The sequence below is a fragment of the Mirounga angustirostris genome, unplaced genomic scaffold (genome assembly GCF_029215605.1).
Source record: "Mirounga angustirostris isolate CCGP_5_RB_7025 unplaced genomic scaffold, mMirAng1.0.hap1 SCAF_16, whole genome shotgun sequence".
Classification (NCBI taxonomy): Eukaryota; Metazoa; Chordata; class Mammalia; order Carnivora; family Phocidae; genus Mirounga; species Mirounga angustirostris.
In genome coordinates, this window is record NW_026991724.1 from 7,245,851 (window position 1) to 7,317,939 (window position 72,089).

The following is a 72,089-nucleotide window of genomic DNA, read 5'->3' on the forward strand; positions in this document are numbered from 1 at the left end:
CCCCTAAGCTAACATTTTATATTGAGCACTTGGCATGTGTCGGTGGTCAGTCCAGGCATCCTGACCCATGTTATTATTATTATTATTTTTTAAGATTTTATTTATTTGACAGAGAGAGACACAGTGAGAGAGGGAACACAAGCAGGGGGAGTGGGAGAGGGAGAAGCAGGCTTCCCGCAGAGCAGGGAGCCCAATGTGGGGCTCGATCCCAGGACCCTGGGATCATGACCTGAGCCGAAGGCAGACGCTTAACAACTGAGCCACCCAGGCGCCCCTGACCCACGTTATTTATTTACTCCTCACCCAGCCCTGGGATGTAAATGGCATTTTCTGCATCTTAAAAACAAGAAAGATGGGACACAGAGGCATCAAGTGACTTGCCCAAGGACACCAGGGGGAAAGTGGCAGAGCTGAGCTGACACCGTGAGCCTGTCATTCTCAAGTTCTGGGCAGGTGCTGGGAGGCCAGCTGGAGCAGGAGGAACCTAGCGCGAGTCACCGCGTGGGCCTCCAGGCCGCCTGGAGTCGGGGGACATCAGCCAGAGAGGCGAGGGTCCCAGAGCACAAGAGGCTCTAGTCCTCTTCCAGGGAGAAGGGCGCCTGCTCTCTGGCCGCAGATCCCACGGAGCGACTCGGCTTTAATAGACGAACCGGCTTATCTCTTCCAGGAAGCCTGGCCGCAGTGTCTGCGCGGGGATTCCCCGTTCCCGGGACGCCGGCGGGGGGGCGCCTGAGGGCTGTGGGCGCGGAGGAGGAGGCCGCGGCGGGTCCAGGTTGGCCTCCTCCCGAGCCTGTGGTGTCTCCGAGGCTCCGGACTGTCTCAGCAGGAGCTCTGGCCACAACCGAGGGCCCGGAGGAAAGTAGGTCAGTGCGGGGCCAGGCGCTGCTTTCTGCCCGCACCCGCGCTTCCCGCGCTGCGCTGCGCTCCTCCTCCCCGAGTGCCGCCCGCTCCTCTCCCGGTGCTTCCCCTCCTGCAGCGCCCTGTCCTGCCACTCCTCTTTCCGGCCCCCCTGCCTCCGACCCTGTGCACCCGATGCCCTGCTCCTCCCTCTCTCCTCCTCCACCACCTTGGCACGTTCACCTCTGCTGTCCCTGCTTCTTAGTACAACCCCCCTAGAGTCTTTTTAAACAGAGAACGATGTGCTTGTTGTAAACAGATCAAAAGATGCACAGAAGTTAACGCAGGAGCAAAGGAAAAATCCTACCGCTCAGAAAGAACCATCGCTGACACTGGGTGAACAACTAACTGCGCTAGATATATTTTTATAGATATAGGCACATATTTTAATGTATTATGTATATGTGTACAGTTAGAGTATAGATGTAAATATTTTATGAAAGGGAGATGGGGGGCGCCTGGGTGGCTCAGTCGTTGGGCGTCTGCCTTCGGCTCGGGTCATGATCCCAGGGTCCTGGGATCGAGCCCCACATCGGGCTCCCTACTCGGCGGGGGCCTGCTTCTCCCTCTCCTCCTCCCCCTGCTTGTGCTCCCTCTCTCACTGTGTCTCTCTCTGTCAAATAAATAAATGAATCTTTAAAAAAAAAAAAAAAGAAAAGAAAAAGGGAGATGGTAAAAAAAAGGGAGATGCTATTTCTATTAAAAGCATTCAGTTTAATACTTTACTTTTATTTGAAGTCAATACTCACTAGAAATTATAGTGAGAGGGAAAGAATTGTTGAAATTTTTTTTTAAATGTGTCTTTACCACAAGAGATATGATAAAGAATTCCTTTAAGGGGCCCCTGGGGGGCTCAGTCGTTAAGCGTCTGCCTTGGGCTCAGGTCATGAAGCCAGGGTCCTTGGCTCAGGTCATGAACCCAAGGTCCTGGGATCGAGCCCTGCATCCTGCTCCCTGCTCAGCGGGGAGTCTGCTTCTCCCTCTCCCTCTCCTTCTGCTGCTCCCCCTGCTGTGCTCTCTCTGTCAAATAAATAAAGAAAATCTTAAAAAAAAAAAAAATTCCTTTAAGAGGGACGAAAGGATGTGAGCGAGGGATAGAGGTGGGGTGGGGAGAGAATGAGAATTAAGTGATTGGAGATTTTATTTATTTTTATTATTTTATATTATTTTATTTTATTTTAATTTGAGAGAGCACATGGGAGAAGGGGGAGGGGGAGAAGAGAGGGAGAGAGAGAATCCCAAGCAGGCTCTTCACTCAGTGTGGCGCCAGCCATGGGGCTTGATCACATCACCCCAAGATCATGACCAAAGCCGAAATCTAAGAGTCCTACACTTAACTGGCTGAGCCACCCAGGTGCCCCTATTTTTTATTTATTTATTTATTTATTCATGTATTTGTTTATTTATATCAAGTGGTTGGAGATTTTAAAAAGCTACATGTTTCAGTTTTTAAGCAAGTATAATTACTCTTGCTAAGAAAGATGAGAGCATTAACATGTATGCGTTTCCTCCTATCACTTCTTTTGTTTCTTGGTTTTTAAAAGTTACACTATTTTTAATTTTCCAGGTTTATAACATTCACATTCAGTTATTTTAATATATTTCCCCATAGTTCTTTACTCTTGGTTCTATTTTGAAATAGATGCAGTGCTCATCACCAGCCCTGTCCACATGTCTTTTGCATCCCTGAATTATTTATTTAAGGTCATCTCTCAGTTGTCCGGATTTCAATAGAAGTCATTGTTTTCCAGGATGATTTATAAGCCCTGTATTGCTTGAGCAGCATCCTGGACTGGGTATAACATTCTCAAGATACACTTTCTTCCATTTAAAACATTGTGGACGTTATTCCTTTGTCTCCCGGCCTTGAGAGCTGCCATAGATCTGTCTGAGGATAGCTAGGAGTTTTTTTTCTTCCTTGTAGATAATTTTATTTATTTTTTATTTTTTTTAAAGATTTTATTTATTTATTTGACAGAGAGAGACACAGCGAGAGAGGGAACACAAGCAGGGGGAGTGGGAGAGGGAGAAGCAGGCCGCCCGCTGACCAGGGAGCCCGATGCGGGGCTCGATCCCAGCACCCTGGGATCATGACATGAGCTGAAGGCAGACGCTTAATGACTGAGCCATCCAGGCACGCCATACGTAATTTTATTTTTGGTCCTGGGTATGGGAGGAATTCCTTCTGATTCTATATAATTCCAGCTTAACTGGGATATATTTGGTATTGAGCATTCTCAATAAAATTTTCCTGCAATAGATTGTGCCCTTTAGATCTGAAAATCATTATTATTTTTATATCAGGGCAATTTTTTTTTTTTTTTTTTTGGTATTCTGTCTGTAAGCACATCTTCTTAAATCTTTATTGGATTCGCAGTTTAAGGATCAAATATCCGTATGTTGGATAATTTTTGTCTTCCATATCTGTCAGCTTCTCTTGAGCAGTTTTAAGATGTTTGTCATTTTAATTGTAATGCAAGACTTTTATTTCACTAGTTCAGTTTTCCACACAAGATAAGTTCTTTCTTTGCTGTCCTGAATTAGTTTTCCATAATATTATTGTTTTGGTTCTCAATTTGTTTCCTTAGTTCTTCAGTCTCCATTCAGAAAATCCCATTCTATTGTTTTTATTCTCTTATTTGGAGCTCTTGTTTTATTGAGATTTATGTTCTTATTGTTGGTGGTATGAAGTAGCAATAAGGGATTTCCTACTCTCTTTTGAGTCATGTTTTTTGAGTTCTTTCTCCCTTCTTCCTTCCTTCTTTTTTTTCTTCAGTAAGTCTGCGTAGTTTCTGTGACATTTCTTTTCATCTTTCTTATGCTTGGGCGACTCTGATCAAATATTCTATTTGCAATTATGTAGTGTGGATGACTTCTTGACTCTCTTCCTACCCTATTTGAAACCAGATTGTTTCCTTTCCAAGCTATATTTCGAGGGCTAGGTATTTTGTGCTCCATCCACTTATCTGTGACCTGGGGGAATGGTGGAGGGAGGGAGAGAGATCTAGGGATAAGGGCTAGGTTGCTTTAGCCTGCAAGGACAAAAATGCTTTCTGTTACAATTGGCTGGGCTCTATTCTCTCTTTTAAATTATACCAAATATCCTGGATTGAGGTTCACTCCACTCAGTTGAGGAGTGTATACTCATCTCCCCAGGGGTTGGGATAGCCTGGTGTTTTGTTTTCTGCTTCAGTGTATAGGTTGGGAGCTTTTCTAGGTGTTCCCTTTTCTCTGTTGTTCCTGTGTTCTCTCTGTTTCTTCCCAGCAGCCCTTTCCCCTATTTCTAGATCAGAAGAGAAAGGAGTAAGAGTTGGGTGATTAAGTAAAACTTCTCTGGATTTAAAGGGACAACTACTGGGGGATGAGGGTGGTTTGAGAGCCATGCCATGTTGTACCTTTTGCTTGGCTCCAGAATTTTTTGTTCCTTTCTTTAGTCAATTTTTCATTAGTTTACCCTTGATGACTCTTTGGTTTTATACTGGTTTAGCTGTTTTTCTCATTGTGTTAGGTATTGGGAATGGGGAATTTTGAGATGGAATTTCAGTCACTATCTTAAACCTCATAATCTGGAATTTCTGAAGTTGTATTCTGCACATGACCACCAATTGCCCACAGGCTCACACTTTGATTCTATTTATTTATTTATTTTTTAAAGATTTTATTTATTTGACAGAGAGAGACACAGTGAGAGAGGGACTACAAGCAGGGGGAGTGGGAGTGGGAGAGGGAGAAGCAGGCCTCCCGCTGAGCAGGGAGCCCGATGCGGGGCTCGATCCCAGGACCCTGGGATCATGACCTGAGCTGAAGGCAGACGCTTAACGACTGAGCCACCCAGGTGCCCCTCACACTTTGATTTTAAAAAAAGAAATCCTCCCTGGCCCTTGTCGATACTCATTCAATTGATCATTCATTCAACAACATTTATGTTTAAGACACTGTGGTAATTATACTGTTTTTTCACTGTTGCTTCCAAGTCACACATATCATGTACATCCCCACACATCACATTGATCCCAATAGCTTAACTGAGTTGAGAACATTTTCATATCATGTAAGAACTATCAAAAACAAGAAGAAGGAGAAGGAGGAGAGAAAGAAAGAAAGAAAGAAAGAAAGAAAGAAAGAAAGAAAGAAAGAAAGAAAAGAAAAAAGGAAAATTTAGGAAACTTTTTTTCAAGATATTAAAAGGTAGCTTAATTTTTAAACACATTTTTTCAATTTTAAAAAGTCTCCTGGCAATGTTCACTGTAGAACCAGCTCATAAACAGACACATGCACCAAAAACAAAAAACAAAAAACAAAACAATTTAAAAGCCCCCTGGAGTTGCTTAAAATTTTATGTCATCAGTCCTGCTATTTATTAGTCTTCCAACTTCCTGTTGAACTATTGCCTTAAGTTTTTGCTATTTCCTGATACTTTTGCAACATGTTGTTTATATGGTACATTATACTTTAGAAAGTATTTTCCTTTATTTTATTTTATTTTATTTTTTTTAAAGATTTTTTATTTATTTATTTGAGACAGAGAGAATGAGAGACAGAGAGCATGAGAGGGAGGAGGGTCAGAGGGAGAAGCAGACTCCCTGCCGAGCAGGGAGCCCGATGCGGGACTCGATCCCGGGACTCCAGGATCATGACCTGAGCCGAAGGCAGTCGCTTAACCAACTGAGCCACCCAGGCGCCCCGAAAGTATTTTCCTTTAGTTTTTTTTTAACTCAACAGTCACTATTTACCTCTATTTACAAATGAAGGAACCAAGGCTTAGAAGGTGTGATTTTCCAACACTGCCCATAAGGGAGAAGCAGAAGAGAAATAGAATTTGACACAATCCCTGTCCTTGTTTTCCAAATAGTCTTTTCCAAATGGTCCTGCCTCCTGCTGTCTTGAAATATACAGGATGTTTTTGCTTACAGGGAATAAAATTTAGAACCTGTTTATGGTGAAAAACCATTACACATACAAATTTTGTACTTTTTTTTTTTTACCCAAGACTACATCATTAGCATTTTTTAATTCTCTTCGATGTTCCAGACGTCATTTTTAGTGGCTATATCATAATTTACAACACAATAGTCTACTGTTAGACATTTAGTTTCTAGTTGCTATTTTCCTGTAATAGCTGAGAAAGAAATCAGCATTGTTTGTGACACGTAGCTTTTTGCCTTTGTTGAGTTATTTCTTTAGTATAAGTTTCCAGGAATGAAATTATTGGGAATGTTTTATAATGCTGCTTTTCAGAGAGGCCATCTTGATTTATAATGACACCTGTAATGAATGAGGTTCTAGTTTCACTCCAACTTGGCCCGCGTTACATATTGTTTATTTTGTGAAATTTTGCCACATTGGGTAGGTTTAAAGTGATATGTCAAGGTTGCTTTAGCCTGCATTAAAATTTAACAACATGGATATATTCTCTCCATGCTTCTTTACGATTTGTACTGGCCCATACAAATTACCTGTTTATTTTCTTTACCTATCTATTATTGGGTCTTGGAGTGTCCATATAAATCTGAATTACTTCAGGGTTTGACATGTTTATTCTAAATATTTTCCCCTGTCTGTTTTTTGTTTTTTTTTTTTACATTTAAATTCTTGAAACTTGAGACACAATTTGCGTATAGCGAAAATCCGTCCCCTTTATGGGTTCGAAAATCCGTCCCCTTTATGGGTTCGAAAATCTGTCCCCTTTATGGGTTTTGATAAATACATATGGTTGTGTCACCACCACAGCAGTCACAAAGAATTCCATGACCCCCAAATCCCCTTGTGCCCCTTTGTAGTGAACCTCTCCCCTCTCACCAGACCCTGGTGACCACTGATCTATTTTCTGCCCCACAGTTTTGCCTTTTCCAGAGCGTCATATAAATGGAAACGTGCACCATGCAGCTTTTGAGTGTGGCTGCTCGCCCTGAATGGCTGCGTTCCTCCTCCTCGCTGAGCCCTACTCCATTCTGTGGCTGGAGCAGCTTGTTCATCCCCCTTTCTGCTTTAACCCTTCTGTTTTTAGTTTTGTGACATCTCGCTCTCTAAAATTTTTGACTTTTAGATACTCCTCTGTCAGCCAGTCCTTCCTTTGCCATCACTTCTGTTGAGATTTTGCTTCAGCAATTTCTTTTGCAAACAGGAGAATTCTGGGAAGCGTGATCCATACATTTGTCCGCTGTCCTTTCACAGAATGGCCGGTATTTGTGAATGCCTCCATTTCTACCACCATGGGCAAATTCATCTTGGATGAAGCGGCACAATCCTGAGGCTCCCTTGCTGTGAGCTTTCAATTTCTGTGGAATTTTAATCGTTAGTGGCAGACGTGAAAATGCCAAAAATGAAACATTTTCTCCTGGAGGCGAGGGTAGATGCCTGGCCCAGCAGGGATGTGGCAGCACTGAGGAGCTTGAGGAAGCCGGGTGGCATCTCACCTGGTTGGGATACTTTGGCACGCTGAGAGTAAACATTACTTTAAATTCAAGGAAATGGTTTGTTTTTTATACCAGTCGAACACTCAAGTAATCAAACATTCTCCTTGGCAACTTCTTTCTTTTTTTTTTTTTTTTTCTTTAAAGATTTTACTTATTTATTTGAGAGAGAGAGAGCGCACAAGCTGGGGGGAGGAGCAGAGGGAGAGGGAGAAGTAGACTCCCCGCTGAGCAGGGAGCCCATGTGAGGTTCGATCCCAGGACCCTGGGATCGTCACCTGAGCCGAAGGTCGATGCTTAACCAACTGAGCCACCCAGGCGCCCCTCTCCTTGGCATCTTCTTAGAGCAGCTGATAGATTGTCTCCAATTCCTTACCTGGGCCATTATTAGGAATCCGAGCTTGTGTAGCTTCCTTGGAGATAAGTGGGGAAAGTAGAAAGCTTATGGGGCCTGATTAGCATGAGGTTCTTGTACCCTACCGGAAGGGGTCCATGTGACAAAGAATCTGGGGTTTTTCCAGACTTTGGTCATGGCCAGAGATGCATGAAACACTCTCCTGTTCCCCTTGGCAGGAGAGCTTGCTGAATAGGAATAGCCTTTCTGAGCCCCGGGATTAATGCCTATTGCCACCCCTGGACAATAACCTCCATGAGGGCAAGGCCATGTCTGTTTTTGTTGCTCTTGTAGCTTCAGAGCATAGTGCTTGCTAAATGTTTTATTAAATGGATGGATGGATGAATGGATGAACCAATAAACTGAAAACTTTTTGGTCCATTTCCTGAAGCTACAAAGGCGTGCATCACATAAATCCATCCACGAAGCCAACCGTGTTCCCCTGCTGGTGCAGTCGGAAATGAGTTAGGAAGGCAGACTTTGAGATGGGGCCGGAGGAGCCACCTAAAAGGCTTTTGGCTATAGCCTCCAAGACTCCGAAGATCTGGATGAAAAGTGAACCCAAACCTGTGGTGTGGGGGCTCAGAAATGTCCAGATTCTCCATGAGGAGCTAACTCAGCAGGCTATGGAGGGTCTGCCTACGGTTCACTTTGACAGTCACGGCTAGAACGGCAGGGCTCAGCCTGATGGGGGATCTCTGCCAGCTTCAGGGGGCGGAGGGAGGAGAGATTCAGAGGAGTGGACACAAGATAGCTCCTTGGCCCAAGAAGGTGCCAACACTGGGCTATTATTATTTGAGTAAAATACTGTCACATTTTCTGAGCCTGTTTCTTGAGCCCTGACAGCCTCTGTTCACATCCTTCATCTTCCTTTGTTCCTTCTAAGATACCGTGTAGCCCCCACCAGGAGATGAGTCTTCAGCCGGCTGTGGAATATGGGGTTGTGGATTGTTATTCTCAGCCTAACCCGAGTGACACTAACTCAGCAAAGTGATCTTGAGCCCCAGGGGAATGCAGACCTGATGACATGGGTCCCTTTGATAAGGATCGCGGCATGTCCTTGGGTTGGCAGATGCTGTGGGTGGAGACTCGACAAACCCAAATGCCTACCTGAATCTACTACTTACTTTGTGTTTGTTTGTGTGTTTGTTTTCAGTGTTGATACTCTGTCGACAAAACAAGTTGTTTAACTTTTTCTTTTTTGTAGCTATTAGGGTTACAGAGTCCAAAACCTTGTATCTGAGTAGAGACACTGCTAATTACCAATGTGGAGAAGTTTGATAGAGAGAGATGCTATGCAGGGAACCCGACAACCAGCCGCAAATCACAGAAATAAAAACTACCGTCACATCCCCACTGTCCGGCTCCAGCTGGATATCCCTTAGAAACCTGGAGCTCCATCTGTCAGAAACAACACATCCCATCCCCTGGGGACCTCGCTTAGCTGCAATACCGTGAATATATCCACTTGTTAATGTGGATACCCACGAGTCACTTTCGACTTCGTTTTCCCTTCACCCCCGTATCCAGTCACCCACCAAGTCCTGATGATTCTACTTCCTAAATGTCCCCCTAGTCTGTGTACCTCCTTCCCCTCCCCACCATCCTGTAGCATCTCCAGCCAGAGCTACTCAGAGAAGAACCTCCTAACCAGGCTCCCTGCCTTCATTATCAGCTCTCCTCACATCTGAGCATACCACAGGCCACAGATGTTCTGCATTCTCTAGGATAAAGGTCCTTCATGATCTCAGCCTGGCTTTATGCCCTTCTTATAATCCAGGCCTGAGCCATACAAATCTCTCTCAGTCCCTGCAATGTGTGGACCACTCTGTATTTCCCCTCCAAACTGTCCCCCAACACCTTATTCCTGTTGCCTGGCTAATTCCTACCCATCCATTAAGCCGAGTTAGACATCTCTCCCTGGTGCCCCAACCTGGCAGAGCTGGGGGCCTTCCCATGCGTCCCTCTAGTGCCCTTTGTTTTTCCCCTGCCATGGCAGGTGTCAGCCTGTGTCATAATTGCCTGTTTGTCATTGTAGATTTGCTGCCTATGACAGAGCCCGACACATAGTAGGTGCTTAATAAATGTTTTTACAATGAATGAATGAACAAAAACAAGAGAGAGATTGGCTTGGCACAAAATGAGCATATTAAGACCTAATAGGTGGGGTGCCTGGGTCACACAGTCGTTTGGGCATCCAACTCTTGGTTTCAGCTCAGGTCATGATCTCGGGGTCATGAGGTCCAACCCTGCGTCAGTCTCCATGCTCAGCGCACTCTGCCTGAGACTCTTTCTCTCCCTCTGCCCCTCCCCTCCATGCTCTCTTCTCTCTCTCTAAAATAAATAAATCTTAAAAAAAAAAAAAAAGACCTAATAGGTTCCCAGGATGTACTAATGAGAAATTATGACTTTGCGGGTAATGGTAGTGGTTATTTCTAATTTCTTCCCTCTCTTTCCATTCTCTGCCTCCTCCTTTTGACTATACATTTTCTAAAATTTCTACAATCAACATGTATTTCTTTTCTAGTAATATAAGAAAATACTACTCATTCATTTTATTGCCCCAAAGAATGAATTTTGCATCCTGGATTTTGAATTTTGCATCAAAAGAGGGGGGATTGAACCCTGGGTGCTGCTCCTGGAAGGTCAGCAGCAGCCCTTTACTCTAGATGCATTTTTCTCATTTAGCTATGTTTCAGCATTTCAAGGATTTTCAGCCAATTAAGATGTACTCAGATGAGATGGCTTTTAAAAAAGAAGTCTTTATGGGTATTAAAGAGGGCACGTTCTGCATGGAGCACTGGGTGTTATGCACGAACAATGAATCATGGAACACTACATCTAAAACTAATGATGTAATGTATGGGGATTAACATAACAATAAAAAAATAAAAAAAAGAAGTCTTTAAAATGCTAAAATAGGCAAAATAGCAAACCATGCTTAAAAGGAAGCAAAAACACTGAAGGGATGAAATGCTATGTATCATGGAAGAAGGAATTAATTTTGACACGATTGTTACACATATAAAATTAAGGTGGACGTGTCCTTGGATGAACGAGCTGAATGGGCTCAAGAGCTCAAGCAGAGAAACGGCTGCCTAGCATGCGCACCCTGCAAGGCCATTTGGGTGACTGCATGGTGTTCTGTGTATTCTGTCTGGTCCTTCGCTGTGAGGCCCCGCCCATCCCACCAGTGGGTAGACGGACCTTGGCTGGAGGCAGGCCAGTCACCTGGGTGCCAGGGGTTTCTCGGACAGGAAAAGGGGGCTGGAAGTTTTATCAGGGGAGAAGGAAGGGTCTTTGGATCTAGACTTCAGGGAATCAAAATGTCTAGGAGAGTGCTTCCGTTCTGCATCTGCCTCCCGGCTGGTTCCTGCACCACACAGCTGTTTTTTCCAGTTACCCAACTGCGTAGTGCGTCCTCCACCATGTAGTGCTGTCAGACGAACAATGTTTGCATCGGTGCATTCTGTGGGGGAGGAATTCAAACAGGACACATTGGGGACGGCTTGTCTATCCACCAGTGTTTGGGGCCTCAGCTGGGACAGCTCTGCAAGGCTAGCAGCTGGAGTCAACTGCAGGCTTCTTGACTCATCTGTCTTGTGGTTGATGTCAGCTATTGGCTAGGGGCCTCAGTATCTCTCCACGTCATTCTCTCCATGTGAGCTTATACCTGGGATAGTTTGGTTGTCCTCACAGCATGATGCGGACTTCCCCCAGAGCAAGCATCCCAGAAGGGACGAACAGGGCAGAAGCTGTATCCTTTGGACAACCTGTCTTCCAGAATCACATGGCACCACCTTTCCTGGGGAGAGCATACCCAGCCCCTGTCCTGACTCAGAGGTGGAACCAAGACCCGACCTCTCAATGAGGATGTGGCCAAGTCCCGCTGGAAGAGCATGTGGCAAAGAAGATCTTGTGGTCATTTAGGAACTGCCCTGTTTCAGGACCTTCAGGAACATCCCTTACAAGCCTGGGATGAAGGCTGCTCTCCAAGTCATATAGACTCTCTCTCTCCCCAATGCCTTTGATTAAAGGTTACTCCTTCTACAAGGTCTTCCCTGGCCACCCTGAATCTGCTCAGATATTCTTTATCACCATGCCCTCCTCATTTCCTTTATTGGCTTATTCCACTTTGGGATTACGTATTGATTTCTTGGTTAAGTACCAAATCTATGCCTATTTTATTCGTATCCTCACTGCCTAGCACAGTGCCTGGCACATGGTATTCACTCAATGGAGATGGGTTACATGAATAAATGCTACAAAGTGCCTACCTCAGAGAGGCTGGCTGGGAGCTGGAATCTAGGGCTGGCTTAGATCCCTAGGTGATCATGTTTTCAGTAAGTCCCTGTGTTTAGCTTCGCTTTGCTCTCCCCTGTTATTTGCAAATCCTGATACCGTGCTTCAGCCTTGACCCCGCTGAGCTAAGGTTCCTCATTAAGGCTAGGGCGGGCGTTAAGTGGGAAGCAGCATCCCCTAGTGGCCAGGATGCTGGTGATGGTGACAGATCCCCAAAGGAAGGCAGGTGTCTGGGCACAAGAGCTGAGATCCAGCTGCCCCAACCACATGGAGATTCACTGAGATTCATTTCCTGCTTCTACCCTTGGGGAATCTGGATTTTATTGGTATTAGTGGAGATCACTTTTGATTACAATTGGAAAGACCCCTTCACATAAATGTGCTTACCAGGGGCTGTTGTGTCATGTATTAAAACATCGCAGTTCTTTAAACGTGACTTTTAGTAGCTGTCACTAGGCAAGCTGACTTACAGCAGCTGTGACTTACCTTTGGCTTATAGCTTCCATTAGTGAAAAAACATGTAATTATGCTCTGACCTCATTGCTAATCATCTTCCCTTTGTACACTCTGCCCTGGCACTCGCACACTTTCCTCTTTGCTAATCTTCAAACCCGTGCAGAATGCCCTACCTCAGGGCCTTTGTACCTGCTGTTCTCTCTGCCCCAGGTACTCTTGCTCCAGGGTACATGGCTCACCCCTCATCTCCTTCAAGTCTTTTGTTCAAAGTGGGTCTTCTCCACGAGGCCTTCTCTGACCATCCTATTAACACTTGCAAACTTCCCGCCAAGGCAGGCCCCATCTCCTCTCCAAAAAACTTAGCTCCTTTTAATGTCATGTAATAACGCTAATTGTCTGACTGTTTCCACCAGACTTTAAGCTCTAGGAGGGCAGAAATTTTTGTTTCCTTTCTTCACTGTTGAATCCCCAGCTCCTAGCTCGAACATAGTCAGTGCTCAGTAAATACTTGTTAAATGCATGATTAAACAACTCTGTTAATAACCATTCTTTATGCTGGGCATTTAACAAATCATTTTCATGATCCACTCCAGCAACCTATTAGGTATTTCTTTTTGTCTCTGTTTCATAGAAGAAGAAACAGGCTCACGGAGGTCAAGTAATTTGCTTGGGGGAACACAGCTACTACCTGGCTGAGTTCGGAGTCAAATTCAAATGTGTCTGACTTCAAGGTCAATGCTCTGTTTGGTTCTGCTTCCTCCCTGACCAATACCCAAAAGAGACCCAGCCCTGCTCCGTGGCTGGGTGAGGAGGAGCAGGGTCAAGAAGAGCAGACATACAGGTCCAGGGTTGGGAAGTACGGTGTGGGCAGAAAATGTTGGGGGTGTGAGTTGTTCTCCACACCATTCCACAGAAGCTGCGCGCCAGAGGAGATGGCTGTGAATTTCAGGATAGCCCTGTCTGTCGCAGCCTGACCTGAAGGCCCTAAGGAGACCTACTCCACCCCAATTACACACTGATCAAACTCCCCAAAGAAACTATGTTTCTGAAATTGTGGAATTCAGGGAATTCTATGTCTCATGTTGACAATCATGATTATAAATGATTATAGGCTACATGATGATAAGTATGGGGAGTCTTTTTAAATACAAGACTTTTTTCCTTAACACAAGGCATTTTAAATGGAGTGCCTGCCCTGTGACCACCCACCGCCAGGTCTCAGAGGTGATTCAAAGGGAGAGGTTGGAGGAGTCTGGTTAGTGCTGTGAGGTTCCCTCTTGGAGCTCGGAGATGAGAGATAAGACTGAGAGATCTGAGTTCGGAATGGGGCCCTTCAGGCACCCTGAGCCTGAGCAAGGGAATGTGATGGTATAAATCCATGGTCCTCAAAGTGTCGTCCTGGATCAGTGGTGTCAATATCATCGCCTGGAACTCGTTAGAAATGCAGACTCTCCCCTCTCCCCTACCCAGTGCTGATATGGGGCCCAGCAGCCCGGTTTTAAGAAGCTCTCCAAGTGGTTCTGAATGAGAACCACTGGTGCATACCTTAATGCAAAAGTAGGGCCTCGCTCATTCTCTGGTTCCTTCAGTAATATTTGTCCCCCCCCCATGGCTGTGCTATAGGGTCTAGAGTCAGATCTGGATTTGAAGGCCGCTTTGAATGCAAGGGTAGTTAATTTCTCTGGGCCTCAATTTCTTTCTCATTAAAATGGGGATAAGGAGCACCTGCTCTATAGAGTTATTACATATGGTTAAAATGGAAGGAGACCATGTGTATAAAGCTCCTGGCATAGAGTGTGTATTCAGTACCTTCCTTTGGTATTTGCTTCCTGCCTCCCTCCTCCATTAGTCTGGACATTTTTGATTAAGAACCACAGAAAGCCGTTCACAGTGGCTTAAGGAAAAATAAATATTTGATGGGTTCAAGGAATTCCTTGAATAATTGTCCATACTTGCTGCCTCTAGTTTCTCTCATCCCACTCATTTTGAACCCACCCCCATCGGGGTTTTGTACCTCTGCTCCTCCACTGAAAGTGCACTTTGGGTTTGCAGGGACGACCTTGAGGCTCAATCCAATGGCCCTTTCTGAGCCCTTATCTGATGTGCCTTTTCAGTAGTACTGGACACAGGTGTTCATGTTCTCCTTGATATGCTTTCTTCTCTGGCTTTGGGGACAACCTCCTCCCCGACCCTCCTCCCATGGCTGGGTGACCAGGCTTCTTTGTTGAGTGTCCATCACTCTTTAGCTCTCTAAAGGCTTAAGTCCTGCAGAGCTCTGGCCTTGGACCTCTTCTCTCTTCTACCCATACTGTCTTCCTCGGGGATCTCATCCAGCTACATAGTTCTGATCCTAAGCCAATTTATATCCCCAGCCTGGACCTCTGCCCTGGACTATACTCCGGAATATCCACCTGCCTTTGCAGTGTCTCCACTTAGATGTCTCACAGGTTTCTCAAACGCTGTTATGTCCAAACAGAGCTCCCATTAGCCCCCATGCCCTACCTCCCACCGAATCCTGCTCTGCCACAATTTTCCCATCTCGACTGTGATTGGTCAGACCAGTGTCATGTGCTCATTTCTGGAAATGGGCAGTGGGTTCCGGGGGAGGGGGGTGGAGGTTACCCTCTTCCCAAGTCACTGGATGGAGACTCAGAGAAACGTGTCCTCCCAAAGGAAAACTGGGGTGCTATTACCACGAGAGAGTGAATGAGTGCTGGGAAAACAAAACCATGACTGCACTATTCCCTCTAATTTTAGACTTATTTGAGATATCTGACAGGTGGAAGTCTCAGGAAGCAGAGAACAGCTTGCGGCCTGGCCCAGAAGCTGTGGAACTTGGTTTGGGACTTTGAAACTGTTCCTTGTCTAGGATTATGATGAAAGAAAAATCCACAGGCCACCTCAAACCAAAATCAAGGTTTTGGCAAGCCTGTATTCCTTCTGGAGGTGCTAGTTTCCTGGGTTTTTCCAGCTTCTAGAGGCCGCACACATTCCTTGGCTCGGGGCTCCCTTTCATCTTCAAAGCGAGCAACGAAGCATCTCTGTGACCCTGTTTCCATCCTCACATCTGTCTCTAACTGCCTCCCTCTGCCATTTTTAAGAACACTTGTGATTATATTGAGCCCACCTAAATAATCCAGATCACTGTCCATATCTGAAGGTCAGCTAATTAGCACCCCTAATACCATCTGCAACCTTTATTCCTCCTTGCCGTGTGAGGTCATATATTCACAGGTTCTGGGGATTAGGATGTGGCTCCTTGGGGAGGCCATTATGCTGCCCACCACAGATAGGACAGATGGTTAGCTCAATCTGGTTCACATGGCAGGTGCGGCAGGGTACCAATACTGACAAACCCACAAGTCCGCCTCATGGGTTGGGGGCAGAAAAGTTTCCCAAAGAAACAGTGAGTGGCATGAGAGAAGAGCTGTGCCCACCTCCTGTTCCTTCTGAGGGTCTAGGCAAGCTCTCTTGATGCTGAACAAGACTGTCATATGCCCCATCGAAGCTGCTTTACGTTAATAGACTTCTGATTCTAAAGTGGAAGTGCCCCATTGTGATGGTTAATTTTTCATGTCATCCATTTCTCTGGAGAGACCTGACTAATGCACCCGTGGAAAGAGAGTCAGGAGCCCTGGTCCTGCCTGTGTTTCTTGCTGAAACAATTTTGAAGGTTCTGTCAAGTCTGGGAATTCTAGAATTCTCAGACCTCACCTGGCTGGGGTTGGAGAGAAACCATCCTAGAGGGAGGAGTCAGCATGAGAAACTTCTGACTGGCTTTTTCCTTAAAGGGCAGCAGATTCTCCAGAGTTGCAGGTGATTCTCACTGTAACAAAAGAGGGAGAAGGGTCAGAATCCATCACAGCAGCACCTTTTATCTATCACCTGCAAGAAGCAAACAAGATGATGTGGATGTTGGCTGGGAGCCCAGTGCTCCCTGGAGCTTTACAGAAGAGGCAGACCTGCTACTCCCAGAGTTCTTCTGTGGTCTGGTCTACACTGGAGGGGGAGAGGCAGGCTTCTAGCTCCAAGCAGATCTGTGTCCCCAGCCTCATTTGCCTGGGCAGGCACCCACCCAAGAGTCTTGGGGCTCATGACACTGCTTAGATGTGGAGACAGGGGCAGGGGACTCCAGGCAGGGGACTTCAGGCCAGGATGCTGTCAGAGCACAGGTAGACAGACACTACCTTCAGTGGACTGAATGTTTGTGCCCCCCCCAATTCATATGTTGAAACCCTAATCCCTATATGATGGTATTTACAGCTGGGTCCTTTGGGAGGTGATTAGGTCATGAGCGTAGAGCCCTTGTGAATGGGACTGGCACCTTTGGAAGAAGAGACCAGAGATTTAGGTAGTTCTCTTTCTCCTGTGTGAGGATCCAAGAAGACTGTCATCTGTGAATCAGGAAGCAGGTCCTCACCAGCCACAGAATCTGATGGCACCTTGATCTTGGACTTCTCAGCCTCCAGACTTCGAGAAATAAATTGCTTGTTGTTTAAGTCTGTGGTATTTGCTGTAGTGGATTAAGACAAGGTCCTTGATAATCTTCCAGGGCCTGGAAGCAGGAGAAGGACTGATATATTAATATTCAGCCCAGGGCAACCTCAGCTCCCCATTTCTGAAGTTTGGAGTTTGTTAGAGTCCAAAACTTAGCCATATATATATATATATATACACATATATATACACATATATATGGCTGTGTTAGATTTTTCCCCTTTCTTTTATCTAAACCCTGGAGGAAGAATAACCATGGAAATTAGAGGAAGCATGGAATATTTCTTTCTGAGAGGTTGAAAACAAGTACCAAAGTCCACTTGAGTTATTTATAAGAAAAAAGTTTGGACAGAGCTCTTTAAAAAGTGGATGGTGGGGGCGCTTGGGTGGCTCAGATGGTTAAGCGTCTGCCTTCGGCTCAGGTCATGATCCCAGGGTCCTGGGATCGAGCCCCACATCAGGCTCCCTGTTCAGTGGGGGGCCTGCTTCTCCCCCTTCCTCTGCTTCTCCCCCTGCTCATATTCTCCATCTCTGTGTCTCAAATGAATAAATAAAAAAAATCTAAAAAAAATAAAAATAAAAAAAATAAAAAGTGGTCGATGGAACACAACCTTCAAGATGAACATGTATGTAAGCTTGAGAGCATTCTCAAGCTTCCGGGTGGCTCACAAACAGAAACTGTATCTGGTAAATCTTGGGAAAACAAAAATAGGCTAACAAAGTTGAGAGCAATGAAAGGCTAGTTAGAAAGGTGGCAAATCAACTTGGACATGGGTCTTTGCATATCCTGCAATCCTGTCCTGAAGAGTTCTGTTCTGTGTATCTTACTAAGGTTCTTTTTGCTTTGTTTTGTTTTGATAAAAAAATTAAGAACTTATAATTATCTCTTTGAAGGCTTCTTATTTCTTCATTTCTCCTCCTTTCACCCTAACACCCCCTATGAACTTGCTCTTGTTGCCAAATGGATCATTTGAGTTGGATACAGGAATTAATTCAGGTAAATGAATGTCCACTTAATGTACATGAAGCTTTGTCTTATCAGGCAAATAGCTCCTCAAAGAAGGATGGTGGATATCATCTACAAGATTAGAAACGGTTCTGCTTTGCTTTGTTAATTTAATTTACTTTTCATTATTTAACGGAATAGAAAATTTAGTGTAAATGTGTACTGGACAGTGAAGCCATCTTGGTAGGTTGTTTAAACCAGGATTTCCCAAGTGCCACGTATCCATCACCTGGGTAACTTGGTAAAATACAGATGCTTGGTGTTACCCCTAGGGATACTGATTTAGTGCCTCCAGAGGTCTGGAGATCTCTGTTTTAAAAACCTTCCTTAGGGTGAATTGACCATCCACTATTGTCCAGGCAGCACGCCTGCCCGAGGGCAGAGCAGCCAGGAGGGAAGCCACAGAGTCCTGGGCATTTAGCCCCAGAGAACTACATCCATAAAATGTCAGGACTGTCCCAGATAGAAATCAGCAACATGGGACAGGGACCAGTGGCTGGAAGAGGAGTTCCATCGGGAGGGTCCTGGATTGTCCAGGTGGAGATGACCCATGGGCAGGTGCAGACAGGACTCTGAGCTGCTGGAGTCTTGAGCTCACGGACGATGACACGTGATGAAAGCGTTTATGAGGCAGGACGGGATCAGTACATCAGGGAGGCGCCCAGATGTGCAAGGAACAGACAGAAGATACGGGTGAAGTTTTTTATCTCGGACTCCAGAGGTAGAGCAGAAGTCGCCAGGGGAGCCAGAGACTGAGACTGAGAAATAGGATGTTTAGAGTGATCTTCAAAGAGGAAACTTCAGGAACTTTCAGGGAGGAGAGGAAACCAGATTCAGAGACATAGTGTGCATGTGCATGCGGATCACTTGTTTAAGAAGGTTAGTGGGTTAAGAAGGAAGAAATACGATGGTATTTTTAGGTGGTCGAAAGGTCATTTTAAGTTTGGGGAAATCTGAGCTAGTTTGTAGGCAGAGGGGAAGGAGAGGAAGATATTATTGATGTGAAGGGGGAAAAAAATCATGGAGCAACAGTGTGTTAAAGATGGCTTAAGTCAGGATCCTAGCAGGAAACAATCCGCTTCAAATGGCTTAAGATTCTTTAATAAACCTCCATTCTTAGAAGTGTGGTTTGGGTTAAGAGAATCAACAAGGGATGTCGGGGCACCCAAAGACTAGCAAGAGCTGGGAGCCATTACCACCCATGGCTTTGAAAGGGCAAGAGGAGAGAGTGGGGTGTGGGAACCCTGTGAAAGCTGAGGCTGTGGTCACCGGGGAATGCAGTCATACCCAAACCCGGACAGGCAGAGAGGGCGCTCTGGAGGGAGGACCCCTCTCTCCTACCCTCTGATCACCTGCAGGTGCCTCCCATTCGTTGAGCCCAACTAACAACTACAGGGGAGAGAGAATCATGGCCTAATCCTTATAACCGGTGAATAGGTTAGCCTATATGGTAAAAGAAACTTTGCAGATGTGATTAAGTTAAGCATCTTGAGATGGAGAGATTAAACTGGATTTTCCGGGTAGGCCCAGTGTATTCACAGGAGTTCTTATCAGAGAAAGAGGAAAGCAGGAGAGGAATAGTCAGAGAAAGAGATGTGACAATGGGAGTAGCCAAGAGCCAAGGAATACCAGTGGCCTCTGGAATTTGGAAGAGGCAAGGAATGGATTCTCCCCAGGAGCCTCCAGAAGGGGCAAGAGCTGCTGACACTGGGATTCTAGCCCCATGAGACTCACTGTGGACATCTGACCTCCCGAACTATAAAAGAATAGGTCAGTATTGTTTTGAACTAGTAAGTTTGTGGTCATTTGCTGCAGCAGGAACAGTAGACTAATTCAGTAAGGGAGCCCCGGTGACGCATTCCATAGAAGTCAGCTTCCAGGGACACACAGGACAGAGAGGGTGAAGAACGGAACAGAAGGGACAAATGACATAGGGACAGATGTCAACATCTAGAAATCAGATTTCTCTGGAAAGCTGCATTCCCTCTGCTGAAGGGTAGTGTGAAGAGCAGAGGATGACTGGATGGGGGAGATACTTTAAAGTGTGAAGGGGGATACCAGCACACATCACTAGGTGGATGTACGTGATTTTGAGTGTACTAAGATGAGGTGGAGCCAAAATTGGGGTGAGGCTGGAATAAGAGGCCAAGGCAAGGGTTGGTGAGGGGACCGCCCCAACCAGCATCACTCCTCCACAGTAGTCCCTAATTTCTCTGGGTTTCATCTTTTTCCCCAATCTCAGTCCAGGTGTTTGGGGGACCCATCTCCCTCCTACCGGTGATGGGCATGCGGTCTAGGACTACCCAAGCAGCATAGCTCTGTCCTTCCGGCCAACTGATGGGTTGAAGGATAAGCATGTGACTCAAGTTGGTAAATCAGAGTGAAGCCCAGTTCTTGCCCAGGAGTTACCTGGAAGAGAATTTCTCTCTTTTCTGCTGGACTTGAACCCTGGGAGGGCATGAGGGCAAAGTCTATCTGAGTTGCAGCCAACAGAGCAGAAGAATAAGGTGGATAGACACTGGCGACATTGTTCAAGTCCCCGAATCCAGGCACACTTCAGTCTGCCATAGCTCTGGTCTTTTCTGTTTTATGTCAATGAACTTTCCGTTTTGCCTAACCGTTTGTAGTCATCTCTAATTGAAATGCTGCCCTTCTGACACCAGGCCTATGCTTGGGACCAGCCCCGCCCTTCACTTGTCCTCTTTTGATCCCATTGTGCATGGAACATTTGCTCCCCTGTGGCTTCAGCACCTGTGTAATTTATCAAAGAGGACTGTAGTCAAGGTGACAGGTCATTGATGACAGGTTTTTTGAGAGCAGAAAACTGTCCCCAAAATAGGATACTTTGTGCTGTTCTTGAAATGGTTTCACCGTCAAGTCACAAAGGGAGGTTTTTGTCCCCTACATATGTAGGTATGTAACATCACAACAAAGACCCAAGAAGCAATTTCCCTTTTTCGGGATGAGTAAATATAGAACTAGCCATTGCCAAAAACCAATGTGCTAGATAAATGTACTCTCATAAGAGAATGATTTTCCTTATAAGTGTACCAACTGAACTGGCATTTTTTTAGTCCTTTACCCTTTGCAAAGTATCATCTGCCTCAATCAACCCAGATTAAAACCACCCCAAGAAGTGGGTATTACAGTTCCCATTTTATGGGTCTGGAAATTGAAACTTAAGAGGTTAAAACACGTCACCCCAAGTTCCCTAGTGAATGAGAGTCAAAGATGGAATTAGAACCCAGGTCTCTGCGATTCCACGATCCCACGTAATTAACACCACACCAGGCTGGCTGGGTGAGAGAGTCAGTGGCAATGTCAGGTGGATTTGGGCTTAGAGTCCATTTCATACTCTCTGCTGCCAGGGACAACCTCTGTGGCTTCCTCAGACCATTGAATAAGGGTCAGAGAAAAGTTAGAATGTCCTTAGTGGAAAGCAGGGGCAAGAGTTCAGAGCTTACTAACTTGGTCTTCCTCCATGATCTTTCACCAAGTCCTGTTGATTTTGCTTCTCAAACAGATCTATGTATTTCTGGCCATCTGCAAGCCCCAGCTTCTTTTGCCTGGACAACAGCTGTTGTCACAGGACTCTGTTTCCACTCTTGTCAACTCCAGCCCATTCTCCAAAGTGCGCAGGAGTGAAAGCAACAGAAGTCAAGTTTTGTCCCTTCTCTATTTAAGACTTTTCATGATTCCATCTTCTCTTAGGATCAAAATCACACAATCATGAAGGCTTTTCCTGCATATCCTGGCCCCCTCTGGCCCCTCAGCTGCATAATTCACATCTCTCCCCCCATCTCTGGGCTCCAGCCACACCGGCGCTGCTCTCTCCCAGCTCTCTTCAGTGTCATGATCACTTTGGTCCCGGAACCTGTTCCTACTCCTAGGATGCTCTAACCATGCCATTCCCCCGTCTCCCACATGGAACCCCTTCCACCTAGTTTATCCTGCCCACCCTTCCATCTCAGCCTTCTCTCTTCCTCCAGGAGAGTCTCCAGTTATTGGTCCCAGTAGCACCCTCTTCATCTCTTTTCCTTGTAGCACTTACCCCAGTTTGTGTAGCCATTACTTGCTCTCATCTCAGCTAGACTCTAAGCTCCATGAGACAGGGAATATGTTTGTTGGTTGCGTCTAGTGGACACTGGTTGCCTGCTTTTCCCATTTCCCCCTTCCCCTTCCTAAGAGCACCCATGCTTTCTTTCCACAACAGGGTAGAATCAACTCTACCCTGTTGTGTGACAAATATGAGATTTGAGGGGGGCTGACAGTATAAGCTCATTCTTGCTGTAATGATTGGTATCCGACAGAGAGTAATGCAGCCCTGGGATAGTCCACACGTGTCCTTACCTGGCCACATTTGGTTTGTCTTTTCCATGGGCAACTTTGGACCATTCTAGGATGATTGAAGGAGTAACTTCTAAAGATTTTTATTTATTTATTCATGAGAGACAGAGAGAGAGAGAGGCAGAGGGAGAAGCAGGCTCCCAAGGAGCAGGGAGCCCGATGTGGGACTCGATCCCAGGACCCTGGGATCATGACCTGAGCCGAAGGCAGATGCTTAACCATCTGAGCCACCCAGGCGCCCTGAAGGAGTAACTTCTGATCTATCTGCAGCCATCTTGCTACTATGAAGGTAATTTGCATGAGGACAATACAAAACTGACATTCAGAAAAAGGGAGAGCTGTGAACATTGCAGAGACACCAAGGCAGAGGGGTTTCTTACCCTTTAATGAGGTTACATTAAAGATGATGTCCCGGGTCACCTGGGTGACTCAGTCATTAAGCGTCTGCCTTTCGCTCAGGTCATGATCCCAGGGTCCTGGGATCGAGCCCCGCATCGGGCTCCCTGCTCCACGGGAAGCCTGCTTCTCCCTCTCCCACTCCTCCTGCTTGTGTTCCTGATCTCGCTGTGTCTCTGTCAAATAAATAAATAAAATCTTAAAAAAAAAATAAAGATGATGTCCCAATTCAAAGGTTTCTCCAGCTAGTTCAGGTCATTTCCAGGGTGGAAATGTTTCTCATGGATCCTGGAACAAATCATTCTTCTTCATTCTCTTTGGCTGCCTCCTGCTCATGTGACCCTTGTCTACCTTTATTGATAAAGTTCTGGTAGGAGGTTCTCTACTCTTTTTTTTTTGCATCCACACCTTTGCAAATGGCTTCATCATGTGTGGAGTGTATTCCCTCAATCCTTGACCATCTGACTTGCACTGTTCAATGGTATATGTGTGGAAGTGACCTTAAGGGGGCTCACACGTTTCCACTTGTACTCTTTCCCCTCTGCCATTATCATGAGAGGAACATGCCCTGGCTAGTCAGGTGGTACAAGGAAGAAGAGAGCTACATGAAGCAGAGATGCCTCAGTGGATCCTAGCCTAGATTAGCTAAATTCTCCCTGACTTGAAGATACACAAGTGATAATTAATGATTGTTGTTTTAAGATAATGAATAATTGTTTGGGGGTGTTGAGGTCCTTTGTTAATAGCAATAGCTAATTGATACAATTTTCCATGAAAACATTGACCCACTCGGCATAGCCATTTCTGCTGGTGCCCTGTGGACTATGGCCCACTGTGTAGGTGACTATCCTTTTTTTCCCTCCAAACTCTACCACATTTAGTTGTATAGACCTCAGAGTAGGATGGCTTATGCTCAACTTCTCAGTCTCTTCTGAATGCAACTCCTTCAACTTTTGGCCATCACACCTTCTTCTATGAGGCTCAAGCCCAGCTCCTAAGGTTGGGTAAAGAGACAGTACTCATGCCATCCCCTCCACCACCTTGCTTTCCCCAGGCCCCAAACCCTAAATCTCATCATCTGCTTTCATAAAAAATAAAATAAGTAAAATAAACGAAAATTCTTACCTTGACAGGCCTGCAAAGTCAGGCAAACACCTGCCTTTAGATATCAGTAGCCTATTTAATTTGGCAAACTGCCAGTTTTGGTCTCCAAGAAGCAGACATTAGGATGGGATTAGACAAGTGGAAGACTTATTGGGGGATTGCCTGTGAAAGGCATGATAAGGGGGAAGAGGCAGGACAAGCCTTCAGATTAAATCCATGCCTGACACCTGTGAATGGAGAGTAGGAAGGAAGGCGAACAGGGCAGGAAGAGCCTCGGACCACAACACAGATAGAAACACATTTTGGCCAGGCCGATGAGGAGTCCTCAAGCTAATGTCACCCCTTAGAGGAGTCCCATGCTCTGTGGGAATGGGCTGGCACTGTACTGTGCTATTCTCAGTCATTGAGTGGAGCAGCCTGAGAGAAGCGTAAGCCTCGGTATGAACGTGATGCAGCCAGACAGGTGGCAGCTGGGGCTGTCCATCAACTGTGTTCCCACAGTGGGGGAGATCTGAGTGATCCATTTTCATGGCTACCATACTCTGAATCCCAGATTGGCCCTCACTGGTTCTGCCCTGGATAGAAAAATGTATTCAAATGAAGTATTGAGAGAATAGGAGGTGGGGGAGGGGAAGAAATCAGATCTCCCCAAGGAGAGAATCTGGCCTCTTTAGAGCATGTTCTTATGGAGCAGACGGACAGACTCGTTGTCTCAGAGACAGGCACCCAAGGCAAGGCAGAACACTAACCAGCTGGCTTTGGGGCAGGTAGCAGGTCTTGTGGTTGTTTACCAAAATGGTATTGATTACAAAGGGGACATGGTAGCAAGACAGGAGTATGGGAATCATTTATGCACTTTCCGCTTCAAAGCAAAGGAGGAGGGAACACAAAATCCTCAAGACCTACCTCCTACAGCCAGACTCAAGGCACAGGAGAGAAGGTTCAGGGTCACAGTGGCTTTCACTTAACAAATACTGATTTCACAACTTGTGCTCAGAACCGTACCTGGGTCTAGGGGAATGCTCCAGGTAGCCTCCGGTTAAAGCCAACATTTTCCAGTATGCTCTGGACCCAGTAGGCTGACTTGTATGGACAGCATCAGGCTCCAGTGCACTCTCGTTACTGGTTGGGCCAACAGGGCGCCCTGGCAGGAGATCAGGAGGTGGAGGGAGGGTGGAGTCAAGTTCTTCTTCCTCTGGCTTCCTCCCTGTGGTCGCCTCATATCTCCATGATTGGCCATCACTGTTTCTCTCAAGCGGGCTGATTCGACACAGCTCTCTCCTTTGTGGCTTCCCTAATGAGTCCTCCCTTCCTCCATTCAAGACTAGGGTAGTAAGTCCCGGGTTACTGGCCCTACACCTACTCCTTTGTTTAAATAAACCCTCCTCCACTTCTCCAGCTCAGATGTGCCATTAGTGTCCTGTGAGGCTGGGAGTGATGAAGGAGTAATTGACAAGTCAGACTTGGTCTGTCTAGGGCACCAGACATTAACTTGGTCGGCTCTGGCTGCCACAGTGAAATATCATAGACTGAGTGACTTAAACAGCAGGCATTTATTTCTCCCAGTTCAGAGGCTGGAGGTCCAATATTAAGGTGCTGGCAGATTCAGTTCCTGTTGAGGACTCTCTTCCTGCACTTTTTCGCTGTGGCAGAGGCACACACTAAGAGCGCTCTGGTCTCTCTTCCTTTTATGATAAGGACACTGACCCCATCACAGATGCCCCACACTCATGACATCATCTAAACCTGATTATCTTCCAAAGACCCCATCTCCAAATACCATCACATTGGGGAATAGGGCTTCCATATATGAATTTGGGGTGGGGGACGCCCTTTAGCCAATAGTAGGCATCAAACAAATTATTCCACAAACATTTTAAATTATAATACAATAAAATCTATGATGGAAAAGTGCTTAGTGCCCCCTCTCTGGGGTCAGGTGGGCATCAGAAAGGGCTCCCCTGAGGAAGTGACATGTTTCATGTGCTCTGTGCTGGGCTTGGAAGGAAAGTTTCAGGCAGAGCGATAGCACACATGAAAGCCTGAGGTGGGAAGGAGCTGGGGGACTGAGAGAAGGCTTGGCGTCAGTGGGCAGCAGCCTGGTGATGGCAGTGGGGAGAGTGGCTGAGAGGAGGCTCTGGAGGAGGGTGGGGATCATGGCGAACCATCCCCAGAAGATGGGTAAGGAGTCTGCATGGGAAGAAAGCTCAGCCCTCCAAATCCCTTTGTTCTGACCCCTCAATGGGATACACCATTTCTATCTGGCTATTCCCTTGTTTTATCTCCTTGAGTCCTAGGAGTTGAGGGTCTCTTGAACTTAGTTTTCAATCCATACTTAATCAGTTCATATAAGTCTCAGTCTCTCTCTCTCTTTCTCTCAAAAAAAAAAAAAAAGGCTTCAAAGACCAAGGTCACCTACTGATCTTGAGAAGGACATGTGATTAGGGGCCCCCTGGCTGAGCCAATGGACAAGTCCCCAGGTTGAAACTGCTGAGTAAAGGCTGGGCTATTGCCTTCTGCTCTTCTGATCTTTCTCTGGGCTTGAGGGTGGATGGGAGGATTAACTCCTTGTGGTTCGGGTGGTGAGAGGGTCCAAATGACTCAGAAGCAGAACGAGCCTAATATGTAGAGGGCTGGTTATGAAAGGTTCCCAGATGCCAGGGAATGCAAGACAAAGTGCACTTGGCAGGACACTGTGGGATCTCATTTACTGGGTCCATTATCTGAATTATGAACCATTTGAAATTAGGACCACGAGATAGAAATAAAAGATAAGAGTGTTTGCAGTCATCCTTGTCCCTGCTTGTCTGTGTTGTGGGCATCATGGGCCCTCTCTTACCTCTTCTCATGTTTCAGATAATTTAATTAAATTTAATTAGTTCTCCTGGACCCCAGAAAAGGAAGAAGGGAGCCAGCATTTACTATGGGCTAGGTACTGCATGAAGCATTTTGATCCTGGAAGCCACACACAGCCGTTAACTTCATCATTTGGTCTTCCCAGAAGCCTTCCATAGAAGGTGTTATTACCCACATTCTGTGGGTGGGGATGTGCTGGAGCTTAGAAAGATTAGATAACTTAATTGTAGTCCCTTAGTTAGAGTTATACACCCATCTGTCCATCCATGCAACTGTGCATCTAGCCATCTGCCCATCTATACTTCCATCCATTCATCTTCAGTAATAATCACTGACCATGTTTATATATTCTCCGCTGGGCACTGGGGTATCATCAGGGAAGGAGGCACCTGGTCTCTTGCCCTTATGGAGCTCAAAGTCTAGTGGGGTGGGTGCTCAGGCCTCTTTAGGTCCCTTGAGTGAAATGTCTCAAAGATCTTCTTATTCATAGCCCCATTTCCAAGGTCTCTTACATAGTTGAGGTCTGAACTTGGTGTCTGGAAGAACTAAGGGCTTTTCAGTGACACATGAGCTACCCTTGGCCTTCAAAGGGAATGTGTTTTGGGTGAGTGGTGGTATCAGTTGCCAAAAACTAAGGGGGTTTCCCAGGACGTGGGACTTTTGATGCTAAAACCAGAAAGTCCTGGGCAAACTTGGATGGTTGGTCACCACAGTTCAGTGATTCTCAACAAGGGGATGATTTTGTTCCCCATCTCAGGGACATAAGGCAATGTCTGGAGACAGGTTTGGTTGACACAATGCAGGGTGAGGGAGCTGCTCCTGGCATTTGTGGGTAGTGGTCAAGAATGCTGCTAAACATCCTGCAGTGCACAGGAAATCCCCCTTCACAAAGAATCATTGAGTCTAAAATGTCAAAAGTGCCGTGGGCGAGAAGTGCTGCCCTGTTTGGTGGGGGTACAGTGGCATGGGAGGGATAAGTACATAACCAACAGATGGGTTGATCTGGGCCAAGATGGAAACTAAATGGCCTTGTGGGCTACCAGGTGCTTTAGGACCCCCACCCCCCTTTCATGGTCCATGGTTCTGCTGGGTCATGTTTCTCAGCCTTGCTCAGTTGTAAGAATCACTCAGCTGTAAGTTAACAACCAGATTACTAGGACCAGTCCAGTCCTGCTGAATCAGAATCTGCAGGAGAGGAGACTGGGAATCTATTTTTGTTGAGTTTGGGAAACACTGTGCTGAGTCACCAGTGGGGTCACTCAAAGCTGAGGATACTGAGGGGCCTGATGTTGGCTTCCTTGGTGGTGGTCCCACCACACCGTGGGACCTGGTCAAATCCTCATACTCTCACCTACGAATTACGTGAGCCATGGGAGGCTAATTGGTCATCTGCTCTATGACATCACTCTGAGTGGATGTTCACGCAGCTGGAAGGGCTCTTGAGATCAAATCAGAGACCTCAACTTGAGGAAATGGAGGCCCTGAGGTCCAGGGAGCACTTGTCACAGAGAGAGAAGGAGTGGGGCCAAGACTGAGACTTTGAGAACCTTCTATCAGGAGATGATTGCTGAAGCCCTATAGGTAGGGGAAGCATGCGGACTCCCGAGGACTGAGCATAAACCCACAGTGGAATTCTCTCTACTAGCAGAGTACGAAACTGTTATCTCTTTGTCTGATTTTGTTTATATCCTGCCGTGTTCTAGAAAGGATTTTGAATCAGCTTACCAAAAACCTTACATGGAGTAACATGAGAAAATGTACATAAGAATTAAAAAATTCATACCCAGAGGAATTGTACATAAGTTTGGGGAATCATCCTCAAATTTGACTTTGAGCTTCCTACCGAGGAATTTGCTGTAGCATTAATTAATTCATTCCTTAAATATGTCTTGATTATTTCTATAGTGGCAGGTTCTATTCTAGGTGTGGGTGTGCAGTGGAGATCTCAAAGGTCAGAAAGCTTAGAGTGTCGTCTAGTTGCATTGTTCTTATTAATGACATTGCATTGACCTTGCCATAGACAAACAGAAGTGTTTGCCTGTGTGTGTGTGTAGTAGTAGTAGTAGAAGCCCTAGCATATGGCAGTATTGACCCAAATTTAGTTAATTTTAATAGTTAATAGTTAATGCGGAGAACCAATGCAGCTCATTCTGGGCAAGCCAAGATGAGGCATCTGATGGAGGTAGAAGTATGTAGGCACAGCAGGAAGTACCATATTAGCCCTAAGGGTTTAGTCATCAGAATGATGTACAGAAGGAATGGGCGACATTGCTTAGCCTGGAGAGTGGTAGGTGAAGGTGGGTTAAAAGTTCTCCCACATGTGAAACAAATGCTGCCAATGCCCTGTCCGTATCTCTTGGCCTGACCACACACTAGTGGTACCCTATGGAAATATCCATGCCTCTCCACCTGAGAACCTGCTCTGGCCCATGCACAGGGGTACAGGCTAGAAGCTGAAGAGTTACCCATGCCAGGAGCAGCATTCAGCCAGTGGTGGGGGGGAGTTGCAAGGTAACTACCCCGGCTTCTTCACCTCTTAGGTGGAAAAACTCTGATGTATATTCTGCACTATGTTCCAGACTTTCCCCGTGGAACCAAGCCCTGTGTTGCCCATGACGGCTGCCTGCTCAGTCACACAATGCTTCTTTCCTTGACTCATGCTCCCACTTTCCTGCAGATGCTCTCCCCAAAACTACTTACACTCAGGTTCTTAACGCAAGGTCTGCTTCCAGAAGAACCCAGTTGTCCTTATAAATAGAAAATCTAACACAATCTATCTTATTTAAAAGGCAACAGTGGCTTGGCCACTTTAAAACGCTGCCTCTCCCATTTCTGGCTCTTAAACTCCACTTCCAGGGTCCTGCTGTGTAGCCAAATGCAGACATGTGAGAGTGGGTGGCCACATAATACCGAGCACCTGCTCATGCAGAAGCCCTTTTTGGGCAGCCTCAGGTGCACACGGATTTGCCCAAAGGGATGTGGGAAGGGGGAGGTGGTGTTGAGGAGAGACATGGGAACGGAGAATAGAAGCAGTCAGGTAGGCTAGGCTTCACTGACCTTGCCTCATTGACAGGAGGTACTCATTTCTGGCCTTGTGATTGTACGTTGAGGCTTTTTGTAGCCCCAACGAGTGTGGGTTAGTATAGTAGGGTGGGCAAAGTTCCAGGCTCTAGAGTCAAACCGAGGTGGACTTAAAACTTGGGAGTTGGCATTCAGTAGCTCTTTGACTTTGGATGACTTACTTAGTCCCTTGGCTCATGTGATTTTCATGAAATGAAATTATAACATGCACAAAGAATTGTATGCGTTGTACCTGGCATGCCATAGAGTATAAATGTAGCAATTATAATATTGGTGACTATGTGTGTGTATATATATATATATCATATAAGTGTATATGTGTGTGTGTATAGGTATATCTCCAAAATATAATTAGAGCCTAGAAAATGTGGCTGGCATATGCCCTAAAGTATATATCTGCACAGAGATCAGATCCATCTATGCAGGATAAAGATCTATTTTCTTCAGAAATTGTTCTCAATATTGGAATTCCCAAATCTACACAGAAGTGGAAAAAATAATGTAATGAACCCCCGAATATCCATCAGCTATCTTTGGCAATTATCAGCATGTCCCCAATCTCGCTTTATTGTGTCCCCCAACATTTGTTTCCTGGAGCACTTTGAAGCATGTTCTGGCAACAAGTCACGACAGCTGGTATCTCCAGTTTGCACTGTGGTGGATTTAGCCCCTTTCTTCTTCACCCAGGGCTGGGGACCGTGCACAGAACCCCGCAAGTTGGCCGTCTGCCCGGGGCCACAGGTTCTCTGTCATGGTCCCTTCCCACTGCCCTGAGGATCGACGTCCCTGCCCTCCACCTGCATGCTTTTTCCTCCCAGGCGGCGGTTTGTAGCACTGGTTTCGAGGTCGTGTCTCATTTATAGCCAGGTACCTGCTGCCTGTTCCTCTAGACTTAGCCGGTGTCATTCATGCTGAGCGTCTCTCTCAATTCTGGGAAAGTGCTGCTGCATCCACATTTCACAATAAATATCTTTTTAAACGGCCTGGTGTTCAGGCTCATTTTTCATTGCCAAGGAGGTTTTGACTGATGACCTAAAGAATTGCTTCCCTGTGACTGACAAGGTACTACAGCATCACGGCGTCCTCCACTCTCCCTGCAGGAGGCTGGGGGAGAGCCGTGACTTGAAGTGTCACAGGCTGCTTCCAGCAGAGGCACGTTACCCCAGTTACTGCCCGGCTTTCTTGCCCCCATGGGGCTGCTGGGGCAGGCAGGTGCATTTTGGATATGCTCCAATGGGACACGTTTTCACAGGAAATCAATGTGAAAGGCCTCCAAGGGCAAGGTGAAGTAGGGCTCCCTGCTCACTAGGCTCTGTGAATGCCCTTGCTCGAGTCTACAGGTGGCCCACAAAGGCATGGTTTCATAGTGACCTTGAATTCCACTGAACACAGAGGCTCTACCAGGGAGGGAGTTGTGGTTACAATTCTCTCTGGCATGGAGGCCCCAAGCTGCAAAGGCTGGTCATTTCAAGAGCTCCACAGGCCCTGGGCACTCTTACTTTGTGAAAGCACCTTCTTACATCACATCCATCATAATAAAATGAACCCACGTCCTGCATGAAATGTAATTCACGTATCAATGCCCAGTTGCAGATAACTAGAAGCATGGAACACATTCTCTCCTAGAGCCTTCAGTGAGAGCATGGCCCTTTGAACATGAGGAGGCCTTGAAGATTGGTGTTACAGAACTATGAAGGGCCTGAAGAAGTCACCTAAATTTTTCAGTCGTACTTTCTTCGTTTCATGGAGGAATATATTGCCCAAGTTTGGAGTTCTGTGATATAAAAAACGAGCTTGCAGTTCCAAGGTGACTCACTGCAGTGGCAAAAGCAAGTTGATCTTTTGCTTTCTAGGTGACCTGGGAAGGTTTTTCAGTCTTTAGATGAGAATGGAATCCAGTTTGGAGTAACCCGAGTTAATTCTGCTTTAATGATTGATGATGCTTCAAAGCCTCTAATCAAGCCCGTCTCAGAAGTCAGTCATTAAAAAATAGAAGTGTCATAACAGAGAAGGGCCTTCTGGAGCATAGTTGGCTGGAGGCCACGAGGAGGCTCCTGAGTGGCTCTGGCCTTTTCACTCTGAGATTCATCATCAGGTCTTCCTGCTGCCCACAGTTTGGTTCTCTGACTCTGTCCCTCCAAATTCACGTTGAAGTTTTAACCCCCAGCACCTCAGAATGTGAATGTATTTGGAGAAAGTGTCTTTAAAGAGGTAATTTAAGTTAAAATGAGGCCATTAGGGTGGTCCATCATCCAAACTGAACGGTGTCCTTATAAGAAGAGGGGATTAGGACACAGACTCATGTAGAGGGAAGATTAAGTGAAGACACGGGGAGAAGACAGTTGTATACAAGCCACGGGGAGAAGCCTCAGAAGAACCAACCCTGCTGACACCTTGAACTTGGACTTCCAGCCTTCAGAACCATGAGCAAGTGAATTTCTGTCCTTTAAGCCCCTCACTGGGTGGTACTTCATTATGGCCCCTCTAGCAAAGCAATACAGTTCTAATTGTGTTAATGGACGTCTGCCTCAATCCCTTGGTCTGCGACTCACCCTCCCCCACCCCCCGCCCAGGTCAATCCTCCCAAACCCCTCCCACGGGCTGGTGTCTGAACTCCACCTATGATTGTGGCTTGGTGGTCTGTATACACTTTTCTGAAGCTAGCTTTCAAGACCTGGGACTGTCATGGCTCCTAGATCTCTTGCTGAGATGCTGTTGTGGGCCTTGCTTGCCCAGTCATCCTTCTTTTGGGAAAACTCACCTTCTTCCATTCCTTGTGTTTCAAGTAGGGCCATCAGTCATAGCGATTTATTTGCCTTTCCTCCACGGAACCACTTGTCTGGTGCACTCTCTGCACCATTATTCTCGACCAAGAAACATTTCAGAAGGATAATTAAACAGTTTTGGCAGCCAGCTGGGGAGAGAGAGTAGAAGGTGACAGAGCTGTCCTGGCTTGGGCATCTGATGGATGTTTGTGAGGCTGGTAACGTGGAAGGAAGAGCAACTTTGGGGGGAAATGATGAGCTTTGGTTTTCAACAGCTATGAAGTGAGCTGAAGAAGGGATGTCTTAGGAGTGCTGGTTTAGGACTGAAGGGGACCAGGGAAGAGAGAAGAATTGATCCTGGTGTGAGAGAGAAAAACAAATATATATATATATATTTTTAAAGATTTTATTTATTTATTTGACAGAGAGAGACACAGCGAGAGAGGGAACACAAGCAGGGGGAGTGGGAGAGGGAGAAGCAGGCTCCCCGCAGAGCAGGGAGCCCGATGTGGGACTCGATCCCAGGACCCTGGGATCATGACCTGAGCTGAAGGCAGTCGCTTAACCAACTGAGCTACCCAGGCGCCCCACAAATATATTTTTTTAAAAGATCTGTTTATTTGAGAGAGAGCTCAAATCTGATCTATCTGCAGGGAGAGGGGCAGAGAGAGAAGGAGAGAGAATCTAGAGAGAGAAAAACAAATATATATTTTTAAAAGATCTATTTATTTGAGAGAGAGCTCAAATCTGATCTATCTGCAGGGGGAGGGGCAGAGAGAGAAGGAGAGAGAATCTAGAGCAGACTCCCTGCTGAGCATGGAGCCCACCGCAGGGCTCGATCTCTGGACCCTGAGATCATGACCTGAGCCGAAATCAAGTCAGACGCTTGGGCGCCTGGATGGCTCAGATGGTTAAGCGTCTGCCTTTGGCTCAGGTCATGATCTCCGGGTCCTTGGGATCGAGCCCTGCATTAGGCTGCCTGCTTGGCGGGGAGCCTGCTTCTCCCTCTCCCTCTACTGTTCCCCCTGCTTGTGCTCTCTCGCTCTCTCTGTCAAATAAATAAATAAAATCTTAAAAAAAAAAAAGAGTCAGACGCTTCACCGACTGAGCCACCCAGCCCCCCCCCCCCAAATGATATTATTAACCAGCCACTTCGGCATCCTAAGGATTGCAGCGAATGCCAGGTTCAGCTGAGCCCAATCTTCAAAGGTGGGCCTGGAGCTGTGTTGGGGAGTGGAAACTGGTCAGAGGTCAGTCATTATTTTGCAATATAGAAGGGAGAGAATTTGAAGTTCCCAAGGGCTGTCAGGAGGTGAGGGGTGAGCGAGAAAGATGGAAGGAGGAGACAGCAGGAGGAAAGAAGCCCAGAGATCCGCCACAGCCTGGAGGGTCCCAGGCGGAGCAGGGTAACGGGTCAAGAGTCCCTGCTGAGGCAGAGGCTGAGGAAGGTAGAGCACAAGATGTACGAGTCTCTGCTTTGCTCCCAAGCACACAGACTTAGCGCAGTTTGTGTTTGGTTTTGTTTTTGGAAGGAAATCGAGGGAGGGTCTGAATGTTGGTATTTTCAGCAAAGTGAGAGCCCCCAAGATTCGGTATGATGTGGGCACGAAGGTGCCCCAGCTAACAGGCAGGTCTCACGTGCATGTCATCTGCCTCAAGTCTGAGCTCACCAGCCGGTTGGTTCTGAAGCCTCCTTGCAGATTGCTGCGTCCCACCTCACGGGGAGGTTCCCCACCACATGTGTAGATTGGCCGACTGCCTCAAAAAGGCTCCCCCACGAGAAGTCTCCGAATGACCCACCTTTCAGTTCTGTCCAGTGGCCTGGCTTGACAATGCTGGTCCAAAAGATAGCCCAGAAATTGCCCGTTGCCACTTTGAGATCACAGTCGGGGAATTGGCTACACGAAAAGAGGCAAGGTTCACTCAGCAGCTTCAAAAACATTTTTTTTCCCCTCAGCCAAGTTTCTGTTCTGCTAGCAGTTCTTGCTTGTGACCTAGAAGCGGCCAGTGCCCCAGGGAACGATGCTGTCTAAACTTCCTCCTATTTACTGGCCTCCCCTCGCCCTCCCATCACCACTGGGCACTTGTGCTTCCCAGCAGTCTTTGCAGGCCAGCCCTTCCTGCACCCCACAGCCCTGCTCGGACCCTCGTCCTATCAGATGCAGGCCTGCAGCTGGATGGCAGCCAGTTGCAGCCATGAATGTTGGCACCGGGCTTAAATCCACACTGGCTTCCCTCCTCCCTGCAGCGGGTCCAGCCTGGCCTTCCTGTTCTAACTTCTCTCTCTGTTCTGGCCAAGGTGTATGGCAGACTTTCCTGGTCCAAATCGTACTTGAACAGCTGGGGTTTGTGTCTCTACATGCATTCTGAGCTTTGTGGATATGTACTCTGGCCATGTTGTCTGTAAATTAATTTCTCTTTTGCACACCGGGTTTGTTTGATCCATTAACATATGTACCCCCACCCACCAAGTTTAAGAAATTCCAGAGTCCTCTTTTCCTTGTCTTTGAACAGAAGTGATTACTTGTCTGGTTGCCCAGATCTGGCTAGAGCAGGGCCAAGAATCCCCTCTTATACACACCACTCCGTGCCTACACCCATTCAAAATCCTCTTAAAGACTCAGAGTCATCCCCTTTATCACCCTCATTTATTCATTTACAAGAATATTGAAACCCATCATGTGCCAGGGACTATGCCGGATGCTAAGGGCACAATGCTGAAACCAACAACAATGGCCCCCACCATCTGGAGCTTGGTGTCTAGCCGGAGATATAAATAAGTAAACAATTTAATCAACCGATGTAATAGGAAAAGATGAGAACACCTAAAGCCGACTTGGACATTCACGGGAAGTTTCAGGAAGAAATGCCATATGCATGGGGCCTACAAAATGTTGACATTAGGCAAGGGAGGGTGGCTTGGTGTTGGCATTAACTATGGCCTTAAGCCACGCCATCCGTCTGTCATGTAGGAAATGCCATCGTAGCACCAGACATAAGGAAACAGGGAAAGACATTGGCTTAGTGGGTTTTCATTTCTTGGCTCAAAAGCTATTCCTTGGCAGCCTCTAAAAATGATATTGTGGTGAACTGCTTGTCACTTTTTCACTCGTAGAGCCTGTATTTGGTAGTCAAGACTTTTGACTCTGAAGCATCAAGACTTCTTCGGCGTCTAATGGATACGCTTATCACCCTGTGGTAAAGCTCCAGTTGGAACCCCCCAAGGTCAGCCTCATCCCTAAGCTCCACTTTCTGGACAACTGACCATAAACTTCCCATAGGATGAGTGCCTTAAAAATATGTGTTGAAGGTGGGCAGACAGGGAAAGAGCACTTATTATTTTATATAAGTGAAACCAAATCAGCCAGTAACTTGGGAAAATTCAGTTAAATTTGGAGTTGTTTCAGGTGACTCAGCATAGATAGTGCTTATTGAATGCTTGCTGTGTGCTCGGTGCAAAGTGCTTGATATGTATGACCTCATCTCATCCTATAACCACCCTGGGGAGTGGAAACTCCTGGCTCTCCAGTGTAGACATGAGGAAAATCCAGCCAGGCCAAGTGACTTGACCCATGTCTCATGGTCAATCACCAGGCAGGGTTGAGCCTGAGGCTCCTGTCCCTCCTGACTCTCAAGAGTACTACTTGCTCTTTGGTCTTCTATTCCTGCACAGAACTGAGCTCCCATCTAGGTCCCTGGGTTGGTTCTTCAGGATAAGGTTTGGTCTGGGGAGATGAGCATGAGGAGAGAAGGAGGGAAGTGAGATGCACTCCCTCAGGGCCATCCCAGGGCGGGTGGATGGAAGCAGAAATCCAGCACAGCTGCCCATGTAAAGCCCAGAGTGGGAGCTTTTTTCCCGTTCTGCAAAGGTACCATAGCTAGCCCTGGCCCACTCCCCTGCATACCAGCACTGCACAACCACCCCTCCCTTCTGGACGCACCACTCTGTCTGCCTGCCCTCGGGTGCAGACCCAGCTCCCCAGAGCCTCCCCGCCTGCCCCATGTACATTTGAGACTTTGTAGGGCCACCATGGTTCTCCTTGCCCTACCCCAGACTCACACCCAACTGCCGGAATCTAACATCAGGAGGTGGATTCAGGTTTCTGACTTTCCAGGGAGGGAAATTCCAACAAGAGCCGAGCAGTAGGGAAGATGGAAGAATGGAAAGAGAAGAAGACAGAGGAAGAAATAGCATGGACTGCCCATTCATTTAGTGAGGTTACTAAATGAAGCCTTAGGAGAAAGGGGCCACATGTCTCAGGCTGGGTATGATCCCTGCCCCTCAGCCCTTCCCACCTAAAGTGGGAGATAAGTTGGACCTGTGGGATCAGCAGATATTTCCAAATGGACACACAACATTGGGTTTTCGATGTCCCACAAGTTACCTGAAAGAAATATTAGATGACAGATATGAGACCAACTAAATATATTCGGAAAGCTAACTACTCTGGCCAGAATAAGAAATAAGATGACATTTGTTTCTTTTTATTTTATTTTATGTTTTTAAGTTTTTTTTTTTTTTAAAGATTTTATTTATTTATTTGACAGAGAGAGACATAGCGAGAGAGGGAACACAAGCAGGGGGAGTAGGAGAGGGAGAAGCAGGCTTCCCCGCGGAGCAGGGAGCCTGATGTGGGGCTCGATCCCAGGTCCTGGGATCACGACCTGAGCCGAAGGCAGACGCTTAACAACTGAGCCACCCAGGCGCCCCCTTTTTTTTTAAGTTTTTATTTACTTATTTGAGAGAGAGAGAGAGAGCACGAGAAGGGGGAGCTGCAGAGGGAGAGGGAGAAGCAAGTTCCCACTGAGCAAGGAGCCTGATGCAGGGCTCGATCATGACCTGAGTCAAAGGCAGACGCTTAACAGACTGAGCCACAGGTGCCCCAACATTTGTTTCTTTTTAAAAGATTCGCATGTTCCCACATACAGGGGATGCATGTCTGGGTTTGTGTCTAGGTGCACCTGCTGACATGTGTGTGTACTGGTGTGTAACTATGTGCATTTGCCTGTGTGCACCCAAGGCTCTCTGCCTGCAGCGTTAGTAACGCACGATGTCACCGTTGCTTTGGAAACAGCATTCTTGTCCTGGCACGCCTGGGGACAAGGGGGCATGGCAGGCTGTGACATGACTCTGTGTGGTTTGTGATTCTCTCAAGGATGTGGAGGCTCTTGGGCAGTTGGATCCCTCTCTTCAGTCCGTGAATTCACATGGGCCATGTGGGGAGGTCCTATTCAAGAAAGTTATAAAATCTTCATTTGGAGGCGGATCTGGAAAAGAGAGCCAACTGGCTGTGTGGACATGCTCTTGGATCTTTGTTTTCTGCCCCCTGAAGAATGGCACCGGGATGGCTCTTCTCAGAGAGGTCTCTTCAAGAGGAGGCTGGTGGGCTGTGGTGGTGCCCCTTTCCGGCCACTGGGGGGCACTATTTAGGGCATCCTAGGGAGCACCCTATAGTTGTTTTACCTAATGGAATGTTAGCCACCACATGATATTTCCGCGGTAGAGAGGGCTTTTGTGATTCCTGCTGGGCAGTGAGGAACCATCCAGTTAGAATGGTGGCCTTTTGGGAAAGCTTTAAGTACAAGCTTAGATTTATACACAGTATGTATGCTGGTGTGCTTTTTAAATAAGGTGCTTATACTCATGTCTTAATAAATAATGTCATTAAATCATTTAAGAAACCTAGGAGCTAGACAGTAAAGATCCAGGGATGAAAGATCCAGCCCATGTTCCAAAGGAGTTGACGGAGAAAGTGATTAATTCAAGAGATAATTGCAACAAAGTATGATTCGTGCTAAGGAGAAGTTTCAGGCGTGGTGGAGCAGATACCAGGGGTGTGTGAGGGAGGGCGACGCCGGCGGGGGTGAGGGGTGGCAGGTTCTCCCTGCCTCTCGCCAAGCCCGATCTTCATTCACACCAGCTTGGGAACTCGTTGTTCCCAGCCGATGAATCCGTTGAGAGGAGAATGGTAATGAGAGAAGGAATGTCAATGTCAGTGTTACTTGGGGGAAAAACCCACACCAGCAGGCTCTGCTGGATTGTAATCTGACAGATAAAAGCACTGACTGCAAATTGGTATGGCTGTTAGTGAATATTAAAGCGGCTTCACAAGTGATCACCGAATGGGAGTGAGAACATGGTACTAATGATCATGATAAGAACAGCTGTCGTTTATTCAGTCTGCAGGATGGCAGGCACCGTGGGAAGAACTCTGCATCCCTCATCTCCTCGCGGCCCCACTCATCCTTGGCGCCAGTGTTTAGCTGAGAAAACTGACCCTCGGCGGAGTTAACAGGTGGTGAAGCTTTCCGGTCTCTGCGTCTCAAAGGCCTGAGTCATTTCCACTGTCCCCCTGTACCCATGGCAGACAGACAGATGGACTGTCCACTTACAGTTGTAATGGGCCTCTTGCAGTATGATCAAAATCAACTTCTCTCCTTCTCCCCTCTGCCCGCTCCTACCCACAAAATGGGACACATTCTTATCTTGCCCCTAGTGGAAGCTGAGACGGGCCCAATAGCTTCTCTGGGCACCCTCAGATAATACAAAATACCTGTCCACTTTATGTCCCAAAGGGTTTTCATTGCAGTAATGGGTATGTTCCATCCGACGTAAGGGTCCAAACTCCAGGCGTCCCTAACGGTAAAGCTTCTGGCATGGTCTCCCCCGGCTGGTAGCAAGCTGGTAGTGGGAGAGGCTGTGCCATGAGCTTCACCCCCATTTCTCTGCCGTTCACCTTGCCCAGGTTGGTAAGTGGTTTCTGATCCCTTCAGGGTCCAAGTGGTGGAGGGAGGAGGGAGAAAGGAGTCACGAAAAGTCTTACTTGTTAAGTCCTGTCTTGAACTTGCTGCCATATCGTAGGCTGCATGAAGAGAATATCATTTTAGCACCAACAAAAAGAGAGGCAGATTTGTTTAGTTTTGGAGGAATAGGATCACTCAGAACTAGCAATGATCACTAAAACTTAACTGAGATCATTTTATGTGCTGTGCAAACACACAATCAGAAGCGACTACAGTTACTTTTCCCATTTTATGGGAAACTGAGGCTCCGAGAGATGAGTAATCTGTCAAGGTCAGATAGGTCATTATGTGGTAGACCGGGGATTTGGGCCCAGAGAGTCTGACTTCAGAACCTGGTCTCTTAACCTCTCTGCTATCTGAAGTTGGATATCTATCAGAGAGAAAGGTACTATTCCTTACCAACTTGACAATTTGCCTTCTTTCTTATTCTAGGAAATGTTACCAGACTGGATAGTATTTCCTTTTAATAGCTGGTACTGAAGCAAATCTAATGAAAATGTGTAACCTGAAAAAAAAAACACTTTCTGAAATTGTACTAATTTATGATCATAAAGGGAACTCTCATGTTTGAAAATAACCAACAACTCAATTGGGTGGTATGTAAAGAATTAGGAAAACAAATCTCAAGGGAACTAATTTGTATAACTAGAAACTATCTCAAGAAAACTATTTCTTGCATTGCATGATACTTGGGAGCATATTTCATACAGTCAACATTTCCATACAACCAACAATCTCATACATATTTGCACCCAGAAATAATTTGTTGTGGGAAATAAGACACCCTCCCCCTAACACGTGGCTTGGAGGGAGAGAAGAATATATCACTGATAATGGTTCTCACACGTAAAGCTGTTATGTCAGTTACTGCAATTTGTCCCTTTCCTGATGCCATAGTTTATTGGCACTCACAAGAGTATCGAAACACTTTTTACATATTATAATTTCTGGAAAGCATATTTAGTTCAAGGGATTGTGATATTTTGTTTGGAAGTGAGCATTTTGGAGTAGGTGCCTTGCATACATCAGTCTTCACCCCTTTGTCCAAGCCACCCCCTCGGTTCAGTCCATCTTCCCTGTCTCTACCTGTTGAACTCCTACTCATCATACAAAGCCCACACAGATTGTCACCTCTTCACGGAAGCCTTCCTAATCACCCCAATCCGATGTGCTATCTGCCTCTGTTGGACCATAGAGAGTTTTATAATTCGCCTTTGCAACATTTTACCTTCTGTGAGAGTTGCCTATTCTTGTGTCATGGTCCTGACTAGAGAGTTCTCACTTAAGTAGCGTAGTCCAGCCACCCTCTCCATAGGGTGCCACTCCAATGCCCACAGGCCAGATTCAGCCCACCACCTATTTTTGTACAGCCCTTGGGATAAGAATGATTTTTATACATTTTAACGGTTGAGAAAAAGTCAAAAGAATGATATTTCATGACATATGAAAATGATATACAATTCAGATTGTGCATAATTTAATTTTTATTGGAATACAGCCACACTCATTTACTTATGTATTGTCTGTTGCTGTTTTTGCATTAATACAGCAGTGCTGAGTAGTTACGGCACAGACTGGCCCACAGAGCCTAAAATATTTTCTGTGTGACCCTTTATGTTTGTTGACTTTTGCTCTGGAGCAGGTGTTCCCAAATTTTAGTGTGTATCAGCATAAGCTGGAGGGCTCGTTAAACCACAGACTGTTGGGCCCCAGCCTTGTAGTTTCTGATTCAGAAGGTCTGAGGTGGGTCCTAAGAATCTGTATCCCTAACAAGTTCCCAGATGACCCCCCTGCTGCTAGTTGGGACCCGCACTTTTAGAAACACTGGTCTGGAGGTAAAGGAAGGTCTTTTTTTTTTTTTTAAATTTATTTGACAGAGAGAGACACAGCGAGAGAGGGAACACAAGCAGGGGAGTGGGAGAGGGAGAATCAGGCCTCCTGCCGAGCAGGGAGTCCAATGCAGGACTCGATCCCAGGACCCTGGAATCATGACCTGAGCCGAAGGTAGACGCTTAACGACTGAGCCACCCAGGCGCCCCAGAGGAAGGTCTTTGAAATCACAGATACGTCTTTAACTAATTTGTTAGGTCAAGCAGTTAACCTCTCTGGAGCTAAGTTTTTTCATCTGTAAAATGGGGCTCATGACAACCTGGTCAGGTTATAGGAAGTCGGTCAATGTTTCTGGAACATATAGTAGGGATTCAATAAATATCCGTTTCTTTTTTTCCCTCCTTGTACTCTCTCTCCCCACCCTTCTGTCTGAGAAGGAACTGACTCTGAATCCCCTTTCTTCCTGAGGCTGCTTGGGAATTTTATAGCGGTGGATAACTCATGATGTGTCTCCCTCCAATATGGTGCTTGTTATGTAACTCAAACAGGTCAGCCTGGGAAAACCGCTCTTACCTAATTTACTTAAGCACGTACTGTGTATAAGTTTCTTCACTAAGGAACAAAATTAAGATCAAGGATTAAAAAAGATATTGTCTGTCTACTTCACAGAAGTTTTCCTGATAACGGCAGAGGACAGGGCTTAAAAAATTAATGGTTGCCCTTTAGTTAATTGTAATCAGGTGGTTTTGTCTTCCTTCCCGGGAAGAATGATAAAGGGCAAGTGCTTTAGAAACAAAACCAAGCTGAAATCTTTAAGGGAGCAGATAGGAGTGCACTCACAGAACTATAGGTGATTTGAAAGGAGGGTTTTTCTTGAGCCTGGTTTTAGATTAAGCACACAAAAATACTAAGTTTTCCCTAGGAATGTTTTTCTTTAAACCTTAGCCATTCCTGCTTCCTAAAACTGTGATGAGAATCAAGTGAGATAATTAATATAATTGTATTTGAAAATTATAAAGTACTGTTTAAATGCGAAGGAAATCAGGTTTAGCACATTAAGTTGCAATGTAATTAGGCGAGAAAGAGCCTAATGTATTGGATGAATAGCAGGGGCTGCAGAGAATTAGGGGGGGTGCTGGAGGACCCCACTGTTTTCCGTCTTAGCCCCTGGGGAACCTATGCACCTTAATTTACCTCTTAAGCTAATTATAGAGAAGGTCTTTTAACCTTCTTGCTCTCAAATTTCTTACTTTCTTTCTCTACATGTGGCAGAACCCGAAAGATGAATTAACCTCACGGTTTCCCTCTGCTAGGGCACAAAACCTTCGTTGTTGGCTTCCCTTAGCACCAGTTAGAAAGAGGTACATTTTCACTTTACCTTTACATTTTTCCTTGAGTGCCCCCCTCCCACGAACTCTTTGACTTCTTCAGCTGGGGTTACATTTGCAAATCATGTTTATCTTAGTAACCTCCTTTTACAGAGAAAAACTTGTTTTTAGGCAGTGGTGTGCTGGTAAGTGCTTAACAACCAGCTCTCTGGGGACATATATGGAGGTTTATTATCAGTATGACCGATTTAAAGGATGCATAGCACACAATTTACAAATGATGATAAACTAAACCGTACTCCTCACTGTAAAGTCCACATTGCTGATTTTCACAGGATGCTTTTGTTGATTTGTGTCGGATTCTTGTATCCATAGCCAACCTATGGTTGCTACTGACCAGCAAGTGTAGTTCTGATGTGAATCCAAAATTGGTTGGTTGATACTTTCCTTTATGTTTACTAGTAAGATGAAAGTGACACAACCAAAGACAGATGTAGGGATGTTTGTCTGATATGAGCGAATCCTTTGCTGAATTGGATAATAGCAATGACTATTGGAAGAATTTTTCCTTAATTTTTTATGGGATTATGACTACAGACACAACATACATTTAATTTTTAATTTGCATTATATTATTATTCGCATGTTCTCCATCACTTTCTTTTAAAAAAAAATTTAAGGGGAACCCAACGTGAGGCTTTAACTCACAACCCTGAGATCAAAACCTGAGCTGAGATCAAGAGTCAGAAGCTTAACTGACTGAACCACCCAGGCGCCCCTCTCCATTACTTTCTTAAGCCTAGATGATCAACAAAACAATGAATCAAGTCCTGATTTGTAGCATTTACCACTTTCTGTGGTGTAAATATTCCTTTGCTATGTACTTGGGTCCTGACTTGGGACTTAGGCTGTTGTTCATTGGGGTGGGGGAAAGGCTTCTAGATGGGGTAACCCTGGCTCCCCTTGGCTTGCCCTCACTTCCAGTGTCTGCCCTCCAAGTTGGGAGTATCAGCTAAATTTTCAATGCTCACTTTCCATTCTTGGCTAATTTTACTTCTTGCTTATTTCTTTCAACTTTAGGGATGGAATTTGGAGATCTGCTTTGTAGCTACCATTCTTAGGGGCTTCTCATATTTTAAACATTGCAGAGAATTTTGAACATTGTATAGAGGAAGAAAATGAAAAGCAGTCATAATCCAATGTCTTGAGATGTTGATGTAGTTGTATTGGTTGCTTTTTTGATGCACTCAGATATATGATCTCACACTTTCTTTAACCAAATTAGGACCATAGTATACATTTATTTTTAAAGGATTTTTTAAATCAAAATATGACATATATGCTGAAAAATACACAAATCCATAAATTATTGCTACATGAAAAGACCCACATCACCACCACCCAGGTAAGGTAGTGGGATGTTACTAGCCTCTCTGAAACCCCTCCTCAAGCCCCCTACAAATTTGTATCCTCTCCCTTTTCTCTGAAGTTAAAGGCTCCCCTATCATCTATCATAAATTAATTTTGTGATTATTAGCCTTCTTCTTATAATTAGAAGCATATGATCTCACTGATATGAGGAATTCTTAATCTCAGGAAACAAACTGAGGGTTGCTGGAGTGGTGGGGTTGGGAGGGATGGGGTGGCTGGCTGATAGACATTGGGGAGGGTATGTGCTATGGTGAGCGCTGTGAATTATGTGAGACTGTTGAATCGCAGACCTGTACCTCTGAAACAAATAATACATTATATGTTAAAAAGAAGAAGAAGACGAAGACGAGGACGACGTCGAAGAAGAAGAAGAAGAAGAAGAAGAAGGAGGGGATGATGATAGCAGGAAGGGAAAAATGAAGGGGGGTATATCGGAGGGGGAGATGAACCATGAGAGACTATGGACACTGAGAAACAAACTAAGGGTTCTAGAGGGGAGGGGGGTGGGAGGACGGATTAGCCTGGTGGTGGGTATTAAAGAGGGCACGTACTGAATGGAGCACTGGGTGTTATACGCAAACAGTGAATCATGGAACACTACATCAAAAACTAATGATGTAATGTATGGTGATTAACATAACATAATAAAATTTTAAAAAAGCATATGGAATATACTCTTGTATCTGGTTTCTCTTCCTTAGCATTACGTTTGTGAGATTCATCTCTCTTGGTGTGTGTGGAATTTATGCATTTGCACTGAAGATTTTTTCCCATTATATGAATCTACCGTAATCTATTTATCACTCTACTTTTGATGGCTGTTTGGGTTGTTTCCAGTTTGGGCCTATTTTGAATAATGCTGTTATGAGCATTTTTTTTTTATTCTTATGTTAATCCCCATACATTACATCATTAGTTTTAGATGAAGTGTTCCATGATTCATTGTTTGTGCATAACACCCAGTGCTCCATGCAGAATGTGCCCTCCTCAATACCCACCACCAGGCTAACCCATCCTCCCACCCCCTTCCCGTCTAGAACCCTGTTTGTTTTTCAGAGTCCATCATCTCTCATGGTTCGTCTACCCCTCCGATTTCCCCCGCTTCATTCTTCCCCTCCCGCTACCTTCTTCTTCTTTTTTTTTTTCTTAACATATATTGCATTATTTGTTTCAGAGGTACAGATCTGAGATTCAACAGTCTTGCACAATTCACAGCGCTTACCAGAGCACATACCCTCCCCAGTGTCTATCACCCAGTCCCCCCATCCCTCCCACCCCACCCCCCACTCCAACAACACTCAGTTTGTTTCCTGCGATTAAGAATTCCTCATATCAGTGAGATCATATGATACATGTCTTTCTCTGTTTGACTTATTTCACTCAACATAATACCCTCCAGTTCCATCCACGTCGTTGCAAATGGCAAGATCTCATTCCTTTTGATGGCTGCATAATATTCCATTGTATATATATACCACCTCTTCTTTATCCATTCATTTGTCGATGGACATCTTGGCTCTTTCCACAGTTTGGCTATTGTGGACATTGCTGCAATAAACATCGGGGTGCACGTACCCCTTCGGATCCCTACTTTTGTATCTTTGGGGTAAATACCCAGTAGTGCAATTGCTGGATCATATGTTAGCTCTATTTTCAACTTTTTGAGGAACCTCCATACAGTTTTCCAGAGTGGCTGCACCAGCTTGCATTCCCACCAACAGTGTAGGAGGGTTCCCCTTTCTCCGCATCCCCGCCAACATCTGTCGTTTCCTGACTTGTTAATTTTAGCCATTCTGACTGGTGTGAGGTGGTATCTCATTGAGGTTTTGATTTGGATTTCCCTGATGCTGAGCGATATTGAGCACTTTTTTTTTTTAAAGATTTTATTTATTTATTTGAGAGAGAGAGAATGAGAGAGAGAGAACACATGAGAGGGGATAGGGTCAGAGGACGAAGCAGACTCCCTGCCGAGCAGGGAGCCCGATGCGGGACTTGATCCCGGGACTCCAGGATCATGACCTGAGCCGAAGGCAGTCGCCTAACCAACTGAGCCACCCAGGCGCCCCTGAGCACTTTTTCATGTGTCTATTGGCCATTTGGATGTCTTCTTTGGAAAAATGTCTGTTCATGTCTTCTGCCCATTTCTTGATTGGATTCTTTGTTCTTTGGGTGTTGAGGATGATGAGTTCTTTATAGATTTTGGATACTAGCCCTTTATCTGATATGTCATTTGCAAATATGTTCTCCCATTCTGTCGGTTGTCTTTTGGATTTGTTGACTGTTTCCTTTGCTTTGCAAAAGCTTTTTATCTTGATGAAGTCCCAATAGTTCATTTTTGCCCTTGCTTCCCTTGCCTTTGGCGATGTTTCTAGGAAGAAGTTGCTTCGGCTGAGGTCAAAGAGGTTGCTGCCTGTGTTCTCCTATAGGATGTTGATGGACTCCTGTCTCACATTGAGGTCTTTCAACCATTTGGAGTCTATTTTTGTGTGTGGTGTAAGGAAATGGTCCAGTTTCATTCTTCTGCATGTGGCTATCCAATTTTCCCAACACCATTTGTTGAAGAGACTGTCTTTGTTCCATTGGACAGTCTTTCCTGCTTTGTCGAAGATTAGTTGACCATAGAGTTGAGGGTCCATTTCTGGGCTCTCTATTCTGTTCCATTGATCTATGTGTCTGTTTTTGTGCCAGTACCATGCTGTCTTGATGATGACAGCTTTGTAATAGAGCTGGAAGTCCAGAATTGTGATGCCGCCGGCTTTGCTTTTCTTTTTCAACATTCCTCTGGCTATGCGGGGTCTTTTCTGGTTCCATATAAATGTTAGGATGATTTGTTCCATTTCTTTGAAAAAAGTGGATGGTATTTTGATGGGGATTGCACTGAATGTGTAGATGGCTCTAGGTAGCATTGACATCTTCACCATATTTGTTCTTCCAATCCATGAGCATGGAATGTTTTTCCATTTCTTTGTGTCTTCCTCAATTTCTTTCATGAGTATTTTATAGTTTTCTGAGTACAGATCCTTTGTCTCTTTGGTTAGATTTATTCCTAGGTATCTTATGGTTTTGGGTGCAATTGTAAATGGGATCGACTCCTTAATTCTCTTTCTTCTGTCTTGTTGTTGGTGTATAGGAATGCCACTGACTTCTGTGCATTGATTTTATATCCTGCCACTTTACTGAATTCCTGTATGAGTTCTAGCAGTTTTGGGGTGGAGTCTTTGGGGTTTTCCACATAAAGTATCATATCATCTGCAAAAGGTGAGAGTTTGACTTCTTCTTTGCCAATTTGGATGCCTTTGATTTCTTTTTGTTGTCTGATTGCTGTGACTAGGACTTCCAATACTATGTTGAATAGCAGTGGTGATAGTGGACATCCCTGCCGCATTCCTGACCTTAGGGGGAAAGCTCTCAGTTTTTCCCCATTGAGAATGATATTCACTGTAGGTTTTTAATAGATGGCTTTTATGATATTGAGGTATGTACCCTCTATGCCTATACTCTGAAGAGTTTTGATCAAGAAAGGATGCTGTACTTTGTCAAAAGCTTTTTCTGCATCTATTGAGAGGATCATATGATTCTTGTTCTTTCTCTTGTTAATGTATTGTATCACATTGATTGATTTGCGGATGTTGAACCAACCTTGCAGCCCAGGGATAAATCCCACTTGGTCGTGGTGAATAATCCTTTTAATGTACTCTTGGATCCCATTGGCTAGTATTTTGGTGAGAATTTTTGCATCCATGTTCATCAGGGATATTGGTCTGTAATTCTCCTTTTTGATCGGGTCTTTGTCTGGTTTTGGGATCAAGGTAATGCTGGCCTCATAAAATGAGTTTGGAAGTTTTCCTTCCATTTCTATTTTTTGGAACAGTTTCAGAAGAATAGGTATTAATTCTTCTTGAAATATTTGGTAGAATTCCCCTGGGAAGCCATCTGGCCCTGGGCTTTTGTTTTTTGGGAGATTTTTGATGACTGCTTCAATTTCCTTAGTGGTTATAGGTCTGTTCAGGTTTTCTATTTCATCCTGGTTCAGTTTTGGTAGTTGATACATCTCTAGGAATGCATCCATCTCTTCCAGGTTATCTAATTTGCTGGCATAGAGTTGCTCATAATATGTTCTTATAATTGTTTGTATTTCTTTGGTGTTGGTTGTGATCTCTCCTCTTTCATTCATGATTTTGTTGATTTGGGTCATTTCTCTTCTCTTTTTGATAAGTCTGGCCAGGGGTTTATCAATCTTGTTAATTCTTTCAAAGAACCAGCTCCTAGTTTCGTTGATCTGTTCTACTGTTCTTTTAGTTTCTATTTCATTGATTTCTGCTCTGATCTTTATGATTTCTCTTCTCCTGCTGGGTTTAGGCTTTATTTGCTGTTCTTTCTCCAGCTCCTTTAGGTGGAGGGTTAGGTTGTGTACTTGAGACCTTTCTTGTTTCTTGAGAAAGGCTTGTATCGCTATATACTTTCCTCTTAGGACTGCCTTTGCTGCATCCCAAAGATTTTGAACAGTTGTGTTTTCATTTTCATTAGTTTCCATGTACTTTTTAAATTCTTCTTTAATTTCCTGGTTGACCCATTCATTCTTCAGTAGGATGCTCTTTAGCCTCCATGTATTTGAGTTCTTTCCGACTTTCCTCTTGTGATTGAGTTCTAGTTTCAAAGCACTGTGGTCTGAAAATAGGCAGGGAATGATCCCAATCTTTTGGTACCGGTTGAGACCTGATTTATGACCTAGGATGTGATCTATTCTGGAGAATGTTCCGTGGGCACTAGAGAAGAATGTGTATTCCATTGCTTTGAGGTGGAATGTTCTGAATAGGTCTGTGAAGTCCATTTGGTCCAGTGTGTCATTTAGTCTTTATTTCCTTGTGGATCTTTTGCTTAGACGATCTGTCCATTTCAGTGAGGGGGGTGTTAAAGTCCCCCACTATTATTGTATTGTTGTCGATGTGTTTCTTTGCTTTTGTTATTAATTGCCTTATATAATTGGCTGCTCCCATGTTAGGGGCATAGATATTTACAATTGTTAGATCTTCTTGTTGGATAGACCCTTTAAGTAGGATATAATGTCCTTCCTCATCTCTTATTACAGTCTTTGGTTTAAAATCTAATTTGTCTGATATAAGGATTGCCACCCCAGCTTTCTTTTGGTGTCCATTAGCATGGTAAATGGTTTTCCACCCCCTCACTTTCAATCTGGGGGTGTCTTTGGTTCTAAAATGAGTCTCTTGCAGACAGCATATCGATGGGTCTTGTTTTTTAATCCAGTCTGTTAGCCTGTGTCTTTTGATTGGGGCATTTAGCCCATTTACATTCAGGGTAACTATTGAAAGATAGGAATTTAGTGCCATTGTATTGCCTGTAAGGTGGCTGTTACCGTATATTGTCTGTGTTCCTTTCTGGTCTATGTTGCTTTTAGGCTCTCTCTTTGCTTAGAGGACCCCTTTCAAGATTTCCTGTAGGGCTGGTTTTGTGTTTGCAAATTCCTTTAGTTTTTGTTTGTCCTGGAAGCTTTTTATCTCTCCTTCAATTTTTAATGACAGCCTAGCTGGATATAGTATTCTTGGCTGCATATTTTTCTCATTTAGTGCTCTGAATATATCCTGCCAGTCCTTTCTGGCCTGCCAGGTCTCTGTGGATAGGTCTGTTGCCAATCTAATGTTTCTACCCTTGTAGGTTACATATCTCTTCTCCCGAGCTGCTTTCAGGATTTTCTCTTTGTCTATGAGACTCGTAAGTTTTACTATTAGATGTCAGGGTGTTGACTTATTTTTATTGATTTTGAGAGGGGTTCTCTGTGCTTCCTGGATTTTCATGCCTGTTTCTTGCCCAAATTAGGGAAGTTCTCTGCTATAATTTGCTCCATTATACCTTCTGCCCCTCTCTCTCTTTCTTCTTCTTCTGGGATCCCAATTATTCTAATGTTGTTTCGTCTTATGGTATCGCTTATCTCTCGAATTCTGCCCTTGTGATCCAGTAGTTGTTTATCTCTCTTTTTCTCAGCTTCTTTTCCATCATTTCATCTTCTATATTACTGATTCTCTCTTCTGCCTCATTTATTCTAGCACTTAGCACCCCCATTTTTGATTGCACCTCATTAATAGCCTTTTTGATTTCTACTTGGTTGGATTTTAGCTCTTTTACTTCTCCAGAAAGGGTTTCTCTAATAACTTCCATATTTTTTTCAAGCCCAGCTAGTATCTTTAAACTGATGATTCTGAACTCTAGATCTGACATCGTACTAATGTCCGTATTGAGTAGGTCCCTGGCAGTGGGTACTACCTCTTGTTCTTTTTGTTGAGGTGATTTTTTCCGTCTTGTCATTTTGTGCAGAGGAGAATAGATTAATGAGAGAACAAAATGCTAGCAGAGTAACCACGTCCCCAGAAAATATACTCTAAACAAATCAGAAAAGACCTGAAGCAGTGGGATAAGAAAGGGAAAGAGAGAAAAAAGAAAAGGAAAAAAAAGAAAAAGAAAAAGATAAAGATAAAAACAAAAACAAACAAAACAAAACAACAACAACAACAAAAAACCAGAATGTGATCAAATATGATCAGGCTGGTATATAGATCAGTGCCACACACTAGATTTGGGGTGTATTTTGGTCTTTTAGAAGAAAGTGCCTCCCAAAATTTTAAAGAAAGAAAAACTTATATATGTACAAAAATAAGGGTTGATATGATGAAAGGATGGAATATGACTGTAAAGATGGAAATTATAAAAAATTTTATAAAAGGAATTGATCAGAAGTTGTTTGAAAAAAGAAAGAAGAGGATTTAAAGAAAGAAAAAAAAAGAAAAAAAAAGGGAGAGGATGTGATCAGGCAGGGGAATAGAAAACACCATATACTAGAGATTTTGGGTATATTTTAATCTGTTAGAAGAAACTATCTCAAAATTTTAAAGAGAGAACAACTTATATATATAAGCCAAAAATATGGGTAACTACTATGAAGGGATAGAATATGACTCTAAAAATGAAAAATAAAAATGTTTTTTTTTTAAAAGGGATTGATAAAATGTTGGTTGAAAAAGGGAAAAAGAAAAATTCAAAAAGAAATAAAAAGACAAAAAGACAGTTAAAAAAAAATTAACTTTGAAAGACTAAAGAATCATGGTTAAAAAGCCATGAATTCTATGTGCAGTAGTCCCCTAGTGCTGGAGTTCTGCCGTTCTCATTGATCGGTAAACTTGGTCTTGGCTGGCTGTTCTCGCTGATCCTCTGGGGAGGGGCCTGTTGCCATGGTTTCCAAATGTCTCTGCCGGAGGCGGAAGTGCCCCGCCCTTGCCCCCTCCCCGGCTAAGTCATCTGCTCGGCTTTGCTCTCCGGGGCTTTTGTTCCCTGCGAGCTTTCCGTACAGCTTTGGAGGCGGAGAGTGAAAATGGCGGCCTCCCAATTTCCGCCCCGGAGGAGCCGAAAACTCGGCCCCGCTCCTCAGTGAGCCCCCAGAGAAAAGCCGTCAGTCACTCCCGGCTCCCCGGTCTCCGGCCGCACTCCGTGCCCACCCGGCCTGTGACCGCGCGTTTCTATCTCTGGCACCCGACCCCGGGTGGAGTCTCCAAACCCAGCAGATCCCTGCGGTGCGCTCCCGCGCGGCTCCTCCCGGGGAGGAAGGTGAGTCTCCCCGGATCTGCCGCTTGTCGGGTCCCTGCTGGAGGAGCAGGGGCCCCACTGGGCCGCGGATCACGGTTTATGGCGCCTGGGCTCCGCCTCTGCAGCCGGCTTCCCTGCTCCGGTACCTGGGAGCTCTGCCACACTCAGGCACCCCCGGTCTTTCTGTGACCCCGAGGGTCCTGAGACCACACTGTCCCGAGGGTTCCACCCCCCGCTTAGCCACCAGAGTGACGTCCCTCGGCAGAGCAGACTTTTAAAAGTTCCGATTTTGTGCTCCGCGGCTCTATCACTTGCCAGAAGCGGCCGACGGAGGCCCCTCCCCCGCCGTCTATCCTCCTGAATATCGCCGCGGATTCACTTCTCCGCACGTCCTACGTTCCAGAAAATGGTCGCTGTTCTGATGAGAGAGTTGTTGCTCTTCTTTTCTTCGATCTCCTGTTGAGTTTGTAGGTGTTCAGAATGGTTTGATCCCTATCCAGCTGAATTCCTGAGAGGAGACGAAATCCAGGTCTCCTACTCCTCCGCCATCTTGCTCCGCCCCCTCTGTTATGAGCATTTTTAAAATATATCTGTTAGCACACACATGCTCTCATTTCCATTGGGTAACCACTAGCAGTGAAGTTTCTGTTCAGACATCAATTTGCAGACATCAGTTGTAGGTTGTATACCTACAGGTTCAGGAGGTGATGCCAACCTGCTTTCCTCAGTGCTCCTGACCATTTACACTCCCATTAGTGGTGTAGGACACTTCCTGTTATGTCACATTCTCACCAACACTTGGCATTGTCCTTGTGTTTTATACCCTTTTAAACACAACATCACACTGTGAATATTTCCATGCATTATTAATGTTGTTTCATTATTTTTAATGGCCATATGCAGTTTATCGTATAGAGCAGGGATCGACAAACTTTTTCTGTAAAGGGCCAGAGAGTAAATATCTTCAGCTTTGTAGGCCACACAGTCTATTGCAACTACTCAACTCTGTCATTGCAGAAAAAGGCAGCTATAGACAACCTGTTAATGAATGAGTGTGGGTGGCTGTGTCCCAATAAAACTTTATTTATAAAAACAAGGGTTGAGCCAGTCTTGGACCTCAGGCTATAGTTTGCCAACCTCTGGTATTTATTTAATTTCCTAATTATAATACTATTCATACTTGTTTTTAATCAGAATAAAAATACTTAAACCTACAATAAACATCATCTATTTGTTTAATGTCTACTATGAGCCAAACACTGTGCTTAGTTTTGGGAACCTAGTTGCATATCACTAGCAGAAGAATTCTTCATAGATCTTATGTTCTAGTTGGAGTAGACTGACAATTACTATCCCTGCCAGCCCATCTTCCCCCCCACCCCCAAAGTGAATCTTCACTGAAACTCAATATGTAAAACACATAAAAGCAGAACTATTTGCCTCAAAAATATCTAACTCAGAGTCCTAAAAACCTGACCACTTTCTGGCCTCAGTAGTTCTCCTTGTGTTTAATTCTAGGTCTCTATAGGTCACAGCTTGAAAATCATGACCAGACTATCAACTGTAGCATGTTGACCGTCTTTTGTTATTATGTCACTGCTTTGAATGTTTTTGTACATAAATCTCATTATTTTCTGCAGTAGATTTCTAGCAGAGAATTTATGAGGTCAAAGGATGTAACTATTTTGAAGGCTCTTGCTCTATTTTGCCAAAACTTTTCAGTTTGTGCTACCAGTATTATATGAGTTTTATGTCACCTTTGCCAATATCCAGTATTGCCATTTAAAAAGCATTTGCAAATTTGGTAGGTGAAAAATAATACCTTGTTGTTCCAATTTACATTTCTTTGATTAGTTGAGGCTAAGCATTTTTTCATATTTATTAGTCATTTGCATTTTTTCCCTCCAAATTAATGAGAATAGGACATTTTGAGCATCATCGAAATAGAGTTTTAGAAAGAGATTAACAAATAACCCCCTCTCCCCATACCAGACTTTGAATTGGAAAGAGGTCATGGTCAAAAAAAACAGATTTCTGTAGAATTATCCTTGGTGTCCAGGCCTGTATTTTATTCTGGACACATTACTATTCTTAATTTGATAAAAATATTTTTTTTCAAAGGTTGAAAAGACTATTTGAAATTTTACAGGTACGGATTGAAGTGTGAGAGAGAAACAGCATGGTGTCAGATGGTGAAACATGAAACTAGATGTAATAAAAGTAATTAGGTGTGTGTGATGGCCTGAATGTTTGTGTCCCCCCTTCCCCTTTCAAATTCATGTGCTGAAGCCTAAACCCCCAGTGTGATGGTATTTGGAGGTGGGACATTTGGGAGGTAATTAGGTCATGGGGGTGAACATTCATGAATAGGATTAGTGCCCTTTTAAGAAGAGATATGAGAAAGATGATCTCTCTCTGCTCTCTACCGCTAGGGGATTTCAGGTGAATCTTGTCTGCAAGGAAGGAGTTATTGGCCTCATCAGACAATGGATCTGCTTGTACCTCGATCTTGGACTATCCAGCCTCCAAAACTGTATGACATAAATTTTTGTTGTTTAAGCCATCAAGTCTATGGTATTCTGACTGAGATAGATATCACTATTTGTCAGGGTTCTCCAGAGAAATAGAATCAATAGGATTTATATGTATATCTTTCTAGATATATAGAAATTTATTATAAGGTATTAGCTTATAATAAAAAAGCTAAACAAGAGATTTATCATAAGATATTAGCTTCCATGTTATGGAGACTGTGAAGTCCTATAATCTGCCATCTACAAGCTGGAGACCCAGGAAAGCTGGTCATGTAGTCTGAATGCCTGAGAACCAGAGAGCCAAGAGTGGAGGTTCCAGTCTGGACCCGAAGGCCTGAGAACCAGGAGCACTGAGGCAGGAGAAAATGGATGTTTCAGCTCAAGCAGTCAGGCAGAGAGTGAATTAGCCTTCCTCCACCTTTTTGTTCTATTCAGGCCCTTAATGGATCGGTGGTACCCACGCACAGTGGGGAGGGCCATCTGCTTTACTACAGTCTTTGCACAGGCTCACCCTCCACCCGAGTCACCCTGCCTGTTTCATTCCTATTTCCAGTTCAGAGTTCTTGAATGTCTTCAGGGAAGCCTCACCTGACCCCTGAGATTCGGTCAGAGTCCCAGTTCTGTGAACCCCCTGACTCTCTACTTCTCTGGCATCATCACAGGGGTAATTAAATAACCGGTTGTGTAATTCAGCCTTTGATGTCTGCATTATGGTTTCCATGTCAATTAGGGTAGAAACAATTGGAAGGCAGAATCAGAGCAGTTTTATTGGCCATATGCCACACCTCACACCATACCTGTCAGGTGACATCCCAGTCCAAATACTGAGGGGGAGAGCGGGGGAGAGAGAGAGAGACAGAGAGAGAGGGAGAGGGACTCATGTATATATTTTTAAGTTGCATTTCTCTTCCTTCCTCTCACTGATTCTGTCCCTGATGGAGAAAACGTTATCAAGGGGGACAGGATACATTACCTTGTTATTGCTACCTTTGCTCTTAGTTCTGGGAGATCCCCTCCCTCCACCTTCTTGTGAGCTTTTAGCTTTCTGTCTTCAGCATCTGCCCTGAAATGCTGAAAAAGCTGGGTTTTCAACATCCTAGTGTTTGATTACCTCCCATCCATTATTTCCAAAAGGTGTGCAGGAAACCCCCTGAAGTTTACCATCATCAAGGGAAAGGTAAAAAGCCAAAGGGTTATCCCCTGGTGGCCGTGTTCACCAGATAAAAGAAACACAAGGTGGATGGTGGGATAGTGAAACATTACCTAATCTTGGGGTCACTGTGACCAGACCCCTGATACCTAACTCAGTAATATTTTCCCTGTTCCCCTGAAGTCATCAGTACATACGATTAGGCCAGAGCTAGGCTTTAAATCTCTTGAGTGTGGGGATTCTGGGGGTCTCGCTCACTGCTCTATCCTTGTGTCCTCACAGTAGTCTATCTCATAAATTTGTGCCTGGTAAGCATTTGTTAGATGTGTGGAGGAATTACACTCTTGATTCCATTTAGATTTTATTTTAGTATATACCATGATTTAGAGAACTAGCCTTATTTTCCCCACCAATGATCAGTCTGTAACTTCAATGGCAAATGTCGAATAATTTATCCTTTTCCTATTGACTTAAAACACTACACTTACTGTATACTAAAATCACATATGTAGTTGGTGCTCTTTCTGTACTTTTTATTCTGTTTGTGAATCTGTTGATCTATTTGATCCCATTACCATCACACTTTTAAAAGTTGTCTTTGATTATGTTCTTCCAATGGCCAATAATAAATTTACTTATTTTTTTTTTTTTTTAATTTTTTTTATTCTTATGTTAATCCCCTTACATTACAACATTAGTTTTAGATGAAGTGTTCCATGATTCATTGTTTGTGCATAACACCCAGTGCTCCATGCAGAATGTGCCCTCCTAAATACCCACCACCAGGCTAACACATCCTCCCACCCCCCTCCCCTCTAGAACCCTGTTTGTTTTTCAGAGTCCATCGTCTCTCATGGTTCGTCTACCCCTCCGATTTCCCCCGCTTCATTCTTCCCCTCCCGCTTCCTTCTTCTTCTTCTTCTTTTTTTTTTTTTCTTAACATATATTGCATTATTTGTTTCAGAGGTACAGATCTGAGATTCAACAGTCTTGCACAATTCACAGCGCTTACCAGAGCACATACACTCCCCAGTGTCTATCACCCAGTCCCCCCATCCCTCCCACCCCACCCCCCACTCCAACAACACTCAGTTTGTTTCCTGCGATTAAGAATTCCTCATATCAGTGAGATCATATGATACATGTCTTTCTCTGTTTGACTTATTTCACTCAACATAATACCCTCCAGTTCCATCCACGTCGTTGCAAATGGCAAGATCTCATTCCTTTTGATGGCTGCATAATATTCCATTGAATATATATACCACATCTTCTTTATCCATTCATCTGTCGATGGACATCTTGGCTCTTTCCACAGTTTGGCTATTGTGGACATTGCTGCTATAAACATCGGGGTGCACGTAGCCCTTCGGATCCCTACTTTTGTATCTTTGGGGTAAATACCCAGTAGTGCAATTGCTGGATCATATGGTAGCTCTATTTTCAACTTTTTGAGGAACCTCCATACAGTTTTCCAGAGTGGCTGCACCAGCTTGCATTCCCACCAACAGTGGAGGAGGGTTCCCCTTTCTCCGCATCCCCGCCAACATCTGTCGTTTCCTGACTTGTTAATTTTAGCCATTCTGACTGGTGTGAGGTGATATCTCATTGAGGTTTTGATTTGGATTTCCCTGATGCCGAGCGATATTGAGCACTTTTTCATGTGTCTGTTGGCCATTTGGATGTCTTCTTTGGAAAAATGTCTGTTCATGTCTTCTGCCCATTTCTTAATTGGATTCTTTGTTCTTTGGGTGTTGAGTTTGATGAGTTCTTTATAGATTTTGGATACTAGCCCTTTATCTGATATGTCATTTGCAAATATCTTCTCCCATTCTGTCGGTTGTCTTTTGGTTTTGTTAACTGTTTCCTTTGCTTTGCAAAAGCTTCTTATCTTGATGAAGTCCCAATAGTTCATTTTTGCCCTTGCTTCCCTTGCCTTTGGCGATGTTTCTAGGAAGAAGTTGCTTCGGCTGAGGTCAAAGAGGTTGTTGCCTGTGTTCTCCTTTAGGATTTTGATGGACTCCTGTCTCACATTGAGGTCTTTCAACCATTTGGAGTCTATTTTTGTGTGTGGTGTAAGGAAGTGGTCCAGTTTCATTCTTCTGCATGTGTCTATCCAATTTTCCCAACACCATTTGTTGAAGAGACTGTCTTTGTTCCATTGGACATTCTTTCCTGCTTTGTCGAAGATTAGTTGACCATAGAGTTGAGGGTCCATTTCTGGGCTCTCTATTCTGTTCCATTGATCGATGTGTCTGTTTTTGTGCCAGTACCATGCTGTCTTGATGATGACAGCTTTGTAATAGAGCTTGAAGTCCGGAATTGTGATGCCACCGGCTTTGCTTTTCTTTTTCAATATTCCTCTGGCTATGCGGGGTCTTTTCTGGTTCCATACAAATTTTAGGATTATTTGTTCCATTTCTTTGAAAAAAGTGGGTGGTATTTTGATGGGGATTGCATTGAATGTGTAGATTGCTCTAGGTAGCATTGACATCTTCACAATATTTGTTCTTCCAATCCATGAGCATGGAACGTTTTTCCATTTCTTTGTGTCTTCCTCAATTTCTTTCATGAGTATTTTATAGTTTTCTGAGTACAGATCCTTTGTCTCTTTGGTTAGATTTATTCCTAGGTATCTTATGGTTTTGGGTGCAATTGTAAATGGGATCGACTCCTTAATTTCTCTTTCTTCTGTCTTGTTGTTGGTGTATAGGAATGCCACTGACTTCTGTGCATTGATTTTATATCCTGCCACTTTACTGAATTCCTGTATGAGTTCTAGCAGTTTTGGGGTGGAGTCTTTTGGGTTTTCCACATAAAGTATCATATCATCTGCAAAGAGTGAGAGTTTGACTTCTTCTTTGCCAATTTGGATGCCTTTGATTTCTTTTTGTTGTCTGATTGCTGTGGCTAGGACTTCCAATACTATGTTGAATAGCAGTGGTGATAGTGGACATCCCTGCCGCGTTCCTGACCTTAGGGGGAAAGCTCTCAGTTTTTCCCCATTGAGAATAATATTTGCTGTAGGTTTTTCATAGATGGCTTTTATGATATTGAGGTATGTACCCTCTATCCCTATACTCTGAAGAGTTTTGATCAAGAAAGGATGCTGTACTTTGTCAAAAGCTTTTTCGGCATCTATCGAGAGGATCATATGATTCTTGTTCTTTCCTTTGTTAATGTACTGTATCACATTGATTGATTTGCGGATGTTGAACCAACCTTGCAGCCCAGGGATAAATCCCACTTGGTCATGGTGAATAATCCTTTTAATGTACTGTTGGATCCTATTGGCTAGTATTTTGGTGAGAATTTTTGCATCCATGTTCATCAGGGATATTGGTCTGTAATTCTCCTTTTTGATGGGGTCTTTGTCTGGTTTGGGGATCAAGGTAATGCTGGCCTCATAAAATGAGTTTGGAAGTTTTCCTTCCGTTTCAATTTTTTGGAACAGTTTCAGAAGAATAGGTATTAATTCTTCTTGAAATGTTTGGTAGAATTCCCCTGGGAAGCCATCTGGCCCTGGGCTTTTGTTTTTTGGGAGATTTTTGATGACTGCTTCAATTTCCTTAGTGGTTATAGGTCTGTTCAGGTTTTCTATTTCATCCTGGTTCAGTTTTGGTAGTTGATACATCTCTAGGAATGCATCCATCTCTTCCAGGTTATCTAATTTGCTGGCATAGAGTTGCTCATAATATGTTCTTATAATTGTTTGTATTTCTTTGGTGTTGGTTGTGATCTCTCCTCTTTCATTCATGATTTTGTTGATTTGGGTCATTTCTCTTCTCTTTTTGATAAGTCTGGCCAGGGGTTTATCAATCTTGTTAATTCTTTCAAAGAACCAGCTCCTAGTTTCGTTGATCTGTTCTACTGTTCTTTTAGTTTCTATTTCATTGATTTCTGCTCTGATCTTTATGATTTCTCTTCTCCTGCTGGGTTTAGGCTTTATTTGCTGTTCTTTCTCCAGCTCCTTTAGGTGTAGGGTTAGGTTGTGTACTTGAGACCTTTCTTGTTTCTTGAGAAAGGCTTGTATTGCTATATACTTTCCTCTTAGGACTGCCTTTGCTGCATCCCAAAGATTTTGAACAGTTGTGTTTTCATTTTCATTAGTTTCCATGTATTTTTTTAATTCTTCTTTAATTTCCTGGTTGACCCATTCATTCTTCAGTAGGATGCTCTTTAGCCTCCATGTATTTGAGTTCTTTCCGACTTTCCTCTTGGGATTGAGTTCTAGTTTCAAAGCATTGTGGTCTGAAAATAGGCAGGGAATGATCCCAATCTTTTGGTACCGGTTGAGACCTGATTTATGACCTAGGATGTGGTCGATTCTGGAGAATGTTCCATGGGCAGTAGAGAAGAATGTGTATTCCGTTGCTTTGGGGTGGAATGTTCTGAATATGTCTGTGAAGTCCATTTGGTCCAGTGTGTCATTTAAAGTCTTTATTTCCTTGTTGATCTTTTGCTTAGATGATCTGTCCATTTCAGTGAGGGGGATGTTAAAGTCCCCCACTATTATTGTATTGTTGTTGATGTGTTTCTTTGCTTTTGTTATTAATTGCCTTATATAATTGGCTGCTCCCATGTTAGGGGCATAGATATTTACAATTGTTAGATCTTCTTGTTGGATAGATCCTTTAAGTATGATATAGTGTCCTTCCTCATCTCTTATTACAGTCTTTGGTTTAAAATCTAATTTGTCTGATATAAGGATTGCCACCCCAGCTTTCTTTTGGTGTCCATTAGCATGGTAAATGGTTTTCCACCCCCTCACTTTCAATCTGGGGGTGTCTTTGGGTCTAAAATGAGTCTCTTGCAGACAGCATATCGATGGATCTTGTTTTTTAATCCAGTCTGTTAGCCTGTGTCTTTTGATTGGGGCATTTAGCCCATTTACATTCAAGGTAACTATTGAAAGATAGGAATTTAGTGCCATTATATTGCCTGTAAGGTGACTGTTACCATATATTGTCTGTGTTCCTTTCTGGTCTATGTTGCTTTTAGGGTCTCTCTTTGCTTAGAGGACCCCTTTCAAGATTTCCTGTAGGGCTGGTTTTGTGTTTGCAAATTCCTTTAGTTTTTTTTTGTCCTGGAAACTTTTTATCTCTCCTTCAATTTTCAATGACAGCCTAGCTGGATAGAGTATTCTTGGCTGCATATTTTTCTCATTTAGTGCTCTGAATATATCCTGCCAGTCCTTTCTGGCCTGCCAGGTCTCTGTGGATAGGTCTGTTGCCAATCTAATGTTTCTACCATTGTAGGTTACATATCTCTTCTCCCGAGCTGCTTTCAGGATTTTCTCTTTGTCTGTGAGACTTGTAAGTTTTACTATTAGATGTCGGGGAGTTGACCTATTTTTATTGATTTTGAGAGGGGTTCTCTGTGCTTCCTGGATTTTCATGCCTGTTTCTTTCCCCAAATTAGGGAAGTTCTCTGCTATAATTTGCTCCATTATACCTTCTGCCCCCCTCTCTCTTTCTTCTTCTTCTGGGATCCCAATTATTCTAATGTTGTTTCGTCTTATGGTATCACTTATCTCTCGAATTCTGCCCTCATGATCCAGTAGTTGTTTATCTCTCTTTTTCTCAGCTTCTTTATTTTCCAGCATTTCATCTTCTATATTACTGATTCTCTCTTCTGCCTCATTTATTCTAGCAGTTAGTGCCCCCATTTTTGATTGCACCTCATTAATAGCCTTTTTGATTTCTACTTGGTTGGATTTTAGCTCTTTTACTTCTCCAGAAAGAGTTTCTCTAATAACTTCCATATTTTTTTCAAGCCCAGCTAGTATCTTTAAAGTGATGATTCTGAACTCTAGATCTGACATCGTACTAATGTCCGTATTGAGTAGGTCCCTGGCAGTCGGTACTGCCTCTTGTTCTTTTTGTTGAGGTGATTTTTTCCGTCTCGTCATTTTGTGCAGAGGAGAATAGATTAATGAGAGAACAAAATGCTAGCAGAGTAACCACGTCCCCAGAAAATATACTCTAAACAAATCAGAAAAGACCTGAAGCAGTGGGATAAGAAGGGGAAAGAGAGAAAAAAAAAAAAAGAAAAAAAAAGAAAAAGATAAAGATAAAAACAACAACAAACAAAACAAAAGAACAACAACAAAAGAAAAACCAGAATGTGATCAAATATGATCTATATGGTATATAGATCAGTGCCACACACTAGATTTGGGGTGTGTTTTGGTCTTTTAGAAGAAAGTGTCTCCCAAAATTTTAAAGAAAGAAAAACTTATATATGTACAAAAATAAGGGTTGATATGATGAAGGGATGGAAAATGACTGTAAAAATGGAAATTATAAAAAATTTTATAAAAGGAATTGATAAGAAGTTGTTTGAAAAAAGAAAGAGGATTTAAAAAAAGAAAAAAGAAAAAAAAAAAGGGAGAGGATGTGATCAGGCAGGGGAATAGAGAACACCATATACTAGAGATTTAGGGTATATTTTAATCTGTTAGAAGAAACTATCTCAAAATTTTAAAGAGAGAACAACTTATATATATAAGCCAAAAATATGGGTAACTACTATGAAGGGATAGAATATGACTCTAAAAATGAAAAATAAAAATGTTTTTTTTTAAAAAAGGGATTGATAAGATGTTGTTTGAAAAAGGGAAAAAGAAAAATTCAAAAAGAAATAAAAAGACAAAAAGACAGTTAAAAAAAAAATTAACTTTAAAAGACTAAGGAATCATGGTAAAAAAGCCGTGAATTCTATGTGCAGCATTCCCCTAGCGCTGGAGTTCTGCCGTTCTCATTGATCGGTAAACTTGGTCTTGGCTGCCTGTTCTCGCTGATCTTCTGGGGAGGGGCCTGTTGCCGTGGTTTCCAAATGTCTCTGCCGGAGGCGGAATAGCCCCGCCCTTGCCCCCTCCCGGCTAAGTAATCTGCTCGGGTTTGCTCTCCGGGGCTTTTGTTCCCTGCGAGCTTTCCGTACAGCTTTGGAGGCGGAGAGTGAAAATGGCGGCCTCCCAATCTCCGCCCCGGAGGAGCCGAGAACTCGGGCCCGCTCCTCAGTGAGCCCCCAGAGAAAAGCCGTCAGTCACTCCCGTCTCCCCGGTCTGCAGCTGCACTCCGTGCTCAACCGGCCTGTGACCACGCGTTTCTATCTTTGGCACCGGACCCGGTCTGGAGTCTCCAAACCCAGCAGATCCCTGCGGTGCGCTCCCGCGCGGCTCCTCCCAGGGGAGGAAGGTGAGTCTCCCCGGATCGGCCGCTTGTTGGGTCCCTGCTGGAGGAGCAGGGGCCCGACTGGGCCGCGGATCGCGGTTAATGGCAACCCCAGCTGAGAGCCCGCGCCTGGGCTCCGCCTCTGCAGCCGGCTTCCCTGCTGCGTTACCTGGGAGCTCTGCTGCCCTCAGGCACCCCCGGTCTTTCTGTGACCCCGAGGGTCCTGAGACCACACTGTCCCGGAGGGTTCCACCCCCCGCTGAGCCACCAGAGTGACGTCCCTCGGCGGAGCTGACTTTTAAAAGTTCTGATTTTGTGCTCCGTGGTTCTGTCACTTGCCAGAAGTGGCCGACGGAGGCCCCTCCCCCGCCGTCTATCCTCCCGAATATCGCCTCGGATTCACTTCTCCGCACGTCCTACCTTCCAGAAAGTGGTCGCTTTTCTGCTGAGACAGTTGTTGCTCTTCTTTTCTTCGATCTCCTGTTGAGTTTGTAGGTGTTCAGAATGGTTTGATCCCTATCCAGCTGAATTCCTGAGAGGAGACGAAATCCAGGTCTCCTACTCCTCCGCCATCTTGCTCCGCCCCCTAAATTTACTTATTTTTAAAGAAGGATCTTGCTTTCATAGATGGTACAAGAAGATAGTTTGAATATTCTTGAGGCTCAGAGCCAAAATTACAGAATATCATAATACTGCATTCTGTTAACACACTGCAGTTAATATATACAGCACAGCTAGTCATTTTATTTCCGATTGTGGTGTCCTATTTTATTTTATTTTATTTATTTATTTATTTTTTTAAAGATTTTATTTTTATTATTTATTTGAGACAGAGAGAATGAGAGACAGAGAGCATGAGAGGGAGGAGGGTCAGAGGGAGAAGCAGACTCCCTGCCGAGCAGGGAGCCCGATGCGGGACTCGATCCAGGGACTCCAGGATCATGACCTGAGCCGAAGGCAGTCGCTTAACCAACTGAGCCACCCAGGCGCCCTGTGGTGTCCTATTTTAAAATTAAAAATATAGAATATATTAGAAGTACATTCTACTGAAGGTGCTTGTTTACTAAGTTAAAGGAACTTTTAACAGCTCACAACAATGTCCTTTTCTCTCTCTGGACAGTTGTGAGTGAGCTGGAAGATTGTCTTGAACTTCTGGTCTTTGAGAGAAGACTAGAAAGTAAAAGCCATTGTTGAACATTATGCATATCTGGAACTGCTTCTTCATTACTAATTTTCAGAATCTTCTTGGCTATTCTCACCCCTTTATTATTCCTGATAAACCTTACAATTATCATGCCAAATTCTGAAAGGGAAATCCTGCTGATATTTTGACTAGAATAGAACTACATTCAATGATTAATTTGGGGAATTTTCAGGCCTTTGAAATATTGAATGTTTTCATCCAGGAGCATGATATGCTTTTTTTTTTTTTTTCTTACTCTGTTGTCTTTGATACCCCTTAATAAATATTTTCAGCTTCATATGAATCCTATGTCCTTCCTCTGTTGCTACCTCTCTTCTTCCCTGCTTCCTCCCCCTTCCCTCCCTCTTTCCTTTTCTTCTTTCTCTCTCTCTCATTTCACTTGCAAATGGATATTTTTTCCCCACTATCTTCTCAAAACTGGTTACTTATTTAAAAAATAATTATCGAATATCTATATAGTGCCAGTTTTATTCCAAGTAATCTAAGCCATTTAATTTTTATTGTGGTAAAATAAATATAATGTAAAATTTACCATTTGAAGCATTTTTAAGCGTATAGTTTAGTGGAATTAAGTACATTCACATTCTTGTCCAGCTGCCACCACTAACCATCTTCATAACTTTCTCATTGGCTCAAACTGAAACTCTGCCTCAAGCCCTTGTCTTTTGAGTAACCAGTGTGATCAGACATTTTAGAAAACTCTGCTATTAGTTTGAATTGTGTTACAATTGATTTTTTGGTTTGTTTTCAAGATATATACTTGTGTTTTATGCAAATACAGATAAGTCTATCTATCTCCTTTTTAATAGGTGCCTCATTTACTTTTCTTGCATTATTGCAATGGTACATGGAAATTCCACCATAATCTTAAACAACAGAAGTGATTATGGGCATCTTTCTCTGTTGTCTATTTTAATGAGATTGCCTTTAGCATTCAAAGAAAATGACAGGTATTCTGTTATTTGGTAGCTTACCGTTTGATATGGATATTCTCTACTAACTTATAGAAGTTTATTTCAATCCCTATTTTTTTGGGAGATTTTTTATTAATCAGGGATGGATGCCCTATTTTATAAAATAATTTTCTGCCTTGATTGAATTAGACCAAATTTTTACTATTTAGTCCTAGTAATGTGGAACTATTTTTGCATTCTTAAACTTCATTTTGTTGTAGCTATGGATCTCTTACTATGCTGCTTTGTTAGGCTTGTTTAAATGTTATTTAGATCTTTATGGCTGTACTTAGAAGTGAGATTTCTGAGAGAGGAATTTTATTTTTTTATTCCTCAAGTTTCTTATTTGTATTTTTTCTCTTTCATTTGTTTTTTTTCTTATTTAAATTTGCTAAATTTTATCTTCTGCTTAATTGGCCATTTCAAAGAACTAGTTCTTAGATATATGAGTTCTACTATGTTTTCTAGTGTATTAATTTCTCCTTTTCCTTTTCTATAGATTTTGGACTTCCTGTTTTTAATGTTTTACTATTTCTTATTTAATAATAAAAGCATTTAAGACTATGAATATTCATCTGAATACAGCTTTGACTGCATTCTGTGAAATGTGCCATTTATTGTGGTTGGAGCAATTTTCTAAATTGTCTCAATGTATAGATTTTACTTCCAACCTGACCCAAGAGCTACTTTGGAAAGAGTTTAAAATTTTCTGGTGATAGAATGGTGAGAACACATAGCCTGTACAAAGTCTACTTTTGAAAATTTTCTGAGACTTTCTTTGTAGACAGATAGAAAACGGATATTGTCTAGGTCTTTCTAGTTTATTTAACATGTGAAATGTGTTAGTTTACCTTTTTTGGTCAGTTCTTCCTTGAAATTTTTATAGCAATTGCTTTATGTATTTTGATGCCAGTACATAAAGGGTCTTGACCATTGTGTGTTTATTGGTTCTGTCTTTACCAGGTGATTGCATTTTGTGTGAGGGAGGTATCCCTGAAGACTTTGCAAACCCACAGTTGATTTCTCATTGGAATAAATGTGTGGTGTGTGGGAGAGAGTGTTCTTGGTGTGCATGAATCTTCAAGCACTACAGTGTATTTTTGCTTTAACGAGTCTTTGTTTTTCATTTTCTTCTGCTATGTTTTTCAAAAGACTTTTATCATAATGGCTTTTTAAAATCTTTCTTATAATATTGTATTGTATCTAACTCTTACTTAAGTTTTTGTAGTTACCATTAAGCAATAGTAATTGTATTATTTAGCAAACATTCTTATAAATGTGCAAATAGTTTAACATTCAAGTTTAACAATTACATTTTATTATAGACTTATTTTTACTGTATACTATAGTAAAACAATAAGTACCCACTAAAATCATCTGCAGAAGTTCTAGCATTTAACAGCAATATAGGTCCCAGGTGGTGGGTATATTTGTTTTCTGCTAACATGGTGCCATCATGTGGCAACATCAATCATCATCATCACCATTATCATTGTCACACCAAACACTATGTAATACGTATACAAGGCTGTGTTCTAAGTACTTTAAATATATTAACTCACTTAATTCTCTTAATATCATATAAGATGGTGATTATTATTATTCCCACTTCATAGATGAAGAAACCAAGACACAAATAGATAAAGCCACTTGTCTAGGTTACACAGCTTATAAATGGTACAGCTTGTAAATGACAGGATTAAAACACAGACAGCTTGGCTCTGGAGTCCACACTCCTGAGTACCATGCTATGCTCTCTTCACAGTTTACAATTCACTTGGTTGGAAAGCTCTGTAATTTTGCTATGTTTTTCAAATACTAAAAATGCTGGGCTTTGCATTATTTCAAAATTTGCACATAAAGTACAATTTTCTTAAGATGTTTATATCCTACTATTTAACTTACCTAATTCAAAATCACACACATTGTAACTATACTGTTTTGCTAAATTGCATTACAGAAAGCTTGCCTAAGTTTATATCTATATTATAATCTTACTACCATTATTAAAAAGAGATCTTTGTCAGGCACCTGGGTGGCTCAGTCTGTTAAGTTGTCTGCCTTCGGTTCAGGTCATGATCCTGCAGTCCTGTGATCAAGTACCACATAGGGCTCCCTGCTCTGGGAAGTCTGCTTCTCCCTCTATCCCTCAACCCATTCTCATGCTCTCTCTCTCTCAAATAAATACATAAAATCTTAAAAATATAAAAAAGTAGAGATATGTTAGGGGAAATGTAAAGGGACCTGTTGTTTTCATTTGCGTCTTTTATTTGAATTAAAAACAACTTTTCTTTTTTTCTTTTTCCAAGATTTTATTTATTTGACAGAGAGAGATACAGTGAGAGAGGGAACACAAGCAGGGGGAGTGGGAGAGGGAGAAGCAGGCTTCCCGCTGAGCAGAGAGCCCGATGTGGGGCTAGATCCCAGAACCCTGGGATCATGACCTGAGCTGAAGGCAGATGCTTAAAGACTGAGCCACCCAGGTGCCCCTAAAAATAACTTTCTTGACCTTAAGTGTCTCTTCTGTAGATTTCCTGCCTATGTCAATTTTTCTTCTGGGATGTGAGTATTTTTCTCTTTGATTTCTGAAAATTCTTTCTATTTTAAAGATATCAACTAATCCTCCAAATTTAAGGCACCTTGACAAAATAGTACAGTTGCATTCAGTACGATTCTGAATTATGTTTGTTGTAACTTTTTTGTTTGCCTTTGTGGCTGAATTTTCTTTCTGAGTTTTTATTCAGTTGATAGAAAATTGACACTTTCATGTTATCAAGTCAGTTGCTGATTCCCTTTGTGGGCATTCCTCCTACCTCAAGAGCTTGATAAATGTTTAATAATATTTGTTCTATTTTTTTAATGATACAATTTTGTTTCCTTTAACTCTTTGTTCCAGCTGGGATTTCTGTTTGTGTGTGGCAAAAGGAGAAATTCTCATTGTGAATCTTTACACTCCCCTTGCAGTTGTTAGCTAACACAATTTATTAAAATCAGTATCTCTGATTTTAGATACACCTTTAATTAAATTGATGTACACAGTAGATGCCATTTCTCAATTATTAGTTCTGTTCTACCAATTCCCTTTGCCTATTTTAATATAATATCACACTGTTTATTGCACCCTGAGATAGCTGTTGAAGGCTAGTCTGACTCCACTGGTATTACTCTTTGACAGCCATATCTATTTATCCTTCCAGTTTCATCTTAAAAGACAGGTTGCAGAGGCATTTAGAGCATGGGCCCTGGAGCTGGACTTGTCAAGTTCAAACTGAGTTAGCCTACCTGCCCGAAAACTTTGGGCAGGTTGCTTAACATCTCTTTATGCCTTGGCTTCCTCACTTGTGAATAGTGATAATATCTTCCATGAGAACAATAGGAGTATCTTCTCCACGGGGCTCTGGTGAGGGCTAACGGAGTTACAACAACCCCAGACCCTATTAGAACTGTACACCTGCTCCTGTGAGAGGTAGGAGCTTTCGACTCACCAGTACTCCCAGGCTTGTGACAACAGATACAGGGATTATCTTCTACAGACTGTTTACTCCTAGCACAACTTTCTAGGAGCACTTACTGACTCATCCTTTATTCTACTCTGTCAAAGTTTGATGCGTTAGAAACTACAGCATTTTGAAAAGCTTGCAGACCAGCACAAGGTGGTTACTTTTGCTTTCTTATCAAGCACATGCTGTTCGTGAACAAATTTGGAGCTTGCTCTTCTTTCCTGATCTTTCAAGACTAGATAACTATTAACAGAACTTATCCAATAAATATTTGTAGTTTTTTTCATATGCCACACATAGTGTTCATGTAGATGCTTTATAGATGTTGTAATTCTTTTGTTAGTATGAATTGGATTACTTTACAAAATGTTTTGTAATTCATTATTACTAGTGTTAAAGTTACAATTTTTTTGAATACATGTTTTAGCAAGCCCCATTACTCTTTTTCTTTTCCTTTTCCTTTCATAACTTCTACTGAGTTATTTTTCTTATTATCATTCCCCAGTATTTGTCTGGTTTAGAAACTGTACTTTCTTTTTCTATTCTTTTAGCATCTTCCTTAAATTTTTAATGACATATTTGACTTAGGTTTAAAGTTAAGGAATGTCTTTGTCCTCTTCCCAAACATATGAAGACCTTAGAGTAGGTTTAACATTGATCTCCCCCTGCCATCTTCCATATTTTTATTATTTAGTGGCTCCACCTTAGTTTTTTTTTTTTTAATGTTCTCTTTTGAAATAATTATAGATCTCCAGGAAGTTGCAGAGATAGTAGAGAGAGGTCCTTGTATCTTCCATGGCATTCCCTGTAAAACTTACATCTTATGTAACTATAGTGCAATATCAAAACCGGGAAGTTGACACTGGTGCAATGTCTGTTTACAGTTCTGGGTCATTTTATCACATGTGTAGTTGTGTGTGACCACCCCCGGAATCAAAATATGGAATAGACCAACCACCATAAATATCTCCCTTGTGATATTCCTTTTCGTCTGACTCTCACCCCTCTTCTTCCCCTAGCCCCTGGCAACCACTAATGTGTTCTCCATCTCAACCACTGTATCATTTTGAGACTGTCATATAAGTGAGATCCTACAGCATGTGACCTTCTGAAATTGGCTCTTTTTACATATCACAATGTCCTTGAGATCTGTCCGTGTTGTTGAGTGTATTAGTAGTTCATTCCTCTTTGTTGCTAAGTAGTGTACCACCATTTTGTTTCTATTCCCCTAACATTTGTGGTTATTATTGTTACTACCCTTAGATTTATTGAGATGTTTACCAGTTTCTCTACTTACCATTATTTCTTGCATCCCTATACTTCCTTCTGAGTTCAAATTCCTACTTTGTAGAAGTACTACAGCCTTTAGTAAGTCTTTCAGTGGGGGTTTATTCTTTCCATCTTTGTTTATCCAAAATTATCCCTAATTCCCCTTACTCTGAATGGTAGTTGTTTGATAGATTTTTCTAGATTCAAAGTTATTTTTTCACAAAACTTTGAGGATATCATACCTGACTTCCATTTTTTTTTTTTTTAAGATTTTATTTATTTATTTGAGACAGAGAGAATGAGAGAGAGAGAGCACATGAGAGAGGGGAGGGTCAGAGGGAGAAGCAGGCTCCCTGCCGAGCAGGGAGCCCGATGCGGGACTCGATCCAGGGACTCCAGGATCATGACCTGAGCCGAAGGCAGTTGCTTAACCAACTGAGCCACCCAGGCGCCCCATCCATTATTTTATTCTTTTTGATACTATTGTGAATGGAATTGTTTTCTTAATTTCATTTTTGGATTCTTCATTACTAGTATGTAGAAATAAAACTGGTATTTGTATGCTGATCTTAGATTCTGTGACCTTGCTAAAATTGTTAGATATTATATTGTATTACAATGTTATGCTTTCTTTTTTTATTACTTGTTATTTTCTACATATATTATCATGTCATTTATCAATAAAAACAGTTATATTTCTTCCTTTCTAATTTGAATGCCTTTCTTTCTTTTTTTTTTATTATGTTAGTCACCATACAGTACATCATTAGTTTTTCATGTAGTGTATTCTTTTCTTTCTTTCTTTTTTTTTTTTTTTTTTGGACACTTTATTTTACTGTCCAGACTATACAGTATGATGTTGAATAGATTTATTGAAAGCAGACATTCATGCCTAGTTCATGATCTTAGGTGAGAATCAGTCTTTCACCCTTCAGTATAGGCAAGCTGTATATTTTTCATATATGCTCCTTATTGTATTCCTGCATAAACCACAAGATAAGAATACACTTGGTGTAGTATGTAATTTGTTGATATGTTGGTAAATTCAATTTGATAATATTATGTTTAATATTTTTGTATTTATATTCATGATGGGTGTTGGTCTGTACTTTTCTTTCATTGTAATGTCTTTGCCTTTGTTATCAGGGTAATTCTGGCCTCAATGAATGAGTTGGGGAATGCTTCCTTTTCTATATCTTGAGAACATTTGTGAAGAATTGGTAATATTTCTTCTTTAAATATTTGATAATATTCTGTAGTGAAGCCAACTTAGCCTTGGGTTTTCTTTGGGTGAAGATTTTAATTATTAATTCAATTTCTTTACTTGTAGGTCTTTTCAGGTTTTTTTTTTTTCTTTTTGAATGAGTTTTTGGAATATCCTTCTAAGAATCTGTTAATTTCATCCAGGTTATCTATTTTTTTGGCTTAAAGTTGCTCATAATATTATAATTCTCTTGTTTTTTGTAGAGTTAGTAATATGTTCCCTCTTTCAGTCTTGATTTTGCTTGTTTCCTTTTTCTCCATTCTTTTCTTGATTGGTTATTCTAAAGGTTGTCAGTTTTGTTGATCTTTTCAAAGAACCAACTTTTGGTTTCATTGTTTTTCTGTTTCCTGTCATTTATTTTACTCTTCGTTTCCTAGTTTCTTAATGTAGATGTCAATTATTAATTTGAGACTTTTTTCTTTTCTGTTTTAGGCATTTAATGCCAGCTCTAACTGCATTTCATAAATGTAATATATTGTGCTTTTGTTTTCATTCAATTCCAAATATTTTATAGTTACCCTTATGACTATTTATTTGAGCCATCAAGCATATGGAAGTATATTATTTAAATTCCACGTAACTGGGTTTCCCCAGATTTCTTTTTGTTGTTGATTTCTAATTTAGTTCCATTGTGGTTAGAGAATACACTTTGTATAATTTTAATCCATGTGAATTTATTGAACATAATTTTTTTTTATGTTATATGCCTAACATATAGCCCATTCTGGAGAATGTTCCATGTCTGCTTTAAAAGAATATGCATTCTCTAGTAATAAACACATGATGTGTTTAATTACGTGAAGTTGGTTGATAGTGTTGTTCAAGTCTTTTACATCATTACTGATTTTCTGTATAGTTGTTCTGTCAATGATTGAGAGTGAGTTATTGAAATCTCTAATTATTGCATTGTTTATTTCTCCTTCAGTTCCATCATTTTTTGATTCATGTACTTTGAGGCTTTTTAATTAGTTGCATATAAACTTGTAATTGTTCTATCTTTATGGTATATATTGACCCTTTTATCATTATGAGATATTCCTCTTTATCTCTAGTAATATTTCTTGTTTCAAAGTTTATTTTGTCATAGATTAGTATAGCCACTCTAGCTCGCTTGTTACTTAGCATTGTAAACGTTTATCCATCCTTTACTTTCTACCTATTTGTATCTGAATTTAAGGTGTGTTTTCCATAGACAGCATACAGTTGGCTTTTTCTTTTTAAGAAATTCCAGTGTGATAATCTTTGCCTTTTGATTGGGGCATTTAAACTATTCATGTCAATGTAATTTATTTATATGGTTGGATTTACACACGTCATTTTTCTTCTTGGCTTCTGTGTCTCCTACCTTTTTTGTTCCTCAATTCCTGATTTACTGCCTTCTAGTGTGTTACATAAATATTTCAAGTTTCTATTTTAATTCCTCTGTAGATTTTTTTTACTATATTTTTTGTTTTCTTAGTGGTTATTATAAAGATTTTTGTATGCACCTCAATTTATCACAATCTTCATCATATTAATACACTCAATTTTAATAAAATAT

The 72,089-nt window shown here is 43.1% G+C and overlaps 2 long non-coding RNA genes across 3 annotated transcripts; one reads left to right on the top strand and one right to left on the bottom strand.

Annotated features, from left to right (window-relative positions):
- Positions 1 to 572: 572 nt before the first annotated feature.
- Positions 573 to 39,878, top strand: LOC135362778 (uncharacterized). Its single transcript, XR_010407975.1, has 3 exons — positions 573 to 863; positions 35,630 to 35,739; positions 38,695 to 39,878. It is a non-coding gene; the product is annotated as an uncharacterized LOC135362778 (long non-coding RNA).
- Positions 10,003 to 34,475, bottom strand: LOC123855242 (uncharacterized). 2 transcript variants are annotated; one of them, XR_010408006.1, is made up of 5 exons: positions 34,315 to 34,475; positions 32,511 to 32,663; positions 16,787 to 17,017; positions 16,177 to 16,288; positions 10,003 to 11,173 (listed from the first exon to the last, which is right to left on the bottom strand). It is a non-coding gene; the product is annotated as an uncharacterized LOC123855242 (long non-coding RNA). The 2 variants fall into 2 exon arrangements; XR_006793485.3 differs by lacking the exon at positions 16,787 to 17,017.
- Positions 39,879 to 72,089: the final 32,211 nt, after the last annotated feature.